The sequence below is a fragment of the Oryza brachyantha genome, chromosome 6 (assembly GCF_000231095.2).
Source record: "Oryza brachyantha chromosome 6, ObraRS2, whole genome shotgun sequence".
Classification (NCBI taxonomy): domain Eukaryota; kingdom Viridiplantae; phylum Streptophyta; class Magnoliopsida; order Poales; family Poaceae; genus Oryza; species Oryza brachyantha.
In genome coordinates, this window is record NC_023168.2 from 9,200,113 (window position 1) to 9,258,411 (window position 58,299).

At 38.0% G+C, this 58,299-nt stretch overlaps 3 protein-coding genes across 4 annotated transcripts; 1 reads left to right on the plus strand and 2 right to left on the minus strand.

The window, feature by feature from the left end:
• Positions 1-2,359: 2,359 nt before the first annotated feature.
• On the minus strand, positions 2,360-4,890 carry LOC102705926 (proline-rich receptor-like protein kinase PERK8). Its single transcript, XM_006656916.3, has 7 exons — positions 4,257-4,890; positions 4,073-4,159; positions 3,909-3,979; positions 3,518-3,594; positions 3,251-3,398; positions 2,756-2,917; positions 2,360-2,620 (listed from the first exon to the last, which is right to left on the minus strand). Exons 1-7 carry the CDS (start codon positions 4,888-4,890, stop codon positions 2,429-2,431), a joined length of 1,371 nt encoding a protein of 456 aa, XP_006656979.2. The 3' UTR covers positions 2,360-2,428.
• Positions 4,891-10,746: 5,856 nt separating this feature from the next.
• On the plus strand, positions 10,747-24,815 carry LOC102700152 (ubiquitin-like-specific protease 1D). Of its 2 annotated transcripts, none has more exons than XM_015838833.2 (14): positions 10,747-11,055; positions 11,786-11,837; positions 12,703-12,761; positions 12,860-13,098; positions 13,675-13,723; positions 16,117-16,190; positions 16,381-16,410; positions 16,497-16,592; positions 19,132-19,231; positions 20,015-20,109; positions 21,964-22,086; positions 22,403-22,523; positions 23,057-23,162; positions 23,759-23,842. In XM_015838833.2, the coding sequence occupies exons 1-13, from the start codon at positions 10,840-10,842 to the stop codon at positions 23,114-23,116; spliced, it is 1,314 nt and encodes a 437-aa protein (XP_015694319.1). In that variant the 5' UTR covers positions 10,747-10,839; the 3' UTR covers positions 23,117-23,162; positions 23,759-23,842. The 2 variants fall into 2 exon arrangements, with proteins under 2 accessions (XP_015694319.1, XP_006656097.1); XM_006656034.3 differs by lacking the exon at positions 23,057-23,162 and adding an exon at positions 23,979-24,815 and having other exon boundaries at positions 10,750-11,055; positions 23,759-23,869.
• Positions 24,816-36,464: 11,649 nt separating this feature from the next.
• On the minus strand, positions 36,465-38,551 carry LOC102705642 (9-beta-pimara-7,15-diene oxidase). The gene is made up of 2 exons (XM_015838099.2): positions 37,625-38,551; positions 36,465-37,112 (listed from the first exon to the last, which is right to left on the minus strand). Exons 1-2 carry the CDS (start codon positions 38,549-38,551, stop codon positions 36,465-36,467), a joined length of 1,575 nt encoding a protein of 524 aa, XP_015693585.2.
• Positions 38,552-58,299: the final 19,748 nt, after the last annotated feature.

Here is a 58,299-nt window from a genome sequence, read left to right on the forward strand (position 1 = left end):
TATTGATCTTTGGAACCAGCCTCAATGTGATTGAGGAGGTTAAGGACTTTCTGTCCAAAAGCTTTGAAATGAAGGACTTGAGAGTGGCTGATGTTATTCTTAACATTAAGCTACTAAGAGGGGATGAGGGTGGGATTACACTTGTGCAATCTCACTATGTGGACAAGATCTTCAGTCACTTTGGGTTTAGTGACTGCAAGCCAGCTCTTACTCCTTATGATCCTAACATGCTATTAAGGAAAAACCAAAGGATAGTAAGGAATCAGTTGAGATACTCCCAAATCATTGGCTCATTGATATACTTAGCTAGCACAACAAGGCCTGACATCTCATTTGCTGTTGGCAAACTGAGCCGATTTGTTTCAAATCCGGGAGATGATCATTGGCGGGCTCTAGAAAGAGTCATGTGCTATTTAAAGGGGACAATGAGTTTTGGAATTCACTATACTGGGTACCCAAAAGTGCTAGAATAGTGACTTCAACTGGATATCTAATGCTGATGAGATAAAGGCCACAAGTGGATATGTATTCACACTTAGAGGTGGCGCTGTTTCCTAGAAGTCTTGCAAGTAGACCATCTTAACGAGGTCGACAATAAAAGCAGAACTCACAGCACTAGATACTGCCACAGTTGAGGCCGAGTGGCTTCTTGAACTCCTGATGGATTTGCCGGTGGTTGAAAAACCAGTACCAGCAATTCTAATGAACTGTGATAATCAAACAGCGATTATTAAGGTGAACAGTTCAAAGGACAACATGAAGTCGTCTAGGCATGTAAAGAGAAGACTGAAGTCTGTCAGGAAACAGAAAAACTCCGGAGTGATAGCACTGGATTATGTCCAGACGGCTAAAAACCGAGCAGATCATTTCACCAAGGGACTATCACGTAATGTGATAGACAATGCATCGAGGGAAATGGGTTTGAGACCCACCTAAAGTTGCACAATAGTGGAAACCTATCCATTGTGATCGGAGATCCCGTGAATTTGGATGGTGAGACAAGCTGTTGTATAACTGAGAGAAGAGACTCTTAAAAGGACTCATTTCCATAGTGCATTTCTCTTCTACTTTGTATGGTAGGGTGGCTTATGCCTTAATGTGATCCGAGAGGCTTTTCCCAAAACAGAGATGTTGCCCTACAGAACATCTTAGAAGGAACACACATATATGAGTTCGACTGCTAGTCACAGTGATTTGGGTAATCTCTAGATACTCATGAAAAGGTCTGGAGTTTGACTCATATGCTCCAAACAAGAGGGGATGCAGACGGCAGCCTAGTATCAGTAAAGGTTCTGAGTGAAACCTGACCGCACAGGACTGACAATTCAAGACATAGTCCATTGTTCAGTTGTGGTCTGATATAGCTCCTTACCTAGGTGAAAGTTTAACTTAACAGTCTTCACCGAAACACTGGTATAATAAACAAGATAAGTCTTGAGAACTTTTCTTGTGGACGATGAAATTTGGTAGGGATTGTTAATCAAAATGGGCTAGGCCCAATTAAAGTTGATTAAAATTTCACTAGCCTACAATGAATGGTAGAGACAATAATACCATCTTAGAGATTTAAAGTGGAGAAGCTCAACTTAAATAGAGAGGTTAGTGAGACTCTCCGTTGACTGGTTGAGATGGTAGGAAGACCGCCACACGCGCGCGCGCCGGCTGGCCGGCCGGTCCGGGACGTGGCGCGACGTCGGCTCGTCCGGCCGCTCCGCCCGTCCTTTCCTTTTTGCAACGGCTGGGAATTGAAGGAAAGAATTTCGAATCCCCATAATCGCGTAACGTCCGCAGTGGTAATCACGCGATTTGATTGCGCAATTCCATAACAGGATCCTGGGACACGGTTTCGGGGGTTTCCATATTTCTCCTTCTTTCTTCCCGAGGTTAGAGTGTTCTTCTCCATAGCTTTTTCTCCTCTCTGGTTCTCCTCGAGTTCTTGCGCCACCCATCTGTCTCCCCGGTTCTGTTTCTCTTGTGCGTACGAGAGTTCAGAACGAGCAGGCCTCCGGAACCCCTCTCGCCAGAGTACCTGCTCGGGTAGGCAGGTGCTAAGGTTTTTGGGGAGTGCATTCGCACGACTGCTCACTGCGCCATGTCAACTGACGAGAATGTTTTCGAATGCCTGATAGCAATGGTTTCATTGCTATATTATAATCATATGGATGCTTGTGCTTATCATATATTAAGCATGCTGTCAAATGTTCTATTTATAATCGTTAGATTATTCCCTATGTTTGTCATGCCTATTGTGTTATTATTTTGGATTAAAATATACTGAAATGTGACCATATTTCTAACAGTCAATTTGAACAATGTAATATACAACAAAAATAGTAAACAATAAGAGAATGAATTCGGTTAAAAAATGAAGATATCAACACAAACAAAATCGTGAAACTACGAGATTCGTCCGGAAATTCGTTTATGCCTAAAAGTCCCTCCTGCTGCTCAAGCTGGACCTGGACTGGCTGTATTCTGAGCTGAAATCCTGGCTGCCAAACGCCATCCTTTGGAACTGCCTGATGTCGGCCGTGTTCGCTACGTTGAACATCTGGCTCTTCCCTGGCTGTACGCCGTTGCTGAGATCCACATCCGTCAAGCTGTCGAGTACTCTAACGACCTGAAAACACACACAAGGGGAAGCATCGATCTCAATGGCAGTGACTAACACGCTGTGCACAGGAGGATCTGCAAAGCACTACCACTTGCCAGATTTGCTACAGTGACACAAAAATGATTTGAGGAGCATGTATACCTGTCCCATCTTGGGCCTCCTGGCAGCGGAGTGCCGGATGCAGGCCGCCGCTGCCTCGATCACACGGAACATCTCGACTTCGTCGTAGTTCCCGTCGAGGCGAGGGTCGACGAGCTCATCGAACTCCTGGTTCTCGATCGCGCGGTTCAGCAGCGGTCTCGACTGCAACAGGGGTACGGTTAGGAAGAATATGGGGCGTGAAAAAAACCAAACGATATATTTACAGACAAAAAATAGTATGAATAATTTTTTTATATACATTGTTGATAGCGATCTAAAAGCTAATGTTGCAAAACAAAATTCAATGAAAAAACATTAAAATAGGCTCCAAATTTAAGGGTAAAAATTTAAATTTCAGCCCGCAGACATAAGCAGAAGCGAAAAAACGAAGACCAGTCACCCATACACGACATCAGAACTGTGCAAACTCTCCGGTGTATTTTCAGACTTGGCAAGCAGAGCAGGCCGCGCGAGTGCGTGGTACGTGGAGCTTACCCACTCGACGAGGCTCTCGTCACCGAGGGGGCGGGACGAGTCGACGGGCTTCCGCCCAGTGATGAGCTCCAGCAGCACGACGCCGAAGGAGAAGACGTCCGATTTCTCGGTCAGCTTCCCTGTCGACGCGTACTCCGGAGCCAGGTACCTATGTATGTACGTACGGCCTCGTCAGAAATAATTAATGAACAATTGACACTGGTGCGTGTAGGGGCCTGCACGTTCGCAGACAAAAAATGGTTTTATCAGCAGGCAGGATCGCGTTACCCGAACGTGCCCATCACTCGGGTCGAGACGTGGGTGACGTCGTTCTCCGCCAGCCTGGCAAGCCCAAAGTCTGCCACCTGTGCAAACAACACAGCAATCAGGTTCCAGATCATAAGCTTGTGTTTTTCTCCGGATTATTTTTAGTTTTTTCATCGGTTTTTCTGCATATATTTTCTAAACGGTGTTCTTTGCAATATGTATATATATAAGTTGTCTAAATAGATTTTCAACTTTATATTATTTTTATCGTTTATATTATTAAATAGATATTATAAAAATCAGATAGTATTTTATTTTCAGTTAGATAAAAACGCAGCATAAGTAATTAACGTATCCACTGAAGTAACTAAATGTCAGAAATAATGTAATTTTGCATCAGTTAGATGAAAACCTGTGCTTCAAAGTGGTCATCAAGCAGGATGTTTGATGACTTTATATCCCTATGGATGATTCTTGGATGACCTACAACCACAAAGTTCAAGAGAAAGCAATTAACATCAGAAATTCCAACTGACATAACCCAATTGAACAAAATAAGAAACAAGTCCATCTTACAATCCTCATGGAGGTAGGCCAGTCCGCGCGCCGACCCGGCGGCGATCTTGACCCTCGTCGGCCAGTCCATCACCGGCCTTCCCCTCCCTGCAAGCTCCGGCAATTAAGCAAAGCGAGATGAAGAGACGAGACGGCGAAAAAGCCATGAGAATTTCATCAAGAGAGAGTGAGCGCGATCAGCTACCGTGGAGGTGGTGGTGCAGCGTGTCGTTGGAGACGAAGTCGTAGACGAGGAGGCGGTGGTCCTCGGCGATGCAGTAGCCGACGAGGGAGACGAGGTGGCGGTGGTGGACGCGGCTGATGATCTCCACCTCCGCCTGGAACTCCCGCTCGCCCTGCCCGCCGCCGCCCTTGAGCTGCTTCACGGCCACCACCTTGCCGTCGGCAAGCGTGCCCTTGAACACACACCCGAACCCGCCCTCGCCCAGGAGCTTGTCGCGCGCGAACCCGGCGGTGATGTCGTACAGCTCGTCGAAGGTGAAGGCCTTGGTGTTGCCCACGCTGAGGTCGCTCGACGCCGCCACGCTCCTCGCCGCGCCCTGGCTCCCCGTGCTGTAGTTCGCCGACGTGTACCGCTGCTGCTGCTGCTGCTGCTGCGGTTGGTACGAGTACGACTGCCCGTACGGCTGGCCGGATGCCGTCGGCGACATACCCTGGCTCTGGCCCATGCTGAAGTTCATCGACCCCGGCGCCGACGGCGCCCGGAGGAACGGCGCCTCGCCGGACATGTGCTGCGGCGTGTAGGACGGCACCGAGAAGCCGGGGTAGTATCGCTCGGCCTGTCTCCGCTTCCGCCGATGCGACAGGCAGACGAACATGCCGACGAAGCCCAGGAAGGCGATCACGACGACGACAACCACGGCCGCGGTGGTGCCGGAGCTTAGCCCGCCGTTGCCTGGCGGCGCCGGCACGCTGGCGCTGCTGTCCGCTGCCGGCGGAGAGCCCGTGGCGGTAGCTGTGCCCGTCCGGGTCGGCGGAGGCGGCGGGGCAGAGTCCACGACCGAATGTCGTTGTGGCGGAGGCGGCGGCGTGGCAACGGGCGACGCTCGCGGCGCCGGTGCTTCAGGTGCAGAAGTGGCGCTTGGCGACGGCGGCGGGGGTGCGGACGGCGGCGGCGGCGCCTGCGTGGGGACCGGCGGTGGCGCAGCATTATCCGGTGGGGGCGGTGCTGTGGGAGGCGGCGGGGAGGGCGTCGGTACAGGAGCCGGTGGCGGGGGAGGCAACGCAGCCGGTGGAGGCGGAGGCACCACTACCGGCGGCGGAGGGGGTGTCACCGCAGGCGGGGGAGGCGGTGGAAGCGCCGGCGGTGGCTGTGAAGGAGAAGGTGGCGGCGGACTAGCGGACGATGGGGCAGGCGGCGGAGGAGCAGAGGACGAGGAAGAAGGAGGAGGAGGTGGAGAGGTGGACGAAGTCGCCGGAGGCGGCGGCGAGCCGCCAGTTAACGGTGGTGTCACCGGCGGAAGAGGGCCGCCGCCGCCGCCGCTGGGGGGTTGCACCTGGAGCAGAGTTCGCATCTTGTGCTACTGCAAGCCTGCAACTCTGCAAATGCAAAGCCACTATTACAACAGAAACCAGAGTGGACGCGCGCTAACGGTGTTGCATTAACTATGTTTCATGGTGTTGCATGATTGTTTTCTAATAGAAGTTCATGAGTTGCATGATTGTTTTCTAATAGAAGTGACAGCCATGTTCTATGTATATAATGGTGGCGGATTTCTATACAGGAGTTGTGTGATGCACGTTGTATATAGTGACTACCGGTACTCGTGCATCTGCCATGAACGTTCCATAATATTTATCTTTAAACATTTTAGTCTATAAACATGTTATATATAATATAGTATTATATGAAATAAATATATATATATATACACGTCATTAATGCAGTATAAAACAATTATGATTTGTTCGTAACAAGCTACCAAACAAACTCTCTCTTTGTCTATCCATTTTTGGTTGTAACTGTATCGTTAGTCGGTTGTAACTGTATCGTTAGCTCTTCTGCATCAACCAATTTTTTTCTAGTTTGTTATTGTACCACCAAAAAAAATCAATTGCTCTCTATGACAAGAAACAGAGGCTTACAACTTTTCATCTGTCAGTACTAATCAAGTTGTTGAAAACTTACATTTAGCATGGATTAAAAAATATTAGTTTTTTTCATATTTTCATAAATAATTAATGCTCCTTAATTAATACCAAAATATAGCAGAAAAATTATATCAAGTATAACTTATATTAGTATAGAAAAACATAGTCATACTGGAAATGCACCAAAGATGCATATGGACAAATAGAAATATATAACAAAATAGCACAAGAAAAATCCATATCTTTGAACAGTTAAGAACAAAGCTTATTGTATTTCAACAACCATCAATGGCTTCATGAAAATAATTAAAGTAAAATAAGTGATAAGTAAACATCAAAAGTGTCTAAAAAAGCATCCAACATTTCCATTAATTTTCTACTACGGAAGCATATGTGTTTCTTGGGATACGTTACCGTTATACAAGCTAACAAAACATTTGTACGACATCTAGCCCTTGAGAGTTCTTATAATAAATAACTAATGTATATGAAGGGAAATAGAGAGAAGAATTAAAAAGGCTTTCACTCAGGTGAATAATGCTATTTTTTACTTTTTGCATCAAACCAATTTGTGTGGTAACAGGAAATTTAAAACTACAAAATTGACCCTGAATAGTTATAGGTAACATATGGCTAGGCATAAAAATTGTATCAAGAGAAAATAGTTATAGGTAATATATGGCTCGTTATAGGTAACATAGACAATAGTCATTACTACCATATCAAGAGAATTCTTATTGCACTGCTACATAAGTAATTGAAATCTATTAGATAATCAAAATATCAAACTAAAGGATGTGACTACATAGATGCATGCTGAGACCGACTCTAGATTGTTTCAGTGGCATTTGATCAAACACCCACTAGGCAAAATAGAATATATCCAAACAATAGAAGAATTTCAGCAGTTGATCGTTCAAGTCACAACCAAATTGCACGAACAAAAGAAATAAATTGAAAATTTGGAATGATAGTAGAGATTTAACCCACTCAATGATATATGATTCCAATCATTGGCGATGGAATCGTGCTGCCACTCGAGACGATGTGCCGAAACTGGATCGCGATATGACTGCAAGATCCAAATTAGTTTGCTACACTGCAACTAATCACGAGTAAAATGGTCTAACAACACCACACTGCAACTAAAAAATCAACTTCATGGTTAAAACAACCTGCAATAGAAGTTGGAGTGTTGGACTAACGATTGAGCGTTCACTTAAACACCTCCTTAGTAAAAAATAAAGTGAATCCATAATCAAATAAGAACATGTCGCTAATTGTTTAAGACGAAATCAAATAGTAAAGTGGAAGAGGAGGAGATCTAACCAAAACAAAGAAACTTTTAGTGTCGGCGTTGGTCGAGAGAGTGGGCGCAGGCGCAACGGCGGCTGGTAGTGGTATCGGCAGCCTGCACTGGGGCGTCGGAGGATGGCGAGGAGAGATGCTATTGGACAGAACTGCACTCTAGTCATCCTCGTTGTGGTTTCCACTATATACTTAACCTATTTGTTAGGGTAAATTTAGTGGAAACTTGGAAACTATTCCATACAAGTTTCTAAAACATCTTAGAAAAATCTCACACATAGCTAAGATGGTGTTAGAGAACTAAAAAAGGCTATGAACAAAACATCTTTCATGATTTTTCTCCACTATTTGTTATTTTTATATCTTAGAAACAAAGTTTTGTTTGGTCTTGCAATTTTATTGGTTCTCTAATATCATCTTACCTTTCTGTACAAAATTTTTGAGAATTTTGAAAACTTATATGATGTTGTTTGCATGTTTTCACCGAAGTTATGGTTTCCACCATATACATATATTATACTATTTGTTACTGACACATATACCCTTTGGCCACCCTATACTGCCCTTTTTTCCTTTCCAAAAAAAGTAATGAGTTGGTGATAAGATGATTCCAGATTCATCACCCAGCACAATTACCTTTTCTTTTAAATGAGTATAGTGCATGTCATGTGGGTCATTTTTTTCTGGGACTTTTAACTTTTTGCCACTATTTGCCATATCCTCTTAATCTCCCTCACAGCTACAGTGAGGGAGAGTAGCAAATCTATTGCCATTCATCATGTAAATGTGGCAAATAGTTAAATTTCCTTTTTTTTTCTCGAAAGAAGTCAGTGTCACTATAATTAGGGTTGAGATCTAATAATATAGCAAACTCATGCCATCTCAATTAATAGTTTATTTCAATATTAATAGGTAACGAGGGAAAGGCCTTTTTTTTTTAAACAGTAGCTTTTCTCAAAGCTCATTCTTAAAACAAGTTTTTCAAAAGGGTTGAATTATAATAATTTAAGGCGTATGTGTGTACATAGAGTTGCTCTTTACATCGGTTATGATGGGGACATCACTGCCTTGGAGATGAACACAGCTCTCTTAAACATCCATCAACCAAATACACACATTTGCATTTAAGATTTACTTACTACTCACTCTGTTTCAAAACAAGTAACTACTTTGAACAATTTTAAATGAACTAGTACTCAAGTAAAAAATGACCTTCATGACCCTATTTATTAACCCTTTTAAGTGATGGAAAGGTGTGCTAACAATACCCCTAATAGGTGCACTAATTGTATATGCCCCCATTTACTCTGGTTTCTTTTCTTCCAAGTCCCAAAGTAGGTCGTGTACTTTGTTAGGGTTGGAACTAGCGCAAAAAACATAACAACATATTAGCATATGATTAATTAATTAATTACTAGCTACAAAAACTGAAAAATGGATTGATATGATTTTTTAAACAACTTCCCAGTGTAATTTGTTTTGGCAAGGAAAGAACACTGTTTAGTAGTTCAGAAAGCATGCACGAGGAAAATATAGGTTGGGAAGAAGAGGTAAAAATGCAGTAGTAGTAACTTATCTTGGGACAATTTTTTGGTAGAATGATCACTTATTTTAGGATGCAGGGGTACATATTTGGACAAACAACGTTGCATCATGAGTTTTACTTGCATAGGTGACTAAAAGGGAAGTGTGCTTATAAAATCCATAGATGATCAATGAAGTTGATTGGGCGCCAATTGATAGATTTCCCCAATAATTCTTTCTCACCACCATGTCACTATTGGGCCATTGAATGCACGAGATAACTTTCTACATGATTTGGATTTAGTTTTGGCCATCCTTACAACACCAAATTTAAAATGATCTAGCTGCTGATCCGAAAGGTTGGCTGTAGCTCATGAGTAATGGTTGGACAACTTATGGAGTGTACTTTAAGATATTTTTGTTCCACGTCAAAAGTCCTCTGAAAATATTAGGTGTCACAAAAATAAATCATGTATCTCATCAAGTCGTAGGCAACTTTAGGTCTTGGGCCTTATAACTGTGTCATGGGTTAAGTTTAATAAAATGAATATTTTTTATGAAATGAAATACATGCAGTGAAAATCGTAGTTTCTATTCTAGATAATCATGGACTGAAGCAATATTATCCATTGGGTTTTATAGGACAATCCTGTGGGTTTGGATGAGTTACATAAAGGCCATGAATTTTCCAAAGAAGAAGAAAAGAAAAAGATAAAAACAATTAGGTCCCACTTTTCAATCTACTTGTGTAATTGCTTCATTCATGTTGATGTTGATGGTGGTAGGAGCTACCATAGTGAGCCATAGTTTAAAAAGCCTCGACATGTTCCTAGTTAGGTGACGTTACAGAGGTTATGTCCTTGGCCGCTAGAACTTTACCCAAAAAAACATGATCAAAATAAACAACAAGCATGCAACCTTACTACTGATGTGGTGGATAGATCATCCTACTAGCGGTGAAGAGAACCATATAAGTAACTATAGTTGGAGCCTAGAAGCTTACTCAAGCTAGCCCATGAAACGGGCCATTGATACGATGCCTCCAAAAAGTGGAGGTTGATGCTCCTAAGGCCATGCTTCGAAGCACGCATGCCGAAAATAGCTAGCACTACTAACTCTCGATTGGATCTGGTTATGGCCCAACGGACCACGGCGACAAGAAGCCCAGTGACCTAATGAATCACTATCAATGAGGCCGATGACAACTACTGAGGCAGTAGGATGAGGATGACCATCAACGGTGACCAGCTCAGTAATTAAAAGAAAAGATATGAGAAAACATGATAAACACAAATTGAGAGGCTCTAAGAAGGCAAGAATTGGAGAGGAAATGGAATCAGATGTTTTTGTTAGGTGTTTCACGAGAGGTCGAGAGCCTACCCACACTCCTTGCCTAGTTTAATTTACTTCCTACTTTGCATCCAATCAGATAGGTTACTAAATCATAATATAAGCGGAAACTTGGTAAGTTGGGAGGTGCAAAGTAAATGGTTTCCTATTTAATACCATGCAAAAATGACGTTTTCAATATAAACATTTTTATTTATATGACATTTAATTTTCGCATCAATTTATGCCATGTACAGACGCCTGAGGCACAAACTAAAATCGAGATGATAAGGCTTTTAATTAGCTTGGTGGATATACTCCTAGCAGTGCAGCACAACACAACCTGTCGTACAAGTAATAGACATAGTACAGCCCTCCGTTGGCCCCGACGCGTCCCTCGTTTTTCTTTTCTTTTCCCCTTCTCCTCTTCTGTTTACTAGTATCATTCTTCTCTCTCCCCCCTTCGCCTGCTCCGCCTCCGCTGGGGAGGAGGAATCCGCGCCGGCGTGAATGCTATGGCCGGAGCTTCGTCCGACGGGGCGGACGGCGCCGGAGATGACGCCGAGCTTCGCAGGGCCACGGACGAGGCGCTGCTGGAGAAGGCGCGGCGCATGCAGAGGGCGCTCGATGGGGGCATCGCCCGCAGCCTCCCCGACAACGGAGCGAAGTACCGCCGCTTGATTGCCGCCATACTCAGCGAGATTGATCGCCGCTCCGCGGCACGAGCAACTGTGAGATTCTCTCCCCCCCCCCCCATGTATCCCCTTTTCTTGGCGTGCGGTGAGTTCAATCTTTTTTGCCTGGTGCACTTCAGTTAGGGCATGAAGAATCTTTGATGCTTTTTCTTGCTTCTGTTCGATGAAATGCCTGCCACGCATATTTCAACTAGTATAACAATTCAGTGTTGAGAACTTCAATGTGCTGTAAGGTACCCATCATCAGTATGCAATCCGAGTTAAAACCTCTTGCTAATGCATCTTAGAAAAGCAGGCTGGCCAATGCTAGTATCTATCTTCATATAGTGAGTTTTTGGATTTCTTGTTGTGCCTGTCTGTCTGATCACTTCGTGCATATGTACCCAACGAGCTATGGAGATACCCCTTGATCCCAAAATATAGCTATTCTTTGGGGTCTTTCGCGGAGATTAAGGAGAGGTGAAATTAAACGAGGGATGGTTGTGATCGGTTGAGATTAAGAAGTAGGTGGAGAAATTTAATAAGCAATGGTTGTGATTGGTTGAGAAATGGTTGTGATTGGTTGAGATGAGAGAGTAGGTGGAGAAGTAGCTATATTTGGGGACAAAATTTGACCGTTGAAGTAGGTATATTTTGCGACGGAGGGAGTACTAGACTAGATGCTAGGATATCAATCCATTAAAAGGCTATAGTTGTTTACAAATACAGCAGCCACTAAGAGTGGATAAGCACTTTGTAAGACTGACTATTGAATATTCTCTTGCAGGATGATGGCAAACAAAATAGGATAGTTCAATCAAGATGTGCAGAATCATCAGGTATGGGATTAATTTATGTAAAGATTTTGATTCATTAGGTTGGTAGCGTTGATCATTTGTTCCTGGAACTTATGTACACATATTCTCTTTCATCAAATCAAGTGCTTATTTGCTTTCTGTTGTACTAAATGTTTGTTACTTACTGCAGTATCAGTGTTGTGTGATTAGATGCTATAACTTTGTTCTGTGCTTTATGTTACTGTTTGTGATTTTATCTTCGGTTAAGATTACTTTACATGCTTTTTTTACTACTTTAGGACAAGTATCTCATTCCCCGTTGCTTCACTCCATCGTTAAGATATAGGCATGAAAATGCATCATAGGACTGTTTAGTTCAAATAGAACATATAGCAAAACAATGTGAAGAGTAATACAATATACTACACTTAGTTCCTGATTTGAGCTGTTGGTCACATTTTTCTTGAATATTTAATCTAATCTGAGGCACTCCTATGTCATGTGACTTTCTAGTTTGTTAAGTAGAATGCTGATAAAATCAAGAATTAACTGATGCCCAAAGCTCTATTTGAAGGAACTAACTAGTTTCAAAATTGTGTCATGCTCAGTAACTGGTCTTGATGAACATATATCTATTAAAAGCAGAGATTACTACTTTTTAGTATTTTTACCCCATGAGTATATAATCATACTACCATTCAAGATTATACGAGCAAGCTACTGCCACTATATCGATAAAGCAGACAAAAAGCCTAGCCAGTTTCCACTTTTCAGATCATATGTGTTTGGTTCATAATACTTGGCCAGTTTTTCACCGTGTCTTTCTTTTGTAGTGATATCTACAATTGTTTACTTTTCAATCTGAGTTTTATTCGATTCCAATCTGTTGGTTTTATTAATGGTTCAGTCAAACCACAAGCAGTAAACATATCAGATTTCCGGTCCTCATTTGGGATGGATGAAGAGGTAACTATTTTGATCTTTGTTATATATATTTTTTGAAGAGATGATCTTTGTTATATAAATCAAATTTATGTGCAAGTGATTTATTTTCTTTACATTAGGCAGGCATTGACGCATCCCATTTGGATACAAGTACAAACATTGGTGACCCAAAAACTTCAATAGATAATGAGGGTGTCTCGTGTGAAGAGGAACACTCCTGTAAACCCTCTACGTCTCAAAAGGTGTCATATGTTGACAGCTCAACTGAGATGAAGATTATAGATGATGATGATGATGATGACAAGGATAATAATGGCTACAGTATGATACACAAAGATGTCCACACTTCTCAGAAAAGGTTAGTATGCATAAACTCTTGTATATCACAGTGTCATGCTGAGCATCCATTTTCTTTGTTATGGCATTCTTTAGTTAAACTTAATCAAAAGCCATACATTGTTTCATGTGATGCATAACCCTATCAAAATTCTTGGTGTCGATACATTATACAAATTAAAGTGTTAAGGGAAATGCAAAATGTTCATTTACAATAGAATTTGGAGGTGTAGGTTTCCATCAAACGGTGTCGTTTGAATTGAATCAAATGCATCTGAGTCAATGTAGAATACTCCCTCCGTCGGGACAGAGTAAGTATAAAGAAACAAAACAATAAGTTATAATGATTTATACAAAAGTTGCATTTTTTTATATGGTGAATGTTTAGGCTAAGCTTTGTACAAGTTTAGGTGAATATAAAAAAAAAACAGGTTTAGGTGATTAATAAATAGCAATATTGCTATTATGCCATGTCTTGTGCATGTATATTAGTCTGTTAGATTGCTGTATATCTGACCAGTTTGAAACTTATATCTATATAGATGCATTGATAATGAATATGTTATTATATTGAATTATGTTATTTGTCCTCTACTAGGAAAGGAGAATTTTCACCTGCATTTTCAATGCGATTGCGATCAAGAAAGGTATGCACATTTTCCTTTCTTACCATTGTGACATTGTATACTAGTATTTTTATGTTCAATACTCCTGCCCCAAAATTTAAGCATTTCTGGAGTTGCGCTCTGGTATTAAGGAAGTAGGTGGAATTAAATGGGTGAAGGTTGCAATTGGTTGAGAAGAGAAAATAGGTAGAGTAATTAAATGGGGGATGGTTGTGATAAGGGGGTAGGTGGAGAAATAGCTACATTTGGGACAACTTTAACGCTAGAAATAGCTATTTTTGGGATGGAGGGAGTACTAATTTTGTAGTACAGTTGGCAGAAGTCCCACCACCCCTATTTTGGCAGTATATAAAGTAGTTGATTTGTTTTTGACTATCTGTTATGGTGGTCAATGACATTGGAAGATTAATTATATTTTTAAAACGGGGAAAAAGGAAATATTGACTTGCAATGATAGTATCGGCTCCCATCGTTTCACTTTTGCAATTGCTTATAAGCCAAAATTTGAATTTAAAGCATAATTTTGAAGTTGATTTTGTTGTTTCTTCATTGCAGTTTATTTTACAGCATTTGCATTTGAATTGAATTGCTATAGACACGTGTAAAAGTTTACCCACAAATTATTCTTCGTTTGTAAACAAGGAGCGAAACGATGGGAGCCGATCATCTTTTGTTCACTATCAAAGAATGAACTTCAACATTACTCCACTAAAGGCTCCTTAAAACTGAATTGTGATAAATTTGTGAACTTTCCGTTGCTCAGGTGTGATTGATTCTGTTATTACCAAGCCTGATGAGAAATTGTTGATTAGATTGCTCTATACTTTGTGTTTTTTCTTCTGGTCCAAGTGGATTGTCATTTTTCATGCATACTGATTGAATTTTTTAAACTTTGACCATTTTTGCATTACTTCATTTCACAAATACATGCCATTTCAGATTTTTCATAGTCTCTTATCTACATCTTTGCCTACTATTTGCAGTAGTAATATGTTGGTAAAAAAAACTAGAAAAATATTAGTACAAAATTTAGTCTTTTTGACAATCTATCAATATTTCTAGCATGTAACTATGCATTACTGAAATTAGAATTTATTTGTAATATGTGACATTTAGAAGGAAAGGCATAGAAAAATGAGTAGAACTTGCTTAATTACATTAGTACTTAAGTCGAGTAAAGGCGGGGCTGCTTAATTCTGATTACAATAAGGATTCTGCTCCAATTAGAATCGAGATGACTTCTGTATGACATGGCTTTGTGGTCTTATAGAGACCTAGGTTTTTAGTAATAAAAACCAGATTTTAACTACCTTTGTGGCAATAAGGAGGGACTGTGTAGATAAAAAGGCAGGAGGGTCTCTTCATTGAGCAGGGGTAGCAGGGGATCTCTAAGGCACCCCTATCTTCATGCATGTGGGGCATTTTGAATTTGTACTGTGGTGTGGACATATGCAGGCTTTGCTCTTGTTTTTCTTAACAAATAAGGAAACTTTCTGTTCATGATTATTGGACATATTGACTTTGCTGCAGTTATTATAATAGCATTAATTTTTTTATAATTTATAAATATCTTGCCACCAATCGACCCAACAATCATGGATTCCGTAGTGTTAGTGGAGATATGAAAGGTTTGCTGTTATTTCTCTCTGAACATTACGCTGTGTAATATCTGACTAAATAATCATGAATTGTATGCTTATCTGATCTAATTATACTACCCTAATCCATATATATGGTAACATCACCTTTGATCTCGTTTGCATCCCTACCGTTAGAACAGTAGACAAATACTGTATATATTTGTCTATGAAGATGTGAATTGTGATTTGCTACTTCTGATAAGGTATACCCACTTTAATTGTCATGCATTGAAGATGACATACAAATTTCTTACATATCAAAAACAAAATGTTCAAAATGTTACTGAGTGTAGGACTAATCGTCAGAAATACGGATTAAAATTTATTTTTTGGACTGGGTATGACTAGTAGATGGAACGTTTTGATTTTTCATGCATATTTCATGCCTTCTTTGTCATTTACTCCCTCCGTTCCATATATAAGCATGTCTAGATTGTTTAGCAAAGATTAAGGTTAAGAAAATTTTTTTGTGCCCCTCAATAAATTTGGAATGAATGGATGTGGGAGGGTAGATAGGATAAGATGGAAGAAATTTGAATAAGAAGCGATTGATGGGAGAAGTAGTATTGTGAACAATTTTAGTGGTTTGTGATCAGTTTTCAGTTCCCTGTCCAATACAGGAACCGCAAAGTCCAAAATTGAGATTGAAATCAGTTTGCTTCTTGCTGGGTCGTTATGAGTAACTGGTATTACATATGTACTCAGCTTGTAGAAATAATAAGCTATGCTAGTTAGTTTGCTAATGATCATTGCTATTCTTATATTTCTATTCAGGTGGTTGAAGAGGTGGTTCTACTCGATGGAGATACTTGCATGTCAGATTCTGCAGAAAAAACATCCTCTGCATGGTAAATGAGTCTATACACGACTTGTCACTTGTCCACGTGTTTGCTTCCATCTGTGTATACCTGTCTTAATCTATGTGGTTGGTCGGTGGTGTCTCAGTGAGTCAGTGTAGACAGTGCTTAATTGTATTTACATTTAGTATTTTCTACTGTAATTTTTTCACTGCTGTTGACTAATGCACCACTTCAACAGGGATGCAATGAAGATACGCTATCCTTCATGGTTGGCCTTTGAACTAACATAATAATTTCATCTTATTCTGTTTTGCACACAGTTGGTGGTTAATTTTATCTCTCTATTCTCAACAGGGACAACCCTAATTCTATTGAGCTTTCTCGTGCTGACATAAAATGTCTTGAGCCTGAATCATTGTTGTCATCACCTATACTGAACTTCTACATTATGTAAGTGTTGATGTTCTTGTTGCTGATACATACATTGATAAGAGGTGAATGACTAGAACAATACATCATAATGAAGCTGGATATATCTTCACATCTTTTGAAAAGCCGAGGTTGGCATTATCTGGATAATGCGTTGGATAATTATCATGATTACAGTATAGCAATCTTTGTATTTGTCACATCAGTTTATCTAAGAAGTCCTGATTATGCAGATGGCCTGAACTGCTGTTTAGATAATTTTTCCTTGTTATGATTTTACATTCAAAGTACCAGCATCAAAATGATCTCATAAGACTACGATCCTTGATATCTGGGTTTGCACTTTGCACATTGTCAAGTTCCATATGCCGCCAAGCCTTTTGTTATGGTAGTTACTGCATTTAAACCATCTCATTTTGTTCTCAATTTGTAACACGCTGCACTTTTAAAACAATGAGATTTGTTTAGATAATACAGCTTGCGTTTACAAGAGAAAAAGCAGAGGAACTGCATGAATGTTCAATTGTTTGCCTTGGCCAGTACCCTTGAGTCCTTGACCGTGGTTCAAGAAGGCGCTAGGAACTAGTCGGGCGGCTGGGTTGTGCCTAGTGGGAACCTAGGTCAGAGCAACTAACCAAATCCAAGAAATTAGCATGCATATTACGCAATATTTGACAATATAACTCTGAAATAGCTACAGAACACAACCCAAGGTAGTTCAGCCACCCGGTGCACCATCTAATGCCTAATCGCGGCGGCTAGCCGGTGCCTAGAGCCTAATGGGCGCCTAGAAACAACTTTTAGAACACTGCCCCTGACTTTACTGCCATTATTTTTTTCTTATTGACATGAAACAGCAGGAGAGGCTCCTACTGAGCTATATTAAAATAATCTGTACTGCCATTGTTCCTGCATAATTCTCCTAGCTGTCTGTACTCTTGACTTTGCTGGCCACTGACATACATACTCTATCCAGACAATCATGTATCTAATCTGGCCATTGATGAATGAAATGTGATGTGGCATTATTATCCTTTATTGTTTACATATTTACCTTTTCTGCTGTGTGGACCTTTTGCACTTCAGGTTTCCTTGTTTGTTAGATATATCAGCATGGTTCCTGCATGGTGGCTCATGAATAGAAAACTGTCTCGGGAGGATGGATTGAATGATTTTTTTTTTGCAAGTGCAACATTTCAATATCTTAAACAAACGTAATAGTTGTAACTATAAGTAGGTGGATAAGAGTGCTTACAATTCATAACAACCAATCATGGAGAAGGATCTACATCCAATGCTGACCTTTTTGTTAATGCATAGGCATATATTTTTGTGCTCTTTGATGCCACATGAGTGCCTTGAAATGTGAATAGCATGATTATGTTTAGATTCACATCAACACTATCCATATCCAAGTCCAACTAATGCTAAAAAATTGTATAGTTAAAGTATCAAATGTTTTGGTAGCAATCAGTACTATCGAAACAGGTGAGGTGACAATATTACCAAAACAGGTTATGGCCAAGCTGTTACTGCTGGTTTCCCAGCCCTTGTTTTTATGCACCGGACAGCACAATTTGTCATGGTTTTTTAATTCTTCCGACATTACATTAACTACTGAGTAATTTTGCTAGTTATTATAGTTACAACTAGTTATTGATTATTGTATGATGCTAGGCAGTTCACAAACATGAGTCATAGACTCATAGGAAAACAATTAATAATAAAGATGACTTCATTAACATCGACCGGAAAAAGATTTGCCGCTCATTCCAGCAGTTTATTTTCGCATTTTTCATGTTGATGTATAAAATATGTTGAATTTGTTATCAAGGTGATGCCTGGATGTCATTTAGGCTGGTTTGGCACTAAGATGGTCCAGCGTGGTCGACATGACCGGCTGGGCATTTGTTCACATTGAGCAACAAATTGAAATGGAAGGATCAAGAGCTTGTTGCCACATCTTCTGTTCTTGTTCATCATTGTCGTTGCTGTATAGCTTGTATTCATGCAACGGCTGGGTCAGGATGATATGTTGCATATGCTTACATCTTGATATTACAACCTTGATGCATTGTACTGTTTACATCTTGCATGCTTGTGTATTTGAGATGGAGTGATCCATTGGTGTAGAGCTACTGTTTCAATTAATTCATCAATAAGCCATTTGAACTTTATCCATGCAATGATTTGAACACAGACAACAATGAAGCAGCAATATGAATCTCTTGTTGTGGATGCCAACATAGATTTCCCATTTAAATAAGGAATAAGTGAGCTTGTCCTTTAATAGAAGAATTGCCTTCTTTAATGGGGATTGGGGCTCCATAGCCATCCATATACATTCACCTTCCAGATGTTAGTATTTGTTTTGCATGCTCTATTGACTTTGTGTGATGGCGATGCAAGATATATCTCTATAACATTTTTATGCTATCATCTTTTGGTGTTAATAGCACTTCGGCATTTATACTTATGTGGTATTGCATATGTGTTGATTTTAATAATGGAATTTGTTCCTTTTTTTTCTAAACAAAATTATAAAATAAAATCCATATAGGTACCTATTGGGACAAATGCCATCGACAAGTAGGCACGGAGGCAAGTATCACATTTTCAACACATACTTCTTCAGCAAACTAGAAGCCCTGGCATCAAAGGTATTTTTTCTATATTAAATTCTTAACATGTACTTTATTTCTTTATAAAATATTTAGTATGCTACATTGTGATCGATAAATTTGCTACGTATTCTAGTTCCTTTTATTGTGGGGTATTCTTGTTCATCTTTTCATACTGGGTTCCTGAATTAAGCATCTAGAAAGATGAATAGCCATAATGCTTCTGATGGACAAGAGAAACAAGTATAAGACTAACCAGATATGTATATTCTATTCAAGCTTACTGGTGTTTTAGGTTTTTAACTCATAATTGTTGCTATGGAGTTCATGCTTTGTGGCAAGTAATTATGTAGACAAAGCAGTATGTGCAAGGTTGCAGCTAGCTGGCCATAGGGGCCCGCTAATGTGTGTCAATTCATAAAGCACAGCTGGCTAGGATTTGGATAAGTAAGATTAGCTAGCTAGGGATAAGTCAGATTAAAGTTGACTAGTTCCCAATCTGCACGAGGGAACTGGTTTAGCTTCTCTAAGTAAGAAATAAACTCAGATTAATGTGCACCTAGCTGGTTTATCCTTCATATTACGAAGGATTAAATCTTCTAAAAGCTGGAGGGCAACTACGCCTCCATCTAACCAATATTTAGCCCTCAGTCCCAAGCTATAAAACCCGTTCTTTGGCCTAATGTAGCAACTGCTGGCTGCATGTATCACGCATAAATTATGTTTAATTTCATGCGCTGCTACCTAAAATCTTTTTACTTTTGATTTTTTTAGAAAAAATATGGTCATTTATTTAATTTACTTTGTATTCGAACTCTGAAGGTGGACAAGGATGCTTATTTCTTGAATCTGAGAAGGTGGTGGAAAGGTGTAGATATATTTCAAATGGCATACATAATATTTCCAGTGCATGCAGAGTAAGCAATTTTGTTGCCTGTTTTTTGGTGGCATCTCTTTATTTGTCATCAGGACTACAACATTATTTTGGATACCACTGATTTATTTTAAATTCTAGACCAGTTATGGTGTGAGTGTAAAAAATTACAGAAAGGCGTGTAGTAAACTAGTAATAGTACTAGTTTCTTGCTGATTGCTAGCAGTGTTTGGGCTAACATTCACTGCAAAAAATTGATCCAGACCAGTCATGAGTTGGCTAATTTATTTATTGGTCTCTACTCCAGCCAAACTAGGTAATGCAGATATTTCAACCTTCATTTGGTAACAAAAAAGGTGTGCTTATGGACAGGAATGATGTATAATTGGTCAGAACCATAGTTGTTGTACAACTGCAAATGCTATGTGTTAAAAAGTAAAAAAAAAAATAATTATCCAGTAAAACTGTTTTTTAGTCGTAAATGGACAGTTTGATTAGTTATATCCCAAGGACTATCCACCCGTACAACAGTAAATGGCATCGTGTGGCTGAAAACTACTATGCATTTTCAGGATCTTCTGTAGACATTTTCATTAGGAAAATTTTGCTACAGTACATCCTGACTTTACAATTTTAGTTGTAGGACACTGCACGAAGTGACTTTTGGGGGAATACACTCTTAAAAGTCAGATACTTGCTAGTGGACATCACGCCCATTAAAGTAATAATTTTTGGTTGAAGAGCAGAGAGAAATCATGTGAAATGTCAGAAATACCCATGGACCCATCTATCAACTTTCCCATTTCTCTTCTCTCTATCCCCTCCTTCCACCTTGCTTGGTCCGCGCCACATCGCATTGCTGCCGCAAGCCATGGTGGTCGCTGTTGTCACCGTCGCTGCAGCCTCCGTCGGAGCGGACGATTGCGACGACCTCTACGGTGACGTCAACCTCAGCTTCCTACCGATATCGCCACCTTCCCCTTCCTTGGCATCCCCTCCCAAAACCTCCTCCCCTGATCACTCCATCGTGTCGTCGTCCCCGTACATAGCTGGGCGAGAGACACAGAGGTGGAGGGTGCACTTGCACCATACGGCTCGCCCCACAGAGGGGATAGAGAGAAGAGAGATGGGATAACTAATATGTGGGTCCAGGGGTATCTCTCTCCTCTTCAACCAGAAAATTATTGTTTTTATGGGTGCAATGTCCACCAGCAAATATCCAACTTTTAAATGTGTATTCCCCCAAAAGTCACTCCGTGCGGTGTCCTACAACTAAAATCGTGAAGTCAGTATGTCCTGTAGCAAAATTTCCCTTTTTATTAATATGATTTAGTGAGTATGCCTAGCTGGTGTCGAGGAATAACATGTGCTGCGATGATGAAAGGAGAGGTTCTGTGCACCTTCCCATGGCCTCAATTCATCTAGTTTTTCACCACCTCGGCCGATTCATGTTTCCTAAAAATAGATGGACTGAAGCATCAAGTAGAGCAGCAAATTGATACCAAGTTCTTTCTAGACTCATATTTATACGAGAGAATATGAAATTATGGGAGTTTATTGCGTACCAGCTGATTTTTCAATACATTTTATGGGGCTGGGAACAACCCTTGATTTTCTGTACCCATTCATAAAGAAGCATATGCTCATTCTGTTTGTTATCGTTACATCACAGTTGATCATTAAAAAACAGTCTCTTGTACTAATAAATATAATAGTTTGGAATGTAAATATGTAATGTGCATAAAATCTGTTGGTTACAACTTGCAACTCATGAGATGGGACCTGATCTGGTTGCATGCATATATCAACCTATATATAAAATTATTCATTTCAGCTATTCATTACAATATATTCTGTTAAAAACTGAGTCTCTCCTTTGGTGGTTCCAATTGGTCAGCGCACATTGGAGCCTGGTCATCATTTCTATGCCTGCAAAGGAAGACCAATCAGGTCCCACCATACTTCATTTGGATTCACTGAAATTTCATAGCAGCAGATCTATTTTAAGCACTGCTGAGAGGTAAGTGGCCCCAAAAACTTTGTATTTTGTCTGTTATTTGGTATAGCTATATTTATATGTATGACCTTTTCTGTAATGCACAATCTGATAAAGGCCAACGTTTGTTAACAAGTAATTATTCTTTTTTCATAATGGAGTTCCCCGTTAAACTGCACTTCTGCATTTGCAAGAAGCTTAACTTTTGGTGTCTCTATACTGTTATTTGGTGCATGCCATTTTTATTCCTTTTTTTGCTTATAAGGGCATGAAAATGTTTGAATATCAGTTTAATCTAGACTATTTTTAGTGCGCTGTTACACCTTGAAGTTGTTTGCAGATTCCTTAAAGAAGAATGGAACTACCTGAATAAAACTGGTTCTTTAGAGGATGAGGATTGTCATCTACATGAATCAGTGTGGAAGAACCTTCCTCGGAAAATTAGGAGGAAAGCAGTCACAGTAAGTGTTTCCTTCCTCCAAATGCAATTGCAAATGTGTTCAGCTTCTTATCTTTTAGAAGATAAAAGTGTACTTATATAGTTGAAACTTCTGATAGTCCACTTAAGATTTGAATAAGACAAACCCATCATTTAGGCATGCATCTTGCATCAGACCAACCTATAATACTATGTTTCCAGTTTTCATGCTTGTGTTATTATTGTGCATGTTACTGAAAATTGTTAAATTTAGACCTCCAGTATCAAGAAAAAAATTAATAGCAATGAAACATAACATTTTGTTTGCAGCTTTCCATGACAGTTTGTCCTCTCTACTCTTAAGTGAGCCATTTCTTCAAGACTGAAAGTGTTAAGTTGAACCAATTCACAAAGTAAAGCAGTAAATTTGTCAAAGTTTGTAGTTGTGAAATCAGGACAAAGACAAATATATATGTAGGGGCATGTAAAAAATAGATGTCTATCATGTTTTTAGGCTGTGGGCAAACTATACAGGACCCAAATTGTGAAAAGCATAACCCTTATATGCACATTTAGGACGAAAATAGAAGAAGGGTGGTTGGTGTGATTGTATGGTTTTCTCTGATGTGCGGATAGACTGCATCTAATCTGGACCCAGGGGTTTTACAGTTGTACAGTACAGGTAGGTAACAACTCCAATATTTAGGACATACATTCCCAAAATAAATTAATGTAGCATTTGTAGAAATGGAAGTACTGTTTTCTTATAAATATAGCAAGATTCATAATATTCTGCTGACAGAATTATACCAACTCTACATTCTGCCACTGATGACCATTATATGCCATTGGTTTCCTCCCTTTGTTTCTTATATGCCATCACTGTTTGTGAACTGTTAGTAAGACTCCATTAAGTGAAGTAGCGAACCTATTTTTCTTCCAGATATTGAAATACCCTCATTCTTTTATGGGAGAAAGGCAGAGCACAGCAATGTACACTAGGATATTTAAAATGAAATAAAAATCCAAGTCGACAGTAACATCAATTTATTTCTGTGATAACAGTATAATGCACATCAGCACATGGTATCCTAGGGACACAATTGTCATTTTACTCTATTGTGGTTGACTAATGATAATGGTAGTGCTTCATCAGTGGCATATGATGGAATTTCTCTATTAGTATTGTTCAGAACAAGTTGATTCTGGTTGCTTTGTTTATTCTTGGGATTTTGATCCTGTTATTGTCCTAATCATTCTTTTACCTTTTGTCACCAGGTTCCACAGCAGGGCAATGAATACGATTGTGGTGTCTTTGTTCTGTACTATATGCGACGCTTTATCGAGGAAGCACCCGAAAGGCTTAACAGCAAGGACTTATCTAATATGGTTCGTCACCATTAGTTGATTTTTTGTCGTTTTACATGATATCTGCTTTACTACCTGAACGGAAGCTTATGGCTGTCCTTTCTCTTCTTTTCGCACAATTTTCCCTTAGTTTGGCGAAGGGTGGTTCCAACCTGAAGAGGCTTCTGCACTACGAAAGGAAATGCGAGCGCTGCTTCTTCAGTTGTTTGAGGAAGCTAAACAAAACAAGGACATGAGAGACCCAACAACGCCGGTGCCAGAGCACCCTGTGGAAGTGCTGTCAGCTGACTCAGCAGCGCCAGAGCGCCCCCTGAACACTGTTAACGTCGCCACTTCATAAGTGGCACTTGGTAGGCTGCTGCCATGGGAGCTGACTGAGAGGTGGGCTGTGGTTCTGGAAGGTGGTGTGTGTGCATCCAAGAAAACGTAGCATTCAATTCCCATCTTGGGTTATTGCCACATGAGAGGAAACTTGTGGGGTGTATTGGTATGGCAGGCCTGCGATAACGCAGAACTGCCATGTATAGTTCAGGATAATTTTAGTGTTTTTTTTGGGGGGTTAGTTCTTAGGCTCGACTGCAAGAGAATGGCCGAATTTCAGCATTAGGTCAAACTGCTCCTACAAGCTCTGAGCTGCCAAGTGGACAGCTTCAGGATATGCTTGTAAACCCTGGGAGAAGAATTGTTAGGGTAAGCTCCCACATGCCCAACCCAAACTCTGCTTGTAAAAAATTCTGGACCTTTGATGGGTAGAGCTATCTGTGGAGGCACAACTTTGAGTTGGATACAGTCAGCTTAAGCTGAACATATCTGTTAAACCATCATATTAGCTTATGTGTAAACTATTACATAGGTGTTCTGCTAAAAGGAAATAGTGAAAAATAAGCCAGAATGAAAAGAAAAACCTCAACTTTAAAACTAAGTTGGAAAATTCAAAATTTTGCTTATGCCCACATAGTTTTGATCACATAATTTGATGGGCTATATCTTGTCAACTTTTGTTGTGGCTAGACATGGATGCCATTTAAACAAACCCTTGGGTTTGAAATGAATCAGTGAGTCCCCCGGAAGTACTGTTAGAACACCTCCAATATAGTGCTTAGCTTAATCATATTGTTAAGCATCTCATTAAGCACCCTGCATTGGAGGTGTCTATCTGTAAGATGTAACAATGAAACAAAATTCTCAACTTGTGCTAAGAAACTAGATGCAGACCTGAGACATCTCTTTTTTTGCATTACACAATTAAACCTCACACTCCTAGTACACGACACAGCATTAATCTGGCGATGCAATGTAGTTGAGTCCTCGAATCAGTCTTTCTACATAGGTCAATCTTTGCCATTTAGACAAGAGGATAGCAGGAGGATAGTAAGTTCGAAATTTTGTCTTGATAGGGCATGGATTTCTATTACTATGAAATTTATAAATAAAAATGAAATTTATAAATAAAAATGGAATAGTTAATGGGAGGACTATCATTATTATTTTTCTTGTATGTGTTCCTAAGAGAAGTAATTTGTCCATTTCATGTTTCGAGGTCTAAAAAAAAGGGCGTACAGATAGAAACTTTTGAATGGAAATTGAAAAAAAAATGTAGTCTTAATTCCTTCGGAAATGATAAGATGTTTGACGCAAGAAGAAGGGACAACCCATATCATCTTGACTTGGTTTTGCTTACTCTGTTTTTAAGAATACCGAGTCGGGTTCTTATTCTACCAATATCGAATAGAACATACTAAACAAGATCTTCTTCATAAAAACCTACTCGATTTAGATCGGGAAAATCATACAGATTTTATGAAACGATGAGCTATGGCTCAAATCCACGGTAATCCTAAGTGCTATCTCTGCGGAGTCATATGTTACAATTTAGGCTCCAAGATCTCATGGTTTTGCATGTGGTGTGATGAGCAACCTTTTAATTCTTGATTCCACCATGGATGCATCTATATTGACCGCAGAGCTTCTTGCCTGTATATAAATTATCAAGAGAGGAAGTTTTTTCTCCCTTTGTTTTTCGAGGAGAAAGCTAGGAAACTTAGCAAACTGAACTGAAAATCCGTACCCTACACTTGATCATGTGAACAAGATTGCCATCCTCCAGCAAGCAAGAACTCGCTTGGACGATCTCGATGCGTCCATCTTCCTCAATGGCATGGATCAGCATGTACAGTTCGACGCGGTTCTCTGAACTCATCGTCAAATCCACGTCGAAATGTGATGCTTCATCAGATTTCACCGTGATTTCCTGTGAATGTGAGCATGACCCAGCTGTTGCTGTGGTTTGGAGGTCGCTGCCGCTCTTGCTCACCTACTGTTGGATATTTCTATAGCAGTGGTCTCTCCTTTGCTTCAGTTGTTGTACCCTTTCTGTCAGGTCTTTGATGTAGGATGCGGCATGAGTCAATTGGTTGGGCAGGTCATCAGATGAACCCTGGTAAGTTGGAAAAAGGGTTAACTGTTAAAATAATACTCCAAATGATTATATTGCCAATTTAAAATAAAATTAGTGCTCAAGTAAAATGACATCCATGTTCCTATTTATTTACCACTTCGATGGTGGAATGATGAACTAACAATTGTGCATATACATATAATCTGGTTTTTTTTTTCAAATCCGAAACTATTCAGGAATAACAAGTTTGTCACAGAAATATTACCAACGGTAAGCACATATTTCTGTACGATGTGGTAGAAAAATGGACTTGCAAAAAGAAGTGATATACAATGTACTTACTTTGGCTTAATAGAAGACCACTTGTCTTAGCAAAAAAAACTACTACCTCCGTCCCTAAATGTTCGACGTCGTTGACTTTTTGACATATGTTTGACAATTCGTTTTATTCAAATTCTTTTGTACAATATGTAAAGTTATATATATGTATCAAAGTATATTTGACGATAAATCAAATGATATAAAAACAATTAATAATTATGTAATTTTTTGAATAAGACGAAGGATCAAACGTGTATTAAAAAGTCAACGATGTCAAACATTTAGGGACGGAGGGAGTAGGTTATTATCATTTCTTATTTTTGTTTATAATTAGAGGTACCATATGTACCGTGAGGGCAGTCTGCATCCTTTGAAGCTTCCAAAACAAAAACAAGAAGAGTTGCGGTTGCATACATCCATGGCCATATACCATCACAATTCAGCCAACTAAGGCGTTGATTAGTTCCCAAAAACTTTTTCTAAAATTATCACATCGAATCTTTGGACATCTAAATGAAAGCATTAAATATACATGAACATTAAAACTAATTATACAGTTATGGGAAAATCATGGGACGGATCTTTTGAGCCTAATTAGAACGTGGTTAGCATTAAATATATATGAATATTAAAACTAATTACATAGTTATGAGGAAAATCATGATACGGATCTTTTGAGCCTAATTAGAACGTGATTAGCTATAAGTGCTACAGTAACCAACATATGCTAATGACGGATTAGACTCAAAAGATTCGTCTCGTGATTTCTAGGCGTAATCTAAAATTTGTTTTATAATTAAACTAGTTTGATACTTCAAATATGTGTCCAAAGATTTGAAATGATGTTTTTTAAAAAAAATTGCTAACTAAACAAGAACTAAATGATGATCATGGTCCCTGCGGGTATACATGCTACTTAGTGAGACGTCGCCTTCTTCTTCTTTCCCATGGGAACCAAAAATTCACCGACCCCTCTCATGTCGTGTCGCCGTCGTTGCCTGCCTTATCGTTTGTGTATACGATGGGTCGTGTGGTGCTGCCCATGTTTCCTGCGTTTGCCCGTGTTGCGCGTGTGTACATGTGACACGTGAAGCGCTCGATCGCTAGAGACTAGAGAGGGATTCCTTTCTAGAATGCACACATCGCTACATGCATGTCACTTTTCATGCCCCTTGTGTGTCTCTTTTGGCACTTACCCGAAAACTTCGGTCATTCAACGATAATTTAAGGTTTGGTAGTCTAGATCTGCATTTCAAGAAACAATTTGATGTTTTTACTGGCAGTATTAACTATATGTAGAATATACCCGGACCATTGGTGGTAGATGAAGAGACCGGGTTTAATCCATTTTTTAAAAAAAGATATTCAGTTGTCTTTTGAGCGGATGGAATTACTACGGCTTAGGGTTTGAACGGCTCGAGTGGTCCTTCAATATATTTGCAGGAATATTTAAATTTGGGCTTTATAATTTAGCTTATTAGTTACCTCACAGCCATGAAATCATTATACAATGGTCAAAAAATTTCCCAGTAGCAGAAATGGAGTTTCAATTTTCGTTAAAAATCATGTGTACATGAAAAATAAATAGTAGCTAAGGAAATTATAATACTCTTGAAATGGATAATCTTTGCTGAGGAATGTTTATTTTAACCTAGCTAATGGCCTATATACATATCCACCCTCGTCTCTATATTTTTGCTTATGCTCACAACCCAAATTTAAATTTTCAACATTAAATTTAGAGTCGATTTTAGGATTTTTCATTATAATTTATTTTTCAGTAGTCTTTACTTTTATATTGTTAATAATATGTACATACAAGTTTTATTTATAAATTATTTTTTGTTTGCAAATATGATGTTCGCTTTTGAGGAAAAAAGCTAAACAATGAGGGCCATCATATGTATTAAATCAAATATTTTTTAATAAAAAAATTTAGGGCTAACTGTATACCCTTGTTCCGGCACGTTGTGTCGGTATTGTAGATCTATCACATGTATATCAATGGTGTCTGTGTTCTGTCTATAGTGTTTGTTACCTGTGAACCTGTGTTTTCATCCTGTTTCCTAAGGCTGGGTGGCTTGGTGGTCATGACCCTAGTTGTGATTATTATTAAACGTTCACGCGTGTGTGGTTGATCATTTACTGCTGGTCTTTTTTTCTTAATTTTTTTTACTAGCTTCATATTCTGGCTCCAGTTGCTGAATTTATCGGAAGAGAATGAACTGTAGTCGCTGCGAATATACATGAATGATGATGGTTGCATGGGTTCCCCACAGCAAGAATATTATTGTGGTGTTTTTCTCCTAAAGTAAGACCAACAATTACGCTAACAAAATGCAGAGTGAAGTATGTAGGAAAAAATGATTAGGTATTTAATTTTAAATAACAAACAGAAAAAATGTAATATTTTGAATTAGATGGAGATATGGTTTTAAAAACATTTTAGTAGAATGTCCCCCGAGTGTCTGTAATTAATTAAAAACACACCGTGCCAAAATTTAGAATTTTCAACCGTAAATTTGGAGTTTATATGAGCTTTTTTCACTGAAGTTTATTTTTCAAACCTGGTTTTTGATCGCTAAGAATACGTATATAAAACTTTTGTTCACAAATTATTTTTTATTTGTAAATATACCGTATAAATTTTTCTATTAAAAAAGCCGAGAAATCAACCCATAATATTGCAGTGGACCAATTAGAAGGCACGTAAATCAACATGTTAAAAAAGAAAAAAAAAAGCATTTCACATTTGCCGGTGGCTTTTTATAAGGACAATGATTCAAACCAACGGTAAATCTACGGTTGCTCCCGCCAACAAAATAACCTCGGTAGTTGAAATACTTTTTGTCGGTATGTGGCTCTTATTTATCATTGAATGCTTGTAGAGCGATAGATGTCACTCCAATCTAAATAAAGACTTTTCAGCTTTAATTAAATTCGTATGGTTGTTAATAGATTACTAAATAGAGAAATATATGTATGCCTATAAAATCTGTAGATGGACTATTAAATTATTTATTGCATTCAAGTAGTGGTGAAAAATTGTTAAAGTACTTTTGGAAAGAATGCAGGATAATTGTGAACTGAGCACTGCTAAATAGGTTTGGATCTTGTGGTGGATACTATCCACCACAAATTCTCAGGGCGGATTTCTTGCATTTTTCTCAAGATTAAATCTTATCTTATGAAGTACTAGTACATATAGATATAACTGTATTGGGCGTGCAAAGCACATGCTCACACCCACGTGATGTTAGGACTTGGGAGTTAGGACACAATGGACGCGTGGTCTAAATGTGTGAGTACTTGTGTTTCTCCAACTTATATATATATGTAAATAGAATATATGGTAATTACTCTATCTATGTGTAGTTAATTAACAAAGGATGGGGTACTATATATTTTACTTTCTATAGTCAACATAACATAAGTTCTCCAGTCAAATTCTCTCCTATAAATCTAGATCCAATCTTATCACTTATGCTTTGTGCTCATGTGTATAAGCCAAAATTTAAATTTTAAAACTTATTTTAAATAAATTATGGGGGTTTTTATCATAATTTATTTTCCAGCATATGCTTTTAAATCACAGAGAACATACATATAAAATTTTTATTCATAAATTAATTTTTAATCTCTTATAAGCCATTTTGCTTGTGTTTATTTTGAGCAAACAGATGGTGCTTACAGTATCCAAGAATAATATTATGCAGGAATTTATATGATAAATTGGTTTACACCATTTTCATATGTCATAATTGCAACTACAGTCAAAACTATATAACTTGTATTGACTATCCACGTTTTAAGGAGACATTATTTGGTGAGTAAATGACTACCATCACACAAACACACACATTATGCATCTTAGTGTAGCATATATTCTCTCAATAAAAAAGGAGATTGCTCGCTGGTCCAAATTGTATGACGAGTTGTGTATCGTGTGAAAAACTACATAAACGTGCTCCATAGTTCTTCTTCATTTGGTTTCAGCAATAATCTTGAACCAAAAAAAAATACCGAATATAGCATCAATGATATGCCTGCACTAAGATGCACTGAAAATGCTTCACATCGAATCAAAATGTGTATCAGGAATAGGTTTTCACCTCATCCTTTATAATGTCTCACTGTAGTCCATAACCTATTCCGTTGATTAACACGTACACCTTCCAATAGGAAAGACATAGGTAGATTGCATGTAGTAATTAAAATTTTGTTTTGTGCATACAAGTTCTCTTTAAATATCCAACCAGAGCAAATGAGAGAGAGAGAGAAAGCAGCTGTTTTTTTTCTTTTTTAGAAAGTCATCTTCGTCTTTATACTTCGATTTGTTTCTGCTTATAAACTAAGATTTAAATTTTTAACCTTAAATTTAGAGTTGATTTTGAAGTATTTTTATTAAAGTTTATTTTTCAACCTTGCTTTTTATATCGCTAAGAATATGTATATAAAAGTTTTATTCATAAATTATTTTTTATTTGATGATCACCCTTTATCTCCAATGCACTTTCTACTCCAGCAGGATACAAATAAATGAAAAAAAAAGAAGCAATTATGAATTGTAGAAATCTGTAAGAGTTCGTATGCAGTACCTGTGAGGTGGTGTCCATCGGCAAGTAGTCCTGTGGGATGAGAGAGGCAAGCTTGGAGCACAAATCCTCCATCTCTTTCGTCTTCGTCTCTTCATCCTCCATGTCAAACACCATTGTTCTCCCTCCATGGCCTCCTGCCCTCTTCATCTCTCTCTCTCTCAGTCACACACAAACTCACTCTCATGGAGGAGGAGCCCAGAGGAGCATTCAATCTTATATATGCATGAGAGTAAAGATGAGAGTGATCACCATGACCAGTGGCCACTAGGAAAACTACGTACACCCTCGTTTTCTAAATGTTTGACACCATTGACTTTTTTATAAACATTTGACTATTCGTCTTATTCAAAATAAAATATGTAAAGCTATATATATGCATAAAAATATATTTAACAATACACGGCATGATATAAAAATATTAATAATTATATAAATATTTTAAATAAGATAAACGATTAAACGTGTATAAAAAATCAACGGCGTCGAAGACAGAGAGAGTACTGCGACGTGGATGTGCTGTGTCGGGCTCTACACAAGTGACGGCGAAAGGACAGGAAACGCCACAGCATGCTTCCTCATCTGTAATTTATTGTTGGTCCCGTGCTTGTATCCTTTTTTTGTTGCCAACCTAAAATACATGCGTCATGTTGCCATCGGTGGTACTATTCATCTTCCCTTTTAAGTAATCCAGTGATTCCTATTTATAGCAAATATATATTGCTCTTTGCATGGAAGTTAGTGGTCACAGCTCACACCTTCTCCTTAGCTCAATAATTTTCTTTTTTTTAATAATGGAAGCTTTATTAACCTCAGTCAATTACATACGGGATGATAGAACCAAACTAAATTCACTACGGCATCTAAATAATTAAGATGCACATAGCTGAAACGCAACACACAAAATCATTAGGAAATACAAGAGCAAAGATATATATCAATAGCTATTAATCTTATATTAATCTGTACACTAAACCACCACGCATGCCCCTGAATAAAAACACTCCTGTGCCACCGAGTACAATATCTAATACACCACCCGTAATAGTGTATCCGTCCCTAAATATTTGATGCGATGACTTTTTAATAAATATTTAACTATTTATCTTATTTAAATTTTTTTATCAAATATGTACAGCTACATGTATACATAAAAATATATTTAACAATAAATAAAATAATATAAAAATAATTAATAATTATGTAAATTTTCTAAATAAGATAAATAGTCAAACTTTTATAAAAAACCAATGACGTCAAACATTTTGGAAATAGGGAGTAGTATCCAGCAGCGCAGAGTGCCGTAGAATAGCTGTTGTTTTAGAGAAACCGCTAAATGCTGGAAATTTGGGTCAAGCGCGCCTATTTTACCCCATCTAAAATGCACACCTTGACACTTGTATTGGGTAACTATTCAAATCTGTTTTTATCCCATGCAGCGCCTATATGCTATCGATCCCAGTCATAAAGAAAATAAAAATAGTGTGCTCACATGTTGATTGGTTTGTATTTAGTATTTAACCTCTATGTGACATCCTAGTTCAAGCTTAATAGGATTTGATAGAATACTCATATCAACAAGTTACAACTTCTTTTTCGTAAGCTGATCTCAAGAGAAATCTAAGGTTAAGCGTGCTTGGCTTATAGCCATGGCACATGGGCCGGACCTGGACACACGGACGTGGCCAAGAGGGGAATGTTCCTGGTTGTTTGCCCAAGTGTGGGTATGTTGGACCGACGGGGACGTCGAGTCCTTTGAGGGTGGGTATATGTGACATCCTAGCGCAAGCTTAATAGGATTTAATAGAATACTCATACCAACAAGTTGTAACTTCTTTTCTGGAAGCTGATCTCAAGAGAACTCTAAGGTTAAGCGTGCTTGGCCTGAAGGCATGGCACATGGGCCGGACCTGGACACACGGACATGGCCAAGAGGGGAACGTTCCTGGTTGTTTGCCCAAGTGTGGGTATGTTAGACCGACGGGGACGTCGGGTCCTTTGAGAGTAGGTGTATATGACATTCCAGCGCAAGCTTAATAGGATTTGATAGAATACACATACAAACAAGTTGCAACTTCTTTTTCGAAAGTTGATCTGAAGAGAACTTCAAGGTTAAGCGTTATTCCCGGGTGCGAGTGAGGACAAAGACGTATGTTGGTTGTGTGAGAGTTGATCTCGTAGAGCACATATTCAGTCTAAGGGGTTCCTAAGGTCGGGGTGTGACACTCTCCTTCCATTTTTTTTATTCTCCTCTATCAAAGAGAGAGGAGAAATCATACAGGAATGCAGTTCGCGGTAAATTAAGCCCAAGCTTGATCTTAGCTTGTGACATGCACCACCCACCAGGCCCGATCCTCTCAATTCATAAGCCCCTTAATATAACTCTAATATAATGATATTTGCAGTAAGTGCAATACATAGAAGATATTCTTATCAAGCGAGTTATACATGAGTTCAATGTAAATTTAGGAATTAGTAAGTACAATTCAATTTTAGTATTTCAGAAAAATTAATGTCATATACTCATAATAAACATGTGCATTCGGTATTCCAAAATCCCAAGTCTAATCTAAAGAATAAAATAAAGGTCGAGGAAGATAAATAAACAAACAATCACACGAACAAAAATATGGTATTGATTAGTGATTATGTTCTTAGCACGCAGCAGCTTCGCCTTTTGCCTCCGTATAGAAACAGGAACAGCCGAACAGGGATTCAGGGAGCAGGAAGGCAAGAAGTCGGCGTGCTGCGGCGCTGTCAACTAGGAGTGAACAGAAAACTCATAGCTCGTTAGCTCGTTCAACTCGTGATAATCTCGGCTCAGCTCGTTTCATTCTTCTAACGAGCCGAGATAGCATTTTAGCTCGTTAGAGATAACGAGCCAGCTCGAGCTGGCTCGTGAGCTGCTCGCGAGCCTAACGAGCTAGACTAAAGACACAAGATTCATCGGCGTTCATTGATTTTACTCTAGAATGCATGTGTTCAGTACTTTATAGGTACACCATATGATTTGTTGGTTCAAACTTTAATATTTAAATACAATTTCATATGATTTGTATGTTTGAAATAAAAATTTTCTTGAATAACCTATTAAAAAATTATTTAGATTTACTTTTTATGCATGGCTCACGAGCCAGCTCGAGTTTTATAATAAATCCAGCCGAGCTGGGTTTTTAGCTCGTTACGATAATGAGCTGAGCCGAGTCAGCTCGTTATCTTAACGAGCTGGACCGAGCCGAGCCGAGCTGGCTCGTTATCCAACCCTACTGGCGACGGGCGACCCGGCGGTGCTTCTGGCCTGTGCGCGGCGAAAAAGTAGCCGGGCACGCAGGGCGACGGACGGCCGTAGGGATGACAATGGGTAAATACCCATCGGGTATCGGTACCTTATACCCATACCCACCATTGAAATTTAGACCCATCAAAATCCCCATACCCGTCACGGGTATAAAAAATTCCCCATACCCATACCCGCCTGGGTAAGGCTCACCCGCGGGTCACCCATTTACCCGCCAAATTTGACATGACAATAAAAATAACATAAAATATTTTGATCCAATTGTAGCAACCAGCCAACGACAAGGCATCTGCATCAGTCAACAATATCATAAATCCCATCAAGTAGTACTTAAATAGTAGTAGACAATATATAAATCCACGTAATTTCATATATGGGTTGAGGCTTAAATATCTAGGGTTTTATATTGGGCTAGCCTAATTTCATATATGGGCCAGAATGTTCATTTGGGTTTCCGGGTATTTATTACCCACGGGTAAACGGGTATGGATATCATAGGAACGTTCTCATACCCACGTACCCGTCGGGTGAAGGTATTTACCCGTTTATTTACCCACGGGTAATACATTTAACCCATACCCATACCCTAATGGAGTAAATACCCATCGGGTCTCGGGTCGCGGGTCCCCGTTGCTATCTCTAGACGGCCGGAGTCGGCGAGTCACGATGCGAATATGCGATCATGCGAACGAGAAATCCAAGCGACGGCACGGTAAGTCGATTTTTTTTTCTAGGCCTCACAACTCTTTTATCCTATTCTCTATCATAAGAATAAAACATGAAGGGTAAAAGTAGAGCTCGAAAGATGTCATATATATATATATATATCTGTTGGAGAACAAAAGAGATATCAAGTATAAAACTATTTTAGATAATCATCCAAATAAAAAAATATAAATGACCAAATTTAGATGAGATGTTAGGGATGCTCTTCACATGCCTATACCTTGCATACTTGGGGTTGGCCCCTGGCCTCATCTTGCTACATTAAACCCCAAATGGTTTACATGTTTTGCCAACTAGTATATTGTCCCTATGTTGCAATAAAATTTTATTAAAAAAAGTATCATTAGCATATTACAAATAGTATTATTACATATATATATCTCTTTTCATTACTGTATATATTTGTTAATATCATGCGTTCTTAGTTAAATGTCCGAGGTAAGACCTTTGTAATAAGAGTTGTCATTTCTGTTGAAGCAAACTATGTATTTTAGCCCATTATTTATATGAAAAATGAGTTACACCAAATTAAAGCTAAGTGGTTAGGACTTAGGACTCTACGGTGTCGGGTTCAGAAACATTGTCATAAATAAAGGGTTCAGACCATAATATCAATTTCATTAAGGTGCTAGCCGGAATGTTTGGGGGTGAATCCTAAAAGAACGATTACCTGACCTTTGTCAAGACGATCAAATTCTACTCAATACATAATATTATTGATTTTTTAAAAAAATAACTCTATTTAAATAAAAAAATATATGCCAGGTGAGAAAAACATTGAAAATAAGATCTATTGAACTTTGCGTGGAGGACAAGGCTCCTATGAGCCCCATTAGGGATGGCAACGCGGGTTTGGTGCGGGTAGAACAATTACCCGTCCGTCAACTCGAAGACTGCGTGTAGAATTTCCTACTCGATCGTATCTGTGTCCGCGGGTAAAGTATGATACCCGCACCCGTACCCATCAGATACTGGGCAGATATTGGGTACCCGTCGGGTCTATCATTTCATATATCAAAAGTACATCAAAATAACCATTCCAACATATACAACGAACTAAATAGACCGCTAATAATACAATAATTTAGAAGGCACATCAAAATAGCCAGAATGACAGGAATATACAATTCTATCACATGAAACATAATTTAGAAGGCTGTGTTCCATCCTTTTACATATTGACGTAGAGTTTTAAAAGGGCATTTCAAATGCCAGGCAAGACAAGAATATATGGTACCTCGCATTTCCTCCTCAAATATCAATGAAAGCCCTCATGCTTCAATTGACTTCTCCATGTTCTTGGTTAAAAACGAAACTAATATAAGGCGATGCCACAAGGTGCAGCTGGTTAGATCTCCTTGCCGTTGCGCCGATGGTTACATCCATGTCGATCTCTTCAAGACGCATTCTAGCTGGTAGGCTCCAATCGAAGTAGTAGAGGAGCCGCGCCACCATGAGCTCCAGCGCGGCCAATCCAAATCCTACGCCAGGACACATCCTCCTCCCACTCCCAAACGGCAAATACTCGAGATGCGTGCCTTTATAATCAGTCACGCTACGCTCGAACCTCTCAGGCCTAAACTCCTCGGCATCAGCCCAATACTCCGGGCTTCTCGCCATCGCCCACGCGTTCACTGTAACCCTGGTGCCTACTGGCACTTCAAAGCCACCAACGTAGCATGTCTCCCTGCAGACACGGGGGAGAAGGAGTGGCAACGGTGGGTGCAGCCTCAGACTCTCTTTGATCACCATTCTTGTGTAGACCAATGCGCCCATATGCGTCTCGTGGTCATGTGGGCTTGTGCCATCAAGTTCTTGCCGTACCTCTGCCTGTGCTTTGGCTAGCATGCTGGGGTGTCTCATGAGCTCCGTCATGACCCACTCGGCTGCTGCTGATGTCGTCTCTGTGCCCGCCGTAAACATATCCTTTAGTTGAAAGAGACAATATATTCATAAGTAAATAAGTGGTGATGGATTATTCGTAGGGGGAAATTGACATGAGGAAAAACACCAAAAATTTTTGAGGCGAAGTCGTGGTTGCTTTGGTGCTCAATGTGACTATCATGTTTTATGTTATAAGATGTTTTGAAATTTTTTAATTTGAGCTTGTTTAAATTTGATTAAGTTAACAGTAAAACTACACCACCTAAATTAGTTTTATTAAATTTATAGTTGAATATACATTGTTACTATATTTTTTTTACTGGAAATATTACTACATTTCTCTATAAATTTTATCAAACATAAATATGTTTGACTTTTAAAAGAGGCAAAATGTCTTGCGGTATGAAACGAAGTTAGTATATAAATCTACGTGTGAGCTTTTAATAGGATTTTAGTAATGAATGTTCATACGTGACTTTCTTCTAACCAATAGAATAAAATGGTTAATTAGATCTATGCCATTATAACCTAGATAAAAATGATGTATAACTTACCACTACGATTGCTTTGATGTTTACGGTGTTGATGGGATACTCAAGGTGGTCACCCTCATCCCTTATTCTAAGCAGGATGCTCAGAAGGTTGTCGTCTCTCGTCGCGTCGTTTCGCCGCCTCTCGCAGTCGGCGATGATCTTTTCCAAGACGGCATCAAGCTGGTGGCGCGCCCGCCACAGCCGGCGCCTCATGCCGGTGGCGGCGTCCACGAACCGAAGCGACGGGAAGAGGTCGCCGACGCAGAACCCGGAGCTGTTCCTCAGCGCCACCTCGATCGCCGCCAGGAACTGCCCCTGCAGCTCGGCGCCGCACCGCTCGCCGAACGCCGCCTTCCCGGTGATGGCGTTCGCGCACGACACCAGCATCCTCCCGAGGTTCACCGGCCGGCCGCTGCCGGCGTGGCGGCGGAGCTCCCCGACGAGGCGGCGCGTCTCGGCGTCCCTGCCGGGCGCCAGCTCCCTCACCTTCCGCGCGCTCAGGAGCTCGACGGTGCAGAGCTTCCGGAGCGCCCGCCAGTAGGCGCCGTAGGGCGCGAACGCGACGTCGAGGTTGCCGTAGCAGATGATCTCCGTGGCCACCAGGCTCGGCCGCGACGCGAACCGGACGTCGTTGCCGCCCCTGAGCACCTCCTCCGCGGCCGCCGGCGACGACACCACCACGGTGTCGACCTCCCCTAGCCGCAGGTACATCACGGGGCCGTGCCTCCTCGCCAGGTCGCGGAGGGCGACGTGCGGAGGCCGCGGCGCCGCCGTCCCGGCGGCGAGGTGGTGCAGGCTGCCGACGAACGGGAGGCGCCATGGACCTGGTGGCCTCCTCGTCTTGGCGCGAAATGGCGTGGGTTTGCGACGGCTGAGTAGAGGTGCAAGAATCGCAAGTGAGAGGAGCGAGAGGAAGAGGAGAGTGACGACCGTGCTAATTGGCTCCATCAACGAACGGTTTAGTGGTAATTTTGAGCTTAATTTGCTTGATGAAGAAACATGATTGGGTGGCAACGCTATTTATAGACACATAGTGTAAACAAATTTTAAAATAAACCTTTCTAAGTTTTGATTAGTCCAACCATTCCATATTATTAACTCACTTTTTGGTTGTTATAAATCAAATTTCTATAATTGATAAAAGAAATATAACATTTTCAACACAAATAAATATGCAATAAAAATATATTTAGTTATGAATTTAGTGAAACAAGTTTAGCGTTATGAGTATTAGTATATTTGTTTTAAACATATTCAAACACGGAGAGTTTTAACTCAGGATGCATGGAAGAACCAAGAGTTAGGCCAGAAGTTTTTGGCAATAAAGATGATATGATGCCACTGCATTTTAATGTGATTGCCATGAAGATCTCTAGTATAGACACACAATTTTCACCAATAAACAGTTAAAATTTTTCCCATGTATTCACATTGTAAATTCCTTACCATGCGATGCAATTATTGTTTGTAATTTTTCTTGTACTCACTGTCACTGTACAGGAAATCTAGAAAAAAAAAAGTTGATAGTCTACTTATATCCCATAAAAGTACCAGTACAATAAGAAAAGAGATACGAGAGACAAATGTAAGGCAATTAGGTGATGAAAAATGTAAAATACATGACGTTATTTTTTAAAAGAGACAATTGTCGTATTTGATAATATTTTGTTGTCTAATTACCAATTTAACCATGTTTTGCCGACTTTGTTCATTTGATCGTCTTTACCAAAACCGAATTCACCAGCTAACCCTATTCCATTAAGTACAATCAACGTTGCTAACTTAGCTCAAAAATCACACTTCTGTTCTTGCTCATTTATTCCACTTTCTAAAGGTCCTGCTAGTTTGGGCTAAGATTCCTGACTGATTAGTATATTTTTTATATGGTTAGATAGATTTGTATCAAATTTGACTTGATTTATTTAGTTTATGACAAATATGACTCGATTTCACAGAACTTATTTCATGTTGACAATGAATTTGAAATACGAATAAACTTTGACGAATTTGACAGCAATGGCTCTACTATTCTGTCAAAAAAAATAAAAATTGACACCTACGTTCTATTTTTAACTGATCAAAAATTTCTATTACTAGAGTTTTCCACCTATTTCTTTTCAACCTGTCATAATCGTTTCTCCAATTCATTATCTCAACTTTCTTATAATATCAACTTTCTTAGTAATTACGAAAATTCATTATATTATAGTACGGAGTGGGTAGCATATTTTTAAAACTCTATAAGTACGAATGGGGAAAATAAAAAAAATTAAGAACACGGAATGCAACTAAGGAAACGAAGAAACTGATGTATGGAATTATTGATAGACCTTTCCTCTCTTTTACACGATTAGACGGTCTGGTCGGTTTGGATGTTTTGTTCGATCGGATACAACAGTTTGGGTTTTCTTTTTCTATTACTACAAAAAATTACCGTGTGTTACAACAGGACAAGTTAATTTTAATTTTAATCGTGCAAATTAAAATAAACTTCAAAATGTTTTGAAAACAAATTGCGTTTTGAGTCAGGAACATTAAGTGTTGTGAATATACAATTAATTTAAAAAGTGTATGTTGCATCGGAAAGGTTACAAGTGATAATAGTAAATTTTGTTTAACATCATAAACAAATTAAATAAGATGGGTGGTCATTCGTATGCTAAACTATGTTATGATATTTTCAGCCAATTCTCTGAGTCATATTCCTTTGATTTTTTTGTTTGCAAATACTAAATTTTAAAGGGTGTACCATGACAGCCAGTAAGAATCTTTCACTTTCCAATTCTTTGAATATGTTAAATTATGCTCAACATCATAAAAAATAAATAATATGGGTGGTCTTTTCACAACGAAGGAAGAAGGAGGCACAATAAATCAAATCATTTTACGTCATTTTCAACTAAGTTATCCGAGTCCACTCCCTTCGATCTTTTATTGATACAATTATTTAATTTTAAACAATGCACAATGATCTTTTATTATTGATGCAAATATTTAATTTTAAACGGTACACAAAGATTGCTAATAATTATATATCGTGCAGTTCTTTAACAGTGGACCGAAATCAAAATTGAACGTGAATTTCACTTTCTATTAAAGTAAAAAAAAGGTAAAAACAGAATCTTAGCACTAGCACGATTATATTTTTAATGTTAATTTTATTTCTATGAAAATTCGTTCGTAAACATTTAAAGGTATTAAATGTAGATTTCGTAAATTAATGAGAATTCACATGGAGCATAAACCATCCATGCCCACAGCTTTGGCAGGATTGAGATCCTTCGTAGTCAAAGGCATCATATCTACAGAGAATCTGTTGGACCCACGTGTCAGTGAGAAAGGTAGATATGTTTTTAACTACAGACGACCATGATCAGCATTGATGGGGGCCTTTAAGTCCGGCCTTAACCAGAAACTCTGGCTGCGCGCGAGTTCTATTAAAGCAATGATTACGCGATTTCGACGGACGGCGGAAGCGTCTCTACTTGATAATAGTAGTAGTAGAGATGTTTACTGAATCAGTGACTTGTTTTTGTAAATATTCCACCGAGATACCCCTGCTTATTGCCTCTGTCGTGTTGTGCTTCCACCGATCCAGCATCTACTATAAAAGAGAAGGATAGAAAGTACTTACTCTTGCCTCTGTCGTGTTTGAGAAGGGGCAAAAAGGAACAAGAAGAAGAAAAATGGTCAAAACCAGAGAGGCATTGTCTGGTAGTGCAGAGGACAGAGTGAGCATATGCAAGTTGCAAGTGGCATATCCTTGCACCCCATTTTCTATTAGGAAGGTTTCCCCTAGTTAAATTCTTTTGTGATAAATCCATCCAGTGAGTAGGCCCATGCTGTTGGCCAGATTTAATTAATCGACATTGATGGATAAATCTGACTTTGAATATTGATGGGTAACGGAGGGTGTAACGGAACCTAAAACCTCAGTTGTAGCTCAGTAGTTAGGCTAGTTGTGTTGTACGACGAATTAGTTATCCGACACGAAAAAATAGTAATAGATTAATATATAATTAATTAATTATTAGTTATAAAAAATTAAAAGATAGATTAATATGTTTTTTAAATTAATATTTCTATAGAAAATTTTTGTAAAAAAACACGCCGTTTAACAATTCAGAAAATATCAGTGCGAAAAATAAGGGTTAGTAAGAGGGGGAGAAGAACGTGTGCGTGGCCTCAGTTTTTCATAGTACATATACCTGTTGCCCTGGCTCAGGTCAGGCCGTCAGGGGGATGGCGGAAATATATATATACGCTATTCATTCCGTCGGAGTGTGATTTCTTAAAAGATAATGGAAATTTGATTCAGCAAATGAAAGCGTTCGGCTTCTCTACCAGAGTGTGTATAATGCAAAGTTGAGGATAAATAAGTTCTCCATCCGTTTTATATTAGAAGACTTTATAGCTTTGCTTAAATTGATCATGTATCAATGTATATTTTATATATATATATATGACTAGATTTATTAGCACATATATAAATCTAGGTAAGATAAAAAAAAATCTTTATAACATGAAACCTCTTAGAAAGTCTCTAGGAGGGAATACTGTCTTACATTGCGAGTCCAAGGGAGGGACTGAGGGAGGATTGCGCTAGCTATTTGCACGGGCGAAGTTTTCCCAACTGCCAGGGTTTTCCCTCACATTCGTCGCATGACGTGACAATGGTAATGCTAGGCTTTTGGGTTTCGAGAGCTATTTTATACTCCGTATGTGACAAACAAAAACTATTATATTATGAGAGTGACATTTAATATGCCATTAAACTAAAGATCCTACGAAGAGAGTCTATAAGTTTAATAGTTGTTTTAGGAATATAATATATTATTATAAAATTGGAGATCTAATGGAGTAGTATATCATGCTTCCTCCGTCCCTAAATATTTGACGTTATTGACTTTTTAAGACCACGTTTGACTATTCGTCTTTTTTTTTAAATATATAAAGCTATATATATGCATAAAAGTATATTAAACAATAAATGAAATGATATAAAAATAATTAATAATTATGTAGTTTTTTGAATAATACGAGTAGTCAAACATGTATAAAAAAGTCAATGGCGTCAAACATTGAGGGATGGAGCGAGTATAATATAGCATTGAATTAAAAACTCAATAGAGTGGAAAGAAAATTAAAATATGAATCAACCGAGTTAAAAAGGAAAATTGATCCGAAGACACTAAATTGATAGTTCAATAGAGTTACTAAATTGATCCAAATTAAGACCTACCCCATGCAACCACGTAGTAATAACCAACTACCATAAGAACTAGTATTTTGCAAAAGGGTATGTAGTCTATTGGTTACATAAGGTCTTAATAGTATTTGAGGTCATAGGTCCAACGAGGGAGAGGATCAGTTTTTGTCTGATTTCCAGTGTCTATGTAGATTAATAGAGTTGCTCTTACTTTAATTTATAATATATATCATTGATCAAAACTTGGTTCTCATGGATGAAGTGTTTGAGTAGAAAAAGAAGAAGCTGCTACACGAAGTGAAAACCGGTGCTAAGAGCTGGATATTATTATCTATGAGAGAGAAGAGATTTTGGATTTAGATTTGAACGCCCCGCTCCCTGACCCGGAGCCGGAGGTAGAGATTGTCCCGGGGACGACCAACATGTCCCACCACAAGAACACTTCTTTGGCACTCTCATAAGGGTTGGCTCCTCTGTTTATGAAAGACCTGCTGACCTGTCCTGTCCAGTCACTAAGTCTCCTAAAGGTACTTTGTTCTTCTTCTCAAAGAAAAGGAAGTTTTCTAAGAGCGTCTGTGGTGACTTCAGGGTTTCTCTAGATTTGTCGGCTAGTATTTGAAGGTGCTCATGGGAGGTTTGCGCGCGTGCGTTCTTAGGTGAGAGTGTGCGTGTGTTGTGAGCGTCTGTGTTGTACTGTGTTCTCATAAAAAAAACTAGTATTTTATTTGTTGATTGATGTTTTCATTTGTTAATCATAGGACGATAGGTGACAGGGGGAGGACCGGAGGAGGTTCGCTGGCTGGGGCCGCGTTCGGAAGCAATGGTTTTGGGGAAGTTATTTGGTGCAGAAAATATAGTAATAGATTAGCATATAAATAATTATTTATTAATTATAAAAAATAAAAATTTGAATAATATGATATTTTAAAGTAACTTTTCTATAAACAATTTCGCACAAAATCATCGTTAAACAGTTCGCAAAGCATGTGCGTTGAAAATGAGTAAATCTGGACAGTTAACTGATGCAGCCGAGTTCGGCATGACCGTAAGTTAACTAACCCTCCCTCGTTTTCTGTGCGCACATTTTTCGAACCGCTAAACGGTGTACTTTTGCAAAAAAAAATCTATAGAAAAGTTGTTTTAAAAAATCATATTAATCTATTTTATATTTTTTTAATAATTAATTAATCATGTACTGATCTATTATTACGTTTTCCGTATCGGATAAGTTAACTTACACCCACCCATCCCCGAAAGCGGGGGGCTGACAGGTGGTAGGCCCTCCCGGGCACAACTTTGCCGCTGACTATTTATCTTTCACCAACATATTATAATATCAGATTTTATACATATGATTTGCTCATATGAATACTACTTAATCTATAAAGTATTAGAAAGTTTTATAATATAAAATAGAGGGAGCAGAATTTTATATAGACAAAGTGGTGGACTATCATAGCTAGTACCACTAGTATATAATAATTTATCCGTCATGTTCAAAACCCTTATTTGTAATAAGTATTCGTCCCGTTACGGACGAAGGGTAGGGTTACTGATATGAAAATATGAAAGTCATCGGTAACGGGTAAATCTCGTTACGGAAATAACATATCTGTAACGGGTCATGAATCGTTATGAAAATCGTATATCTGTCATGTGTTATAATTACGAATCATTACCGAAACACACTAAAAATAACGAAAATAAATAGTTCTAATTGAACTCAAAAAAGATAGTTCTAATTTTTTTAGATTTCAAAAAAATGAGGCTTTACCAATAGGGGTTATGTATCTTTGCTTATTGTCTTTTTTTTTTTGAAGAGTATACGAAAAATACATGCTACAACGTGCTATAGTCTTTCTACTCCAAGAACATTTTTTGGCTCCGGGCTTCCCAACAGTGTTAGATTTTTGCTATTCATTTCGATACTGACATTTCATGAGTTCGATGCATATAAAAGTTGTTTTTTTATTATTAATCATAGTTCATTTTTTTTAGTCTTTATAGTTTGATCGATGAGACCGTGCATATAAAAATTTTGTTTATAAATTATTTTTTATTTATAAATATATGTACGTGATGCCAATGGAACATGTCAATCCACATAGGCCGCGTTCGGCAGTAGCTTTTTTATATCCAGATTTTCTTGTTTTTCACGTGCACACTTTTTAAACTGCTAAACCGTGTATATTTTTATGAAAATTTTTTATAGTAAAGTTGCTTTTAAAAAGCATATTAATCTATTTTACATTTTTTATAATTAATAATTAATTAATCATGTATCAATCTATTCCTATATTTTTCGCACCGAATAACTAACACCCTTTTTACTCGAGCCGAAAGCGGTGTTTTCATTGTGTTTGATGTGTTTGTCTTTTTGGTCTAATGCATGTTTGTGTGTTGTCTTTTATTTGAAGCCCAATCGAATTATAGAAAAAGCTCAATCTAACTGGGTCGCTGTTATGTTGTCTTTGTTTTAAAAATGCTAACGCTCTCATCTTTTCGCTTTTGTTTATACTTATAAACCATTATTTGAATTATCAACCATAAATTTGGATTTGATTTAGGATTTTTTCTTATAGTCTATTTTTCAGCCTCATCTTTTAGATTTCTAAAACTTGTATACAAAAATTTTATTCATAAATTATTTTTCGTTTGCAAATATGTTGTTTTGTTTTTCGCTATTAAAAAATACCCCTAAGGAAAAAGTCCATAGACCGGTCTCATAGAAGCCCAATAAAATCCACAAAAGTCAATCCAGGCTGAGCCATCCCTGAACGGGCCTAAAATACAACCGAAGTGACTAAATCGCACACAAAACTCTTCTCTCACGCAGCACCGTTGATGGCTCATCCAATCGCACACACCAAAGTGGGGCATTTAATTTTTTTTGCCACTTTTAGAAATGGCATCTAACATATTTGTCACTCGCTATCTATGACACGTGGAGCCTCATGTGCCTATGACATGTGCGTCCAGTGACAAATACGTTAGTGTCATTTCTAATAGTGACAAAAAGTTAATTATTCCCACCAAACTGTACTAAAATTTGTAGAATTTTCGGTCACCTTGAAAGTAGAGTCCCTCTCTACTCTGTACTCTACTGTACGTGCTCACACTCAAATAAGCTGCTACTTCATCCGATTTTTTTTATGTAACCTCATTAACTTTTAAATATATGTTCGATCGTTCGTATTATTAAAAAAATATATATTATTTTTTAAGTTATTTTATAATATATGAAATTGTAATAAAATAATTAATAAATAATATATTTTAAATAAACGATGATCAAATGTAAACTTAAAAAGTCAATGGCATCAAATTAGAAAAAGAAGGAAGTACATATTGTGTTTCAATTGGGCCTTAGCTTTGTTGGATTATTCGAATAACACATACGCATCAAGTGGTGATGACCACGAGAAGATACGTACTCACTTTGTTTCAGAGTACGAGAGGCTTTAGAGTTGGACATACATTTTAGGGAAATTAGTGAAATTAAATGAGAGAAGTTATAACCGATAGTGGAGAGAGTATGTTGAAATTTTACAGGTGAAAGGTTATTAGAGCAAGTTCAATAGTATAGCCAACTACTAGCTCTAATTCATTTATATTCAATCTAATAGCCAACAAAACATCAATACATGGTCCCACATGTCATACACACATTTTGTCTTGGAGTTCATGTGCAGCTGGATTCAAATTTGTGGCATATCTCTCTTCTCTCTCCCCTCTTATCTCTTTAAAATATGCTTAGAGATGGCTTATAGCCTGCTGTTGTACCTGCTCTTATTGATTGAGAAAGAAATAAAGTATGCATACAAGTTATATCTTGGCACATATTTTTCTAAGAATATTTCCAAGCAGATTTTAAATGCGAGAAGTTATTGTATATCGCAAGACTGAAACTACCTACGTCCCATAATAACCTCATTTTTCGTTTTTCCGTATCCAATGTTTGACCATTCGTCTTATTTGAAATTTTTTTGCAATTAATATTTTTATTGTTACTAAATGATAAAATATGGATAGTACTTTATACGTGATTAATTTTTTAAAGTTTTTGTATAAATTTTTTAAATAAGACGAATGGTCAAACGTTTGGACACGGAAAAACGAAAAATAAGATTATTATGGGAGAGAGGCAGTACAACAGTAGTACATACCAATTGTGCGTAGGCTTTGTCAGATAAGATCGCTCTCAGCACCGGTTACGATGGTTAACAAAAGACAATGGTAGAACGTATGGGGGATAAAAGGGATCCGATAATGCTAGTACTGTATTCATTTTCATATTATTAGAGGAAAAAAATAGATAAGGATATAACTTGGATACGAACAACACAAATTATTTCAAATATAAATAAGGATCAAATATGATTAGACATGAATTCGAATGGACACAAATACTTACCGAATATGATAATCTCCCAAATTACTCACATAGATAAATTCACTCATTTATCATTGTATATGGTTTATATATATGGCTAGTTATATTACCATCTATATAAGTCTAAGCAACGTAGAATGTCTTATAATTATGAAACAAAAGAGTATAAATACATGTCTAATATCAATAGCCATTTGTACCTTTAAATAATATTAATAACATGTATTAGTGCCGTACGCTAAAATACAATTTAAAGCTTAAGTTGGTTAGAGCATTACAGCTATGACAAAAAAAAAAGGCATACATTATGTGTTGTATGGATATCCATATATATAATAACAATACCCGAGCAACTCTTTTGATTTGATTTCGTCAAAAACTGCCTTTCTATATTTGTATTTGTGTTTGAAAAAACATATACACATTTCTATCCAGATCCACAGTATCTAAGAGACTTACCGGTTCTCAAGTGTATCCATAGTCGTTTATTTTTTTTTCCTCCAGGGCAGACGAAATCTCTATTCGTAAGGTTTTCATCCAGATAAAGCTGGTATGTCCGTGAAAAGTACTGAACAGGCAGGCGAGGGAATATGGCACTAGCGAAGCGCTTAGCCGTGGCGACATGGAAGAAAGCTACGTGACATATACGCGCAAAGCAGCGGTACTAAAGTTGTGAGGCCCTAGCTGCCTCCAATAATTCTTCCGCACGTCCCTCGTGGTTGTTCCAATCTAATCGTTTTTCTCCCCACGGACGAAACCACGAATCGTTGTTCCATACGAGGAAATTAATAACACTCTTTTACTTATCCTTATAAGGTAAAATTTTGAAATTTCAACCGTACATCTGAAGTTAATTTTAAGGTTTTTATCATAGTTTTGTTTTTATTCTTTTGTTTTTAGATCGCTATGAACATGATACAAAAGTTTTATAATGCAGCTCGTTTCAAATATGCCCGCTAGGAATGACCCGTTATGGATATAAAGTTATCTGTAACGGGTTGTACTTACGGACCGTTACGGATGATCTACAACGAGATAAAATCACAACCCGTTACGAATGAGAACGTATCAGTAACGGGTGTTGTAAGACGAACCGTTACAAATAACTAACCTTATCTGTAATGGGTCTTAGTTATGGACTATTACGGATAAGAACATATCAGTAACGGGTGTCATATGACGAACCGTTACTAATAACTAACTTTATCTGTAACAGGTCATAATTATGGCATGTTACGGAAACTAATCATATCCGTAATGGTCGGTAGTTACGACCCGTTACGGATAAGAAAAGTCCCATTTAAAAATTAATATTTTTGTTTTTAAAATCATTTCGGATGGAGATATGCCTAATAGAAAAGTTGTAGATTTTGATAAGATCTATAACTTGGTAATTGATATTATTTTCATTTGAGATTGTTTATATTGTCAAATATGTGTTACAGAACATTATTAGATCTATTCTAAAAAACTAAGTTTTGAATTTAGAAAACAATGCCAAATAGATATGTGCTCTATAGAGAAAGCGTAGATCTCGGATAGGTCTACAACTTTGTAATGGTTTTTCATTTGACATTGTTTACATGTCTAGATTTAAATTTCTCATTGCTTGGATATATTTCAAATATATGATATTTTTGAATTTTTCAAATGACATCACATAAAGATATGCTCTATATCAAAGTTATAGATATTGAGTTTATCTACAACTTATAATTGACTTTTATTTTCATTTGAATTTTTTGTTGGCCAAATATACGTTACAATTATTTAAATATATTTTGAAAATGAATAGTTAAAAATGACCTTGGATGAAGAAAATCCCTATATGAAAGCTGTAGATCTCATCGAGAACTCCAACTTTGTAGTTGAGAACTTTTTAATTTAAGATCATATAGAGACTCAAATATGCATTATATGACTTGAAAATTAATAGTCAAAAGAATAAAATTAGAACTATTTTTTTGGTATTTAGAGTGTATTTCCGTAAAGGTTCGTAGTTATAACTCGTTATATATATCATTTCTATAACGGTTCATAATCATGACCCGTTACGGATATATCGTTTCCGTAACGGGGGTTTATCCGTTACCGATGATTTTTTATATCAGTAATCCTTCATTCTTAATGGAACCAAAATCCGTTACCGACAAGGGTATTGACCTGTGACAGATAAGGTGTTCTGTACTAGTGAATTAATGTCCGGTTTATTTCAGCTAGGAATTATTATAAGCTATATTATTGAGTCAGATTATTGTAAGTTGGATTATTATAAGCTAAAGTATAAAGAAATAGTAAAAGTAGTAAAGGTATGTAATTATTTAAAAGTATCCAAGGACAGTGGGTCTAAAGTCACCCAGTAATCTTTTAAAAAGCATTTTTGGATGAGCTTATTAGATTATATTAATCTAGGCTCTAGATTATCTATCCTATAGTGCATGTCACACCCAGATATTTGCACCAATTTCCGAACAATATGCATTAATCTCGGTGTAGGAATCAGCCCGAGTACACACTATGACAAATCGAATACACGATTCCATGACTTAAAAACATTTTAAAACAATTGTCTTCTCAAACGGCACAAAAAAGCTCTCCGGGGGCATACCCCTTGGTACCTATTTATAACCTCGACGTGGGTACGCAAGGCCCACGTATCTAGCACGAATTAGGACTCCCAATCTCGTGGAAAACCAATCCTTATCCATAACTAACCATATCTCTGTCTCTAATACAACAAATCTTCTCAAATCCAGACTCTATCCGAACTCAACTTCCATATCCCATACGCACACAATATCTCCATCGTATGCCACATGGAATCTTCACCACCACGTGCATTGAACTCTAGCCTAAGTATCTCGTATGATATCTTGACCGCCGGATGTCAACTTATCTCCAAATTGACTCCCGATCCATCACCGGCAATACTCACCCGAGGCATCAAGTCACCTACACATGAATCAAACAAAGAAACCATATTCCGAGACCAAGCTATCTCCAACTTGACTCATGATTAGCAAAACAACAGTACCCATACATATAGAAACCAACTAGAAGTCGAATTCATGAAGAACAAATCCGAAACCGAAAAGAAAACCGAAAGCTGAAACTTTCGGGGCTGACCTACCGGTCTGACCGCCCAGATACCTGCGGTCTAACTGCAGGTATCCGAAAGGTCTAACAGCTCATATACCTGCGGTCTGACCGCCCTGTCAATTTTCACAAAAACATTTAACTCGCAAACCACCAATTTGTTCATCACAAAAACATGTAGATTACTCCTTGATCTTACAGTCTCCCCCTTGATGAACACATTGGCAAACACTTCAAAATTGTTTGTTGTTTTTGTGAAGCAACTCCAAAAAGCATTTAAAAGAAACATCTTTCACTTTTGAAAAGAAAGAAATTTCCAAATTTCCAAAAACATGCTCTCTCTTCCAAAACTCTTCTCCCTCTTTTGACAATGATTTCATCAAGCGTAGAAATTATGTCCATTAATGTTTAAGAGCTTAGCATACACACAGCATATCAAGTCATGTGTTGCAATAAAAAGAAGATGAACTCATCTATAATATAGCAAGCATGTATTAAAGTATAATCATGAATCAAAGATTTTACAATTAAGGTCAACTCAACAATCAAATTCATGATTTCAAACGAGTTATAATGCAACACTGTTACAAGCACATAGATTGAAGAATAAAAACTAGACATATATACCTATTGCATTTATCACTCTTTCTCAAATTAGCCTTAGCACAAAATTTTCAAGAGAATTTTTTACATATTTTTTTGTTTGTTTGAGCCTTTTTGCTCATATTTTTCTCTCAATTATTTCGGGTACGTCCTTGTCGTCAAGACTATCCAAGGATTCGGCACCCTTTTTTTCTTACACATCGAATACGTCATTGTCGTCGAGACTGTCCAAGAATTCGGTATTCATTTTTTCTCTCATATTTTTATTCTCTTGCATAATGAGCAATTTAAAAGCTATTTGAGGAATAACAAATCAATAAAGCATATATACAAGCATTTATGAATCAAACCATATGCTAGCATCAATATTGCATAATTTTTTTAATTCAAGTAGAATTTAAGTGTCATGCATCATATCCCTTAAAAGCAATGTCTAAGTTTTATAAAAAAAGACTAGAATACATACAGACTATGCTAGAGACAAATAAATCTTCATAGTATTGCTATATGCATATGAAATACCATATGTATAAAACAAAGCTCTCTTTGTCAATTTCTTATTGTTATATTTTTTTTGCTTGATAAAACCATGAGGTGCAAAACTCCCCTCAAACCATGCCAAAAGGATGAATTATTCCCAATTCTCCACGAAGAAAGGCAAAGCACGAACAAGATCCAAACCACTTATCCTAGTGAGATAATCAAAACCAACATGTCCAAGTCTACGATGCCAAAACATCACATCTTTACTAAACTTATCAACCAGACATATTATTACAGGTGAAACTAGATTATCAAAGTCAGCTTTAAAAACTTTTCCATAGCAAGAAATATTCAGCACAGAATCACCACAAGAATCAAATATTTTACTTCCAGTTTTCTTAAAATGAACCTCAAAACTCTCATCAACAATTTGTGAAACTGAAAGCAAATTATACTTTAAATCCTCAACAAAAGCTACATTTTTCAATTCAAACTTGTCACTTACCTTGACCATACCTGGCACTAGTAGAAGCATCACCAAAGATAATCGATTCAGTCTTGGATGCCTGTTTAAGGGAGGAGAACCAATTTTTATCACCAGTCATGTGCCGTGAACAACCGGAATCGACGATCCACACGTTCTCCTTCCTCGCCACCAAAGCCTACACAAGAGAGGATGTCGAAGCCTTAGTACTGGGGTTAGATAAAAGAAATTTAGGAATCCAGTACTGAGACACACGACCAGTAGATCCAATAGGCATATATCATCGTGCAAAACCAGTTTGAGAATTTTTAGAAAAATCTCTGCGAGGCTGGTCTAACCGAGGTGCAGTAGCCGGTCTGACCGGGGCCCTGTCTAACCGCTTCTGTACCTTCGGTCTGACCGTGTCTTAGTAGCCGGTCTGACCGGTCATCGGTCTAACCGTGCAACCCACTGCGGTCTGACCGGTTTCCTCGAAGAAAAAACAGATTTTTGCAGCTTAGATTTTGCAAAAGCAATTTCTCTCTTTTTTTCTGCTTACGAGCTAATCTAAAACAAAAACCAACAAGATGTCCATCTTTTCCACAGAAGGAGCAATTATATTTTTGTTCAGAAATAGATGGTTTTGAAACTTTTGTTTTTGTTTCTTTCCATGTTTCAGACGGAGAGGACATAAAACCAGCAGACTTAAACACGGTTCTTTCATTACTTGGTTTTGTCAAAGTCTTCAAACCAACACCCCTGTTGCAGCTAGTCACTTTAGATTGATCCAAAATCATGTTAAGTTGTTTCTTACCATCAGAAAATCTTTTCAAATAACTTTTCAAATAAGAAACCTCCTTTTCAAGATTAGCACAGCTTTTACAATCAATCTTGACACTTTTGCTATTACGACACTTGGGGCAAGACAACACTCCATTAGGTTTCATAATTTCTTTCATGTACTCAACACGAGCTAAAGCAAATTTTAGCTTCATCTTACTTGATGTGCATGTTGAGCAATCCGAAACATCACGGTGTTGTTTTAACTTTTTTGCACAAAGCATGTTAAACATCGAACTAGCATAAAAAGCAGTTTGATATTTTTTTCAACATCTTTCTAGTTAAAAACAACTCATTACAAGTGCGTGTAAGCAAAGCAAAACCAAGAGCAAGAGAAGATCTAGTTTCCAAATCATGTGAAACATTGACATCTCTAATTTTCAAAATTTCACGCATCAAAACCTCACAATTTTTGCAATCATCATCATTAGGAATAAGAGATTTTAATCTAGAAATTTCAGCATTCAGAGATTCAGTTATAAACTCTTGTTTTTTATACATCTTCTCACACTTCTTATTTTTGCACTTAAAACATGAATCGCTTCTTCAAGAGAACTCACCTCATTGTGGTCATATTCTAAATCTGATTCTCCACGCGACATGAGGCAGACACTAGAGATGTTCTTTGCTTTATCTTCATCTTCACTCTCTCCATCTACATCGCTTATAGGCTCAAAAGCGGCATAGACTTGATTCAGCATCTTCTTAAGGTTCCCTTTGGTCCTCCTTCCCTAGAATGTGCTCTTGAACTTGGGCTTATTGTCCTTGGTCTTGTCTTCATCATTATCTTCCTTCTTGCCTCTCCCGAGCTTAGGACAATGCGAGCGGATGTGATCAAGCGCACCACACTCGAAGCAACAAGCTGGTCCTCCTCTTCTCCTGTACCTGACATTGTTCATAGCTCGAGAAATCTTATTAGTAGCCAAAGCCAAATCCTCCTACTCGAATTGTTCGAGTTGCTCATCGGACATGGCGTTAATCAAAGCAAGAGCGGTAGAATTAGATGGTGAAGCACCAATATCAAAAGAAGTCGAGGGAGAAACAAAGCACTGGATTTAGAATCAATTTTACTAGAGAGGATATTCATCTCGTGTGTTTTGAGTTTTGTGTAAAAAGAATTCAAAGTCAAAGTAGACATGTCAGTAGATTCTTGAATGGTAGTAACTTTCATCTCCCAAACAGATATTTCGAGACCATTCAAAAAGTGACGAGAAATCTCAGATTGAGAATAATTAACATCATAGACAGAATCAACAGACCTAAGATTACTCAAAATTTTATTAAACCTAGTAAGATAATCATCCAAAGCTTCTCCAGGTTTCATCTCAAATTTAATGTAATCCTTTTTGAAAAGATCTCGACGGAGTTCCTTTATCTTCGTTGTTCCTTGATGAAACTTTTTCAAAGCATTCCAAATCTCATTTACAGTTTTAAGATGCGAAACACGATCAAAATCCGAACGAGAAATCCCACTCAATAAAATATTTCGAGCTTTGCAATTGTTGCTAAACTCGGTTTTCAAAGCAGGAGTATTAATCTGTTCAGAAATCTCATATGGCTGAGCAACTTTTTGCCAAACATCATAATCTTCAGCCATAATATAAGATTGCATCTTATCACACCAATAAGTAAAATCCAATCCATCAAAAACATGAGGCTTTGTTGTGAATTTGTGAGCCATGGCAAGAAAACTCTAGATCGGTTACAATCCAAGAGAAATCTCTAGATCGGTTAAAATCCAAAGAAAAAAACGAGGCTCTGATTCCATTTGTAGGATCGCAACAAAGTAAAAGAACTACCAGAGGGGGTGAATGATAGCTAGACCAAAAACCAAATCTTTTCGCGGAAACAAAAGATTACCTTCACAAAAGCCTTACCGAAGCCTCCGGTGGCACTGCGTTTATGCCACCGGTCAGACCGACGTTATATGGCCGGTCAGACCGCTCGCATAACCTCGGTCAGACCGACGTTGAGTGGCCGGTCAGACCGCCAGCCTACCTGCGGTTAGACCGTCAGGATCCTGGAGAAACGCCGATCGACAAAGCTTCAAGATGTAGATTGAATCTCTCGACTTTTATTGATCAACCAGTGTTTACAAAGTGCATAGAAAGCACTCCTAACCAAAACTTTTGATCTAGAATCGAAATAGAGTCGAAACCCTAACTTTTCTTCTCAAACGGCACAAAAAAGCTCTCCGGGGGCATACCCCTTGGTACCTATTTATAACCTCGACGTGGGTATGCAAGGCCCACGTATCTAGCACGAATTAGGACTCCCAATCTCGTGGAAAACCAATCCTTATCCGTAACTAACCATATCTCTATCTCTAATACAACAAATCTTCTCAAATCCGGACTCTATCCGAACTCAACTTCCATATCTCATACGCACACAATATCTCCATCGTATGCTACATGGAATCTTCACCACCACGTGCATTGAACTCTAGCCTAGGTATCCCATATGATATCTTGACCACCGGACGTCAACTTATCTCCAAATTGACTCCCGATCTATCACCGGCAATACTCTCCCAAGGCATCAAGTCACCTACACATGAATCAAACAAAGAAACCATATTCCGAGACCAAGCTATCTCCAACTTGACTCATGATTAGCAAAACAACAGTACACATACGTATAGAAACCAACTAGAAGTCGAATTCACGAGGAACAAATCCAAAACCGAAAAGAAAACCGAAAGCTGAAACTTTCGGGGCTGACCTACCGGTCTGACCGCCCAGATACCTGCGGTCTGACCGCAGGTATCTGAAAGGTATGACCGCCCATATACCTACGGTCTGACCGCCCGGTCAATTTTCACAAAAACATTTAACTCGCAAACCACCAATTTGTTCATCAGAAAAACATGTGGATCACTCCTTGATCTTACACAACCTTCTTCTGACTCATTCACTAGCTCTTGCTCTGGTGGGGAAAAATTAAATAGGGCTTAGTACAAACCACAGTAGTGAACAAGTAACACCCAGGAAAGAGAAATTGATGCAATTGGTAACGAGGAGATGGTTAGTTTGCATAAAACAGCAATATTTAGCAAAATAATAAATAAAATAGATTGAATAAAACGTAAAGTAAACATTTAAAATAATCCTCCACCGTCCAATGTTACACCATGTCGAAACCACACTGTCCAAAGGTACACCACGTTGCGACAGACCCGAACCACTGTCCAACGTTAGATCACGTTACGATGGGGTCAAATCAGTTCCAAATTAATCCAGTTATTAAAGATGAGACTAATCCCAGCGAGTCTGGACGTTCGCCCCATAACCACGGACACAGCTATTTATAGTTTTACTCTAATCAGATGTGTACAACTTTACCCACAGGACATGGTCTCACATACGTTGTTGTGCACCAATGTATCACCATGATTCCGCAGAATTAAATGCTCCCATCGTTTCGCTTTTCAGAAGAAAAAGCGAAAACGTGTTTTTGTAAACGAATAATAATTTACAGGTAAAACTTTAATAAACGTGTCTATAGTGCTCAAAAGCGAAAGTTATAAAAAACACGATGAAAAAACTACAAAATTAAGCCCAAAAATAAGTTTTAGAATTCAAATTTTGGCTTATAAGCAGTTGTAACCACGAAACGATGGCAGCCAAAACCACGATAAGACTTTTCACCTAACCCTCCCTAATCAATCACACTACATTGTATGTTTCGCCCCCTCTTTTACACCAAGTTGGGCAGCCCTCTCCTATGTTTAGATGAATCCAGAAGCAACATAGATCATCACGGGGTCCATCCATACTCCATCACGCCAAGCCTTACCTGGGTACGTCGAATAGGGACAAGCTAAGGTATGAGTCCCACCTTTGCCCACTCTGGCTTGTAGTTAGTATGCGTAAGACTTTCAGAATTTTCCAAGAACCAGTCCTTACTTGTCATGGGTGTGACTCTCAAAATCATGCACCCACAGCCCACCATTAAGTAGTATTTTAGTTGTCATTAACTCTCACCGTATAATTAATCATCATCAGCAACTATCAAAGTCAAGCATTAGCTAAATAATAACCCATGAGCTAGTTGAACTAAGGGCCCGTTTGGCACAGCTCTAGCTCCCAACTCCAACTTAACTGGAGCCAGAGTTATGCCAAACGATATAGATTCTAATTTTTTGGAGCGGAATTGGCGGAGCTGCTCCTGAAAAATGAACTACAGAAGTGGAGCTGGGTCTTTGTTGCTCCACAGCTCCCCTCCACGCCAAAAGACCCACTACTCTTTATTATTTTATTGTAGTTACTTGAATCTGCCACTCATGCAACTATATATTATCAGTAAATATTTATATTGTGTGTTAACTATCATATAGTATTTTATAGCCATATAGTTGTGTTGTTGAAGTTCAAAAGAAAAATAATCAGTATTTAATTACATGAAAAGAAACATAATTAAATTATGGTTAATCATGACTACATAATCCGCAAGGCTATTATTATCAATATATTTCGTATTCTCTCTTTTAGGAGTTCTGGAGCAGACCAAGCTAGCCAAACAGTTTTGATCTGCTCTCCGGCTCTCACAAGAGCAATTCTCACTGGAGTTGGAGTTTGGAGCTAGGATCTAGAGTTCAGAACCCTACTAAATGGGCCATAAGCATGGCTAAGCATTTTCTGAGCCTAATTATAGTCAAATTACCTCTGGTACATTGAATGGTATTCAACAGGTAACCATAGGTAAATTTCCGATAAATAAATAGAGTAGATTTAAATAAATCAATGCATATTTGAATATAAAATGGGAAATTTATAATCATGGGTTTAATATATTAAGGACGGGGTGCCACTTGGCATTACAAGAAATGTATGGTTTTTTGACGTATTTAGTATGACAACATGATATAATGTCATTATATCATTTGATTTATGACACTATGTAATAGGTATTTCAATTTAATGACAATAAAAAATCATGTGTCACAACAGATGTCATATACGTATTGCAATGTCACCCGGTTACGATATCTGCTTATGTCATAAGGCCTATTTTGTAATGTCATAAATATATGACAAAGGTTGTGTGTCACAAAATACTTAATGAATTATTTTTTTTTCCATGTTGGCATCACTATTGCCATGTTAGAAGTTGTTTTTTTCTTTTTTTTCTTTTATTTATTTCAGCCCAACTTCATTAACACCATCAATGTTCAACCATATGAGAAGTCAGAAATGTGGCTAGTCTCGAAAACAGACCATACAAAATTTCTAACATTGTTCGTATCATACATTGTAGATGACACGAAATTTTTGTCATTCTGTTCATCCTTGCTTAGATCGCACAAAAACATCCATGCTCAAATCACAGAAGTCATGCAGTAATATACATCATGCAGTAATATGATATTTTCAGGATCAAAAAATTAAATGATAATTTAATTCTATAATTTATACTAAAGGTTAAAAGAATTAACAAGGGAAGCAAATACGAAAAATATATTTTTCAAAAGTCAATTATGGTTGGATTTATTTTTTGTAAATAATCAGAAATTTATAAAATGATAATATAATGTAATATAATATTTATAAAATTTATATGTCACAACCTAGAAAATATTAATTAACAATTTAGAAAATATTGTTTGA

Coding starts and splice junctions, on each gene's coding strand:
- LOC102705926 (XM_006656916.3), bottom strand. CDS start 4,890: ATGTTCGTCTGCCTGTCGCATCGGCGGAAGCGGAGACAGGCCGAGCGA. Junction 3,980..4,072: donor GGCCTACCTCCATGAGGATT/GTAAGATGGACT, acceptor TTGTGGTTGTAG/GTCATCCAAGAATCATCCAT. Junction 2,621..2,755: donor GGAGGCCCAAGATGGGACAG/GTATACATGCTC, acceptor GTGTGTTTTCAG/GTCGTTAGAGTACTCGACAG.
- LOC102700152 (XM_006656034.3), top strand. CDS start 10,840: ATGGCCGGAGCTTCGTCCGACGGGGCGGACGGCGCCGGAGATGACGCC. Junction 12,762..12,859: donor CATTTGGGATGGATGAAGAG/GTAACTATTTTG, acceptor TCTTTACATTAG/GCAGGCATTGACGCATCCCA. Junction 13,724..16,116: donor TGCGATTGCGATCAAGAAAG/GTATGCACATTT, acceptor ATTTCTATTCAG/GTGGTTGAAGAGGTGGTTCT.
- LOC102705642 (XM_015838099.2), bottom strand. CDS start 38,551: ATGGAGCCAATTAGCACGGTCGTCACTCTCCTCTTCCTCTCGCTCCTC. Junction 37,113..37,624: donor ACATCAAAGCAATCGTAGTG/GTAAGTTATACA, acceptor TTTCAACTAAAG/GATATGTTTACGGCGGGCAC.